General features: G+C 33.9%; 1 long non-coding RNA gene across 1 annotated transcript; it reads left to right on the top strand.

Annotated features, from left to right (window-relative positions):
* The first annotated feature begins 21800 nt into the window (after nt 1–21800).
* On the top strand, nt 21801–69065 carry LOC147825098 (uncharacterized). The gene is made up of 4 exons (XR_015441221.1): nt 21801–21919; nt 64948–65103; nt 67354–67506; nt 67992–69065. It is a non-coding gene; the product is annotated as an uncharacterized LOC147825098 (long non-coding RNA).
* Nucleotides 69066–72089: the final 3024 nt, after the last annotated feature.

Below are 72089 nucleotides of genomic sequence, written 5' to 3'. Positions count from 1 at the left end.
CCTGTGTACCAAGCATAGTATCTATGTATAACTGAGGCTTTTGAAGTATCTTGCATGATAGGAAGCAATTCTGAGTCTAGTATAGCCTCTAAAGAAAGTCTTTCTCAGGATCTTTTGTCCTCTTTTCTATATAGCAAAGCCACTTAACATTTTCATCTATGTTCACATGATCAAGGTTATTTGCAGTACAGACATCAGTCATATTTACAGTAGATAATAAGGTCATGGGAAGTAAGCCAATATCCATTATTTTGGGCAATTTTAAATATTTATTTGAATCCTATTTCACGTTGTTAGTCATTAATTCTTGAGTTTCTGTATGTACTGCATGCATTTATTATCTCTTGGGAATTGAGAATGCATCAGACCATGACAAGAGAGCATGGATCCACTTATGTGTTGTTTTTGTTTTAGTGGGGAAGATGGGATAGTCAAATAAAACCTGAGGGGTGATATGTGTTACAAAAAGAAGAAAAGAGAATTGAGAGATAAAAGAGATAGTGTAGGTTACAACTTTCAATAGAAAGAGATGGTTTCCTTCTGAAGGTTAAATTTCCAAAAAGAACTATGAGAAATATATGAATAATTGAGGAAGGGGTTCCCTGAATGTCTTTGAGGAATATCAAAGAGGATATTTTGGCTGATGCAGAGTGTACCATTGAATCCTGATAAGAAATAAGCTTGGGAAAATGATGATGGGTCAGACCACATAGAGCAGTGATGGTAAATTGTTTTGAGATGAGTGCTCAAATTTTGGCCAAGAGAAGAAAATGTATATATGTCATTTTAGTAAGAAGAGACAATATAAGGAGTTATAAGGAGTACTGTGTTGGATATGATAACTTTGAAATTTTTTTTTTACTAATTTGAGTGGATATAGACTAGGTAGTTAACCAAATGAGAGAGTAAACTTCTAGCTGTACATATACATTTTAGAGTTCTTGGTGTGTTGTGAATGAATGGAGGATGAATAAATCACCAAAACAATAGGACAGATAGAAAAGTTCAGAGGTCCAATGACTAAGCCTTGCAATATTTATAGGTTGAGGACCTGAATAGATTGTCATAATAGACTGCAGAGAGAAAATCAGGAAATTGTCTCAAAAGGTCAGTGAAAATCTAGTGAAGTAGCTTTTATAAAAAAGAGTGGATGAGTAATGATAATTGATTATTGTATTTGGCAATGTGGAGATTTTTGGTGATGTTGACAGAAACAGTTTCAATGGAGTGGTATGGTAAAAGACTGAATAAATTGATTTAAAACACAAAGGGCAGGAAGTCATAGGTCTTAACAAGTATTGAAAACTCCAGTTGTTACTAATGAAAAAAATCAAGATATTGGATCTAAAGAAAGTTTATTAAAGAGGGGATATATTGTATTATATTTGAATGTCTATGGGAGATATTCTGTAGAAGGAGGTCATTTAGTAATCCTAAGGTCCTTTAGAAAGTTATTAAGATAACAAAATTTTATCCTTATCAGATTGAACTAGAGAACTCAAAAAAACAATACCACAGATAAGTCAGTATATGGGGCTGAGAATCAATGGAAACTACATCTTTATTTCTGAAATACTTGAATCTGAAAATTAGGAAGATTTTGCCTGCCTTGAATTTATATAGTAATTTCCTAAGCACATGTTTAGGTAATATTTTGTTTTTATATCCTCAACAACCTTGGTCATAAATGTTAAGATTCTGTATTTTCACACTAACGCAAAAGCAGTTCTCCTCAAAGTTAAAGGGCTTGACTTAAGCTCTCTAGCAATTTTTGCTTTCACGTAGTGTTTCAACACAGCATAGACTAAGGCCTTTAGCACTCTATATATTTTCAGAAGATGACTAGTAAGGAAAAATAATCATTTAAAGAATTTGCAAGAGACAAGTTGGTAAATACAGTAAGATACATTTACAATCAAGTAAAATATATTAAAGTATAGTTTTATGTAAGATGATGATATCATAAATATAGAAATCAAATGAGATTTTTGTACAAGACTGTTTAGGACTATAGGTAGGACTAGACCATCTCAGAAAAAACCTTGATAAATTTAGTTTAAAAAGTTTGACAGGGAGTTAAGTACAGAGGGTGCTCTCTGCTATTTGTTGTAGAGAAGGGATGTGATGTCTTTGTTAAGCTGATTTTTAAAAATTAATAAGGAATCATACATTCTAAAGAGGATTACCAATTTTCCAAAGAATTAGCAAACAATAGAATATGCTTAACACTAAATTAAACCAATCACAATTTAATCATTTTAATAACTCCAAAGTTCACTATAAGAGCTTTACATATGTAAATGACATTCAGCAGCTGTGGAATATAAAACAAATGTAAGAGTACAGAGTAAGAACCAGATTACAGATTGCATTCTAATTGGGGGAGGGCTAATAATAATAAAGTTCAGATTAGAAAACTCTATAAATATAGCTAGTGGGTGGGGGATTTAGCTCAGTGGTTCTGCTGCTTGCCTTGAAAGCACAAGGTCCTGAGTTCGATCTCCGGTACGAAAAAGAAATATAGCTAGTGATTGTTATTTAATAAAACAAGATTAGTTGTTGCAAAACTATTCGTGTATTCATCCAGCATTTGTGGAAAGCACACAGCAAGCATGTACTGTATTAATTGTATTCTGATAAATAGGAATTGTGGTAACAAAAGCTTCTATCTTCAGGATACTGACAGTGGTGTTTACTAGGCCGAAACACAAGATAGTAGCATATGCTTGAGGGTATCAAAGCAGAGAAGAAAACTTTTTGATCTAAACTTGGGTTAAAGGAAAGGAATGTCAGGGCCAGGAATTAAGCTCAGTGATTCCGAAATGTGCATTACAAGCACAAGGACCTGAGTTCGATCCCTGGTACCAAAAAAAAAAAGGAATGTCTGGGAAGTTCACATCTCTCTAAGTTTGAAATCCTGGGCTTTCTTGGAACTGTGTCTTTAAGACATATGGCAGCATATTTAATAGAAAGAGAGATAAGTGGATGCAGTCAAATAAAGAATTAAAGGTGAAAGTCTTGGCTGGTGTCCATTCAGACTTCTTAAATATATTAGAGGGAAATTCCTGTTGCAGACATTTTGGTGGTAACTGAAATGTTTTTGGAACTACTTTTCACTGAATTAATAATGCCCAGAATGGCCCATGTTTTACTTAGCAATGTAGAAGATTTACATATGACCTTTAGTTATCAATGGGCTATACAGATAAAGGAGAAGCTGAAAAGTTCACAAATAGATTTCATGTATTAATAAAAATATGCAGGCAAAGAAATTTAAGAAACCATTTATTAACCTGTAATATGACAGATCCAGCCAGGAGGTAGAAACTATGCAGCAGTTTGTTTTTGCTGCCATTGCTACTCATTTGTTTTTGTTTTTTAAAAAGATTATTTAATATAAAGATTTGATATCAGTTATTTCAGGTCCAAGGGGACATAAATGATACGCTGATAATGTTTTATGGATAACTACCGGAAGTTGCTTCCCCTTAAGCTGGGGGCAATTAAAGGCTATAATCATTAAAATAGGAAATCTGCAGGTGAAACTCAGTCCTCTGAAACTCAGGCGTCTAAGGAGGTGTTGCTCATTCTGTTGAAGCCGACATCTCCAAGGGAATGGGATGAGGTTGGTTCTGAAAGTGTTGGGAAAGTGCAAACTGAAATCAACTGCTGCTACTGAAATGAAATGTCACTGTCAGGTGAAAAAGTGCTGCTTTTTTTGTGTGGTAATGTTAGGAGCAGCTGGAAGCAAAATCAGGAACAGGAAACAAACAGAAAGGAGTGCTTCTCTCCTGTTTTCTCATTGTTTCAAGTGCTTTTCTGCTACAGCATATGGCAGCACCTCAACGGCAGCCAGCTGAACACAGCAGTTACATCAGTAGCAAGTCTTAGCCCCAGTGTTAAAATCCGGAGTTCAGAGGGGTAGTTTGGAGCTGAGAGTGACAATAGTAACTGCAACAAAATTCACAACTCAGGGAATGGAATCAATATGCGCAAATGAAAAAATGGAAACAAATTCTTTGTAAATAGGGAGGGAAGGAGGGATTGAAGGGAGGGCAGGGGAAGGGGGAAAAATAAGAACCAAGAGAGATTATGTAAAGGTGCAAATTTCCAATGATGAATGTCATTATATTGTTTACCTAAAATGTACCAATAAAATAAAATTTAAAAAAATTTACAACTCAGATCCCAAGCAGTTAAAATGATTGAACATAATGCATTATCCCTATATAACTTGAGTTGCACATGAACAGTTGAATTTATCAAAAATTTGCTTTTTATGCCAGAGAAATGAATGTTGATTACTCAGTCAATACATTTGTACTTCTAAAAAGTTTGGTTTGAGAAAAGATCTAAAATATTGCCAAGTGATGTCTCAGTCCACTTAATCAAAGAAAAGCTCAACTGAGTGGGTGGGTCTGTTTTGAAACCACTTTATTCTTACTTGTTGTTTTATATAAGAATTTCTTGTCATGGTTTTCCTTTAATTACATGTCAGAACATAAAATATAAATGTGTATAAAAGACACACGTTTTGTATTTTTAATTTATTTTTTATTAGTATATGTCTGTGATATATAATAATTTCATTCATTTTATTTTTTGGAATTGGTATATATATATATTCTTGGTCATTTTTACTCCCCTGTTACTAAAAGAGTGCTTTGTTTTAATCCTGAGATAGTCTCATTTCAGTTTATTATGCTTTCATAATTTTCTAAAACACCAGTCAACAATTAAAAATGGGAAGAGGTGAAACTGGTCTCATTATTCTGTAAAAATCTTAAAAGAGCATGATATTAGAGCAGCCAGGAGCTAAATTATGGGAACTCTTACAAAAGCTATAGAAATTGCTCAACTCAAGTCAATCAACGATGAAATAACTTTTAAAGGAAACTATTTATTTTACTTTATTAATGTTGGTGTTTAATTGTTTAATTGGGCCTCATGTCAAAATGGAGCTTTTTGTTTCTTAAGGGAAAAAGGTAGGAAGAAGAGTTCATCAAGCAAAACAATAAGAAATAAGATTTTGTAAAATAAGTAGATTTTAATTTCATCAATTGCTAGTATTTTCCAAGTATTCTTAGTCAGTTTTCCATATGCATCACTGCATAATACAAAAGTTATTTATAGACTTCATTTAGTTTCTTGCTTCAACTCTTAATTCTTTTGACTAAACTGTTACATCTGTATATTTCCCAGCCCTCATAATGAGGTATTAGAATTTTTTTTTTAATTCAACAACTCTATTAGCTACTATAGGTATCTTAAAACTATTCTAGAGTTATAGAGTTCTATAATCTTTTCAATTTACTCTCTGATAGTATTTATTCACTGGAGGAGTTAACATCAAAATGAAAGTTTATACCTAAGATACATTATAATTTGTATTTATAGTATAGAAGACTATCTCTCTTAGTTTTGTAAGCCTTCACATGCCCCTTTGAATAGTTTTTTCTTTTCTTTTTTTTTTTTTTGGTACCGGGGATCGAACTTGGGTCCTTGAGCTTGCACAGCAGGTGACGAAACCACTGAGCTAAATCCCTGGCCCTGAATAGTTTTTTTGAGTAGGCAAAGAAATGTTGATATGTTCATATTTTGATGCAATTAATTAACTTAATAAATATACTAAGCTTGGATTTGAAATGGTGAAAAATGCCATCAAATCCTGATTATAATCTCATTTTTAAAATATTTTAAAATTCTTATTTAAAGCCAAGTATAAATTGTAGCATTTTCTAATTTTTTCATGTATTGTGACAGCTAATTTTGACGGTTAATTTGATTGGTTTGGAAGATGGCTAGATTAGTAATACACACTTCTGGAGGTTCTAGGTGTGTCATGGAAGTGTAACTTGGCATACTTGGCTCCTTCCTATCTAGCGCTTTTTTCTTGCTTTTTGGACACAATGAGTTGAGCAGCTTTGCTCCATGATGATTTTTCTGCCTTTGACCCAGCCACCAATAGACTGAAACTGCTGAAACCTGGAGCCAAATAAAATTCTGTCTTTTTTAAGTTTAGGTGCCAAGTTTTCTTTTTTTTTTTTTGAGACAGTGTCTCACTATGTAGTTTAGGCTGGCCTCAAACTCACTATGTACTGCAGGCTGGCTTCAAACTCATGGAGATCCTCCTTCCTCAGCCTCCCGAGTGCTGGGCCTACAGGCATGCACCACCATACCTGGCTTAGGTGTCAAGTATTTTGTCTCAACACTGTGAAAGCTGACTTTATATATATATATATATATTAAATAAAATGTTGTACTGCTGCATAAAAGTTTACCTCAAGGATGTAAGTAATAATGTACATAATAATGATAGTAATATCAATATTAGCTATGATTTACTGAGCTTACTCTTTTGTCAACGTTGTGCTAAATTTTATTTATGTCTTTATTGAACAAAAAGTTATTGATTCATTTTTGTATATTAGAGATCAAACAAGATAATTAAGACTTCAAAATTGATCAGAAAAATCTTTCTATTTGTAGTTCAGGGGATTGAACCCAGGACCACACACTTGCTATGTAAGTACTCTATCTCTGAGCTACATCTTCAGCCCCAATCTTCTGCCTTCATAGAGAATACAGGATAGTGAAATATGGTTTTTAACTTTCTTCTTCATTTCTCTATTCATGTGCTTATTTAGCAAGTGTATTATCTATTTTACTAGACATTCTACTAAACAGTAATAATTCAAAGATAAATGGATGCAGATCAAAAACTTTCCAAAAAGAAGATTGTAGTAAGATATAGGAGGTGGGAGTCAATCAGTTTAATGTGAATATAAATAAATTTTAAATTGAATTATTATAAAATCTACAATAGAGGCTACACAGTAATGTAAATTATATGATGGAAGTATCTCCCTTATTTAAGGAGATGAAGAAAAGATGATGTAATAGAGATCTGAATGATGACCTATGTGTATTTAGGGAGAGAGGAGTCAATATTTTGGCAAAATGACAGCAGAAATAATGCCTCTTGGCAAGGGGAAGGAGATATATCTTAAGAAAGGAGAAAATATGATTGTTTGGGTAGCTAAAATTCAAATTTTCTAGAACCTTCAATTTTAAGTTAAGGACATTAATGTTTAGTCTAAAAAGAGAATGCTGATACTGTTAAATGTATATTGGTGGTATTGTTGGACTACATTTTTCATTGATACTGGTGAAAAATTTAAAAAATGAGCTATAGGAGGGCATGTCTGATGCTGGGATGCAATGTAGCCTAATTTAATGTCCAATAATTTGCATTCAATTCAGGAGTTCATACTTTTAGATCACTTGGTACCGATCGATTGAATAACTACTGTTCTTTGGTTATAGTAATTAAAATAACGTGTTAAAAAAGAGCTAAGTAATGCTAGAGAATAAAAGTTTTTTCACAGAGATAATAAATACAGCAAAGTTGTGGATTTTGAAATCTTCCAGTATAGTATGATTTGTATATAGGAATTCCACACTAATATGACAACATCTGCATTGCAGGTATATATTGATCTTATGAAGATTTTTTGGTTGATGTAGTGGAACATGCTTGTAATTGTAGGATTCTGGAGTTTGAAATAGGAAGCTTTAGGATTGAGGCCAGCCTGGGCTACATAACAAGTCTGAGCCTAGTCTGGGGTATAAATCTGTCATTTATTTTCTCATTGCTGGGACAAAATATCTCACACTCACAAGTTAAAGGAGGAAAAGTTTATTACAGCTCACAGTTTGTAGAGGTTTCAGTCCATGGTCAGCTGGCTCCAAGCAGAGCAGCATGCCTGAAGAGAATGGCAGAGGGGAAACAGTCCATAGCATGGCAGGCAGGAGGCAGCAAGCAGTGAGCCATCATTTCCCTTTTATTTCATTTAGGCTATAAATTCACTGGTTGGTGCTATCCACACCATAGGTGGGTCCTCCCGTTTTTGACACCCTGAACTATGCTAAACCAAGTGGTTAATTAATTTAGTTACCACAAACCCTTAATACATATTCACATACCCTAGATTCAGCCACCTCCAAAAAGCCCCACCTATGAATGCATGAGGCTTAGTGGGACGGACATCTAGATACAAGCATAAAAATAGCAGACCCTGATTTTATATTCAATGTCTGTGGGATTAAGAAACATATGTATATAGATACCTCAGATATTTTTATCATCATTGGTTTTATATTTGTTTATTAAGATTTAAAATCTTGCTGGGATAGTGTGTGTGATTTCAGTATTCATTTTGAACCCATAATAATGGTGATGCTAGCAATAAATACTAAGTAATAGCTAATATTTTATTGGTACATACAATGAAATAAATACTGTTCTCAGAAGTAGTATTTAAAAAAATATGACTCTACGGTAAAGTTTTTAGTATTCTAATTTTTAATGCAAATAAATTGAAACTTAGAAAAGTAACTCACATAAAATTATATAGCTAAAAATCAGAAAATATTGTATTCCACCAGTGTCTGTTTGACCCTAGAATCCATATTCCAAATTATTTTTCATAATTCTGCTCATTAGGAAGCATGTTGAGTGGGGAGGTATTATAAATAATGAGTAAAATTATTCTTAGCATTGCCATTTTTAAGCCAGCTAATGTATAGATGCATTTAGTACATCAACCAAGGTTTATTTGATGCAGAAAATAGTAGAAGCAAAACAGAGTTTTAATGAATCCTAGCAGAATCATAAGAAAATAGATAATCTGAATCAATACAAAGATTGATGTTTTCAACTTCCTATTTCAAATTGCCAAGTAATATTTAAAACAATCATGGCAAACATTTAGAATAATTTCCTCTCTTTCTTTTCTCATACAAGACAAAAAGGAATGTAGCATTTCCCTTTCCCTTTCCCATCATTCTCCTACTTAAAACTTTCTACAGAATATTTTGTCTCTCTGTAAATGAGTGAAAGAATTTCAACATCATTTAACTGTAATTTTTTGACATTCTGGCATATTTATAGAAGTAATAAAAATGACACTGGGTTTCTTCAGATGGTACAGTAATAATAGTAGGATATTTTCATCTCTCTCTCTAGAGTGCATTTGAGGCCCCACCATATTTCCTCATTATCACCAGTGTTGAAAGGAGCTGGTACAGTTGAATATCTTATGTAGGTTTATAAAATATTTTGTGAGAAAAACCTGCCATGCTTACTTCTGAATATTAAAGATATTCTGCATTCAATTTTTTAAAATATGTTTTATAACTTATTTGATATAGTTATTTTTCTCCTTCCTTTAATTCTGCCTTCTTCCTATATTTGTACTTAAAAGAGAGGTTTTACAGAAAAAATGAAAAGAAAAAACCTTAAGTATAGCTGTTTAACTTTCCACAAATAAAAGTCAACTCAGAGTAAAAGGTTTCAGTTCCATTTTTTCTATTTTTAATGAGATAGGTTCTAACTACTGGAATTATCTAAGCTATGGTCAAAGTCTATTTTAAGTTATTGTTCTAATGTGCAAGAAAATAACATGCCTTATATAATGCTTGCAAATAGAGGACATTCATGTCACTGGGAAATTATATGTATAATACCTACTATTTTATTAAGATTCTACTACATTCTCTAAGGAAATTAATGATATGAAGATATAATATCTGATTTTTTCTATTCATACATTCTTTTTTTTTTTTTTGGTACCGAGGATACATCCTTAAAGCACTCTGAAAGAAAAATAACATGCCAAAATTGTTTTGCTCTTTGTTCCTCTTGTCAGGTTTAAGTTAAACCCAAGTGTGCATAATTTCCTCCATGATTTGGCATTTTTTCCTCTGCTTATTGCAAACTCAGTAAAGATTTTCTACCAGATAAAGGTTGGCTTCTGGGGAAAGCCATTGCAGAAGTCCACTAAACAACAGCGTAATGAACAATGCTAACCTCTGTTTGTTAATTGAGGTTACTTTAAAGAACACCGTATGCACAATTAAGCAAGCGGTTCACACTGCTTTTCCTTGTTAAGTAGTTTTAAGATATTCAGCTGGACAGAAAATTGATAGGCATGAGAAACATGTTCTAGTTTCCTAATTAGCTCAGGTAACACAATTACTGGTCTTCAATATCCATCAACAAAGCAAAGGTGCTTTAAATGTCATATAAACACTAGAAATAAAAATAAAGCACAAAGGGATTTCACATAACTAGCCATCTGAATTAAAGCTGACTTCTTGTTAATCCTATCTTGTGTTGTAGAAATCTCAAATTAGGAAAGATAGTAAGAAAAGAAAAACTTTCTTTGATTTTTAAATTCCCCCTTTCAGAGAGTTAGAGATACACTTAAGTGCATGTCTTCTAGCTTTATAATATCTCACATTAACTTGGAATAACAAAAATTATTTAAGTAAATTTAAGTATAATTTAAATAAAACAGCTTAAATAGATACTACCAGAAATTCTTCCATTGGTAGTTCTTTCCCCCATGCTGTATAGTTTATCATCAGGCTTCAAGAATCAAGGACTCCATCCTATGGAATACCACAAACTCTCTACAACTGCAAATGTCTTGGGCTTTAAAACTACATTTTTCTTCTTGTATAAATTTCTAGAATATTATTTTCTTCATTTCACACACACACATATGTGTTTATTGCTTTTTTGCAGGTATGGTAGTAAATATATTTGAGATACTTTGCACTCCACGGTGCATCATGTTGTAAGAAGCAGGCTTTAATGGATGTCCAGAGTTGATTTTTCAGTGTCATCTTCACACCTTCCCTTGTACACTCTTGTCATTCAGGGAAAATGGGTGCCATCCTGAGCTCTAGGTGACAGGTGATGTAAGTGCAGTTCTGTCTCCCTTCCAAGAGAGTTAGTAATGAGCTGACCACCTCCTGAGCAATGGAATCATTCATACAAATTTACAGGGACTTTTGGAAGTTATTTCTGACTTTCAAATTCTTACAAAAGAGCATCCAGAACTCTTTTTTTGTGGACCCTGAAAAGTATGAATATCAAGACAAGAAATTCTTTTGTCACTTTCCTCTTGAAGATAAGAGTTTATAGAAGAAAGAAACATGAAGAGAAGAGCACATTCAAGGTAGCTCTAGTGCAAAGGAACAAGAACCAAATGATTTAAACTAACCTCAGAAACTTCCCTTATTTGCACACAGAATTACTTTTTTGCCAGTATTCATTTTTTCTGTTACTCAGAGGCACAATACTTTCGTTGATAACTTAGAGAAGTTTCTAATTCAAAGCAGTCAATATAATGTTCCTCCACTTATTATGGAGGAACTCTATTGTTCTATTTCTTATTGTATCTTCTTTCTGACACAACTATTAAAATACTATTATACTGACATACTATTAAAATACATATGCTTACTCTTTCTGACAAGTCAAGACCTCTTGCTTATTAGTATATTATGCAAAAGACTTTCTTAATTACTGCATTATTTTGTTAATGTAGTATATGAATATAGTTTATACAACAAATAGTGTTGAGATATTTATATATGGTTTTTGGTTTCATTTTTTCTTTAAACTTCCTGAGAATACCATCTGATATTTTTTAAGGATTCTTCTGCTCCTTTTATTGTCTAGGTTTGTTCTAATGAACTCCCCTTTTGTCTGACTAGTTTAAAATTTTTTTCTAAAGAAAACGATTTCTTAATGAATGAAAGGGGGTTCTTGGCTGTTAAGAGTTGAAATTAACATACTAAAAGACATTTAAAAGCATTAAAAAAAACTTGAAATATTTTCATCAGGTAGCTCTTGGTTTCTTTATTTATTTCTGTATTAGCTGTCTCGTTACTGGGACAAGTACCTGACCCTGACAAGTTAAAGGAGAGATTTATTTGGCTCACAGTTTCAGAGGATTTAATCCATGGATGGCTGGCTCCATGGCAGGAACATTAGATGGAAGGGCATGGTGAAGCAAAATTGCTTAGATACTGAAGGAACAGTGTCATAGAGGAAGGGACCTGGCACCCAGAGTCACACTTCCAGGACTTACTGAGACACACTCATAAGTGTGCTCTACTATATCCTTAACGTCAGATCCCAAGCCAATCAAGTTGATAATTAAGCTTAACCATCACACACATAACCTCCTTGGTTGGCTTTTCTTGTTCACAAATTTCAAATTCTATTTTTTTTGTACTGGGGATCGAACTCGTGTTCTTGAGCTTGCGCAGCAGTCGGCAAAAACCACTGAGCTAAATCCCCGGCCCTCAAATTCTATTCTTATTAGAAGTGCCTATCCTCAAGAAATTTCCTATGAAACATATTAAACATGCTATTTTCTACCACATATTCTCTGTCCTTTACAATGTTTTGAAATACTACCATTTATTTAAAAATATGTGACATCACTTTCTGCACTTATGATCTCGCCTTCTTTCCTTTGTACTTAAATTCTATGAGGGCACAGGTAAGACCCTATTCTAATCTGCATTGCCATTGACTAGAGTATCTAGAATATAATAGTTTTTCTCTAAACATTCATTGGATTACACCTAAATCAGCATTATGTTCGATGTGTGGATTCTTAAAACGCAGATGGTTTTTTATTCAAACATTTTTTGTATGAGGGGGAAATAAATACAAAGAGTTTCCAGAGCAGGCATGGCACTTTACAATCTCTGAGGTGTTATGTTCAATGACTGCACAGTAAATGGTATAAACTACTGCATCAAAAATCATGATGAACCTCTCCCAGAATTTGTTAAAAATTAATCTCACTGCATATATGTTTAGCTTCAGGATCTGCCCAATTGGGAAAGTGAAAAAAATTCCTTCCTAAAAAGTAGTGATGTGTTCAGTATAATTGTCATTCAGAAAAAGGATTAAGGGACTCTTCGTGATTTAGTCTACAGAAATTTAAAGCAATTCTTTTGGATGTTTTCATTTTGCTTAAAGCTACACTTGGTAAATGATGTCCAATCAGGCAAAAATTAAGTTCATCAAAATTATTTCTATGTGTTAATAGAGAAATTAGTAATAAAGAAAAGAGAGCACCCGGGTACCATTTCTAGCAATTATTGTGAAGTGAATCCTTCACGTATTTGGGACTTTTGTTAATGAGGAAATATGAAAAGTATGCAGAAAGACTTTGTTATTCTTTTTCTCCTGTGTATTCAGATATTAGACTTCCACAAAAGTCGGCAAGTATTTATTGACTGATTTCTGCGTGGAAGTGCTTTTGGATTTAGTTACTGGGGATACACAGATGATTAATATAGGAAACAGTTCTGCACAGGGTGATCTCAATGTAAACAAATGTTTGCAACACAAAGCACAAAGCCTAGGCAGTATTGCAAAGTCAAATGAAATGGAGTGAAAAAGAAGAAGCAATTATTTCTGATTTGGAAATATGTGACTAAAGGTATTCTTGGAAGTTTGAACATTTGAAAACTATGCATACTTGTGGTTTCAAAGACCATGGGGCTTGATACTGAACAGACTATTCTACATTTGATAGAGTGGTAGTGGTCTTAGCAATTTGCAGATTGAGTTTGCTTTAAGCAACAAAGATTGTAGAGAGCAGTCTGTGTACATGTAGACACATATGTGTGTTTGTGTGTATATGTTAGGGGGAGACAGAGAGAGCCACTTTATGACATTTATGCAAAATGGACTGCAGTTACATTTTAATATGGGTTGCAAACTTTGAAAGTTTGATTCACACTTTTGATGACTCTAATTCGGGCTTATATGGCAGCAATCTGAGAAGTTGTTCCAATATATGACTCTTATATTTTAAAATAACCGACAGGGTTGAAGAGCTTGGCTAATTTACATGCTTTTAAATGTAGAATGAGTCTCTCAGCAAGCAGCCCAAACCATTTGTGACACGTGTTTATCCTCCTTGATTATATTTACATTTCCTATGAAAGAGAACTTGACAGAATAAAAAAAAAATGCAAACCACCAGCAATTACTTTGTGTTCGAAGTAGGGAGGGGAAACCAGATTGATGCTCATGATGCTGCCTCCAAGTATAGCAGTAAATTTTCCCAGTTTGGCCATAATTCCCCCTTTCTCCTTTAACTTTGGACATGTTAGGTTTTACTCCTCTGTGGCTTACAAGGCATAACATTTATTAGCTAGCTATTATGCGCTGTTGCTACCATTAATTACTTTGATAAGAAATGTGGATAATAATATTATTTAGTTTTAGAATAAATTAAAAGTTGTTGGTTTTTTTTTTGAAGTCTTAAGTTTCAAGAGAAAAAGAGACTCATTGCCTTTAGAACACAAACATCAAACCTGAGAATAATCTACTATTGAAGCAAAATACACAAAACAAACTAAAATGTTATTTTTGGCCTTGATTCAATAATTTAGATTAAAATAACTTAATTTTTGCAAGGCAAAATAATTTATTGCATACTAAGTACATATGATATGTTGTGGTTGCTCATTTCTTATAAAATGTTAATAACCTAATTGAGACAAAAGAAAAATAAAACAGAGGCAATGCATATGCCAGTGCTTACTTTATGTGTTGTTCCTTTTAAAATAAAAATTCTGGGCTGGAGATGTAGCTCAGTGGCTCTGTACCTGCCTGGAAAGCACAAGGTCCTGAGTTTGAGCCTCAGTACCAAAAAAAAAAAAGTTTCACTTTTTCTTACTTCTTGTAATTGTTTGGTTAGAACAAAATTTTAACTTTGCCCTTCAAGGGTTTTAACTATGAATACACAATGGAAGGAAAATAAAACATGTCTGCATGAGAGCATATCAGTTTGAGAGCTGTCAGACTTTACACAAAAGATATTTCATAATTTATGAAAAACAGAAAATTCTCTTATCCATGGGCATTTGATATCAGAGGTAAACTGAGGTGTAAGATCAAGAAGTCTAGGGAAACATAGTTACAGGCGTCCTGCTGATCTGCTAACCTGCAGCCTAGAAGAAGAAAAGCTTCCTCCTTGCCCAGTAAGAGGAGATAAGAACCCAAAAGGCAAATGGTTTGTACAGAAAATAAAGAGATGCCATTTGAAAGTGTTTTCCTTCTAGGAAGAAATGCTGCATAAAATGTTAAGTGCCTCATAAGATTGTGTATCCTCTTATGTATAGAGTCTATCCATTTTCTGAACTGTAACCGTCTTACAAAAACTTTATTTCTTTTTCCTTTGTCATTTTTATTATGTAACATTTATATAAGGTATAAAATAATAAAAGAAATTCTAAAAACCAGAGTATATCCTATCGCTCTGATATAAATGCCAGTAAAATTTAAAAAATTTGCTTTTTATATATTTTTCTATGGATCTAACTATATGTGTCATGATATTATTGTTTAAGAATATAATTTTATATTATAAAATTTAATTTTTTTTGCAGGATTAAAACTACATTCCTTGCATTTTCTCATTATCCTTTCATAATTTAACAGTCTCTCCTGAGTTTTTTCCATATAATTTCCTAGGCTTCTATCATATGAAAATATTAATTTAAAAATCTGAGCCCTTGTTTTAGCATATAAGATCATATTGTGCAGATTGCTTCTTTGCTTTTGATCCTCATCCATACTTCTTAGAAGTCTTTTTTAAATTATCTGGTTATAAAACAAATCAATTTTATATAATGTTATTTCTGAATCTCAGTTAATCCAACCAGAACACTATTAATAGGCACATAGTTTCTAAAACTTTGTAAATACAAAAGATGTTGCACTATAACTTCTGCAGTAAATATCCTAAAGTACATGCACTTATAACTATATAGGTGAGGTATGGAATTTTTAATAGAAAACCAAATTGCCATATGTCTTCCAAAATGGTAAAATTTGTTTCCAGAAAACATCCATAATATATTATATTCCGCATCAGTTTGGATATCAGTAGCTACCTACCATTACTGTTTTTAATTTTTGTCAGATAGATTAGTGCTATATGAATCTTGTTTCATGTTCATCTAAAGAGTACTGAGTTTATGTTTTCATTCATTTATTAGACTTTGGCTTGGTCCTTTTATGATATGTCTATTTATGTTTATACCCATTTTCATTAATTTTCTTGGTCTTTTAAAAATCAGTTTCAAGCTGCTCTGTTTTATATTATAATTTTTTTATTCCTACTATAAAATAATTTCCTCATTCAGATGCATTTGATTTTGTGTATATTATATTATGGCATATGAAATAATTTCAGAACAAAATATGTTTATAATCCAAATACTATACTTATCCTTAGCTGATCATATCCTAATTGTCTAAAAGTTTTTCATTTCTTTATTTTATTCATTTAATATTTAAGTTCATAATCCCCTAATTCTTATTTTATATATTTTGAGGTAGTGAGAATCAGTGTTCCTTTATTCTAATATGTTTTATAAAGAATATTTACTAACAAAACCATTTTCTCTCCTGAATGCTTCATCTCTAAATATCATCATAGTGAGGTACAGAGCTTCAACTCACGGATTTTCAGAGCACATAAACATTCAGTTCATAACATCCTCTACTGCTCCTGTTTCTTCTTTTTTTGCGGGGGCGGGATACCAGGGATCAAACTTGGGTTCTTGCACTTGTGAGGCAGGCAGCGGAACTACTGAGCTAAATCCCCAGCCCTGCTCCTGCTTCTTTCTTTAGCAAGAAACTACATTTGCTTCCAATTGCTCCTTGTCCAAGTGAGAAATAAATTTAACTTTTCTCAGACCTGTTTTAATTATGATTTCATTAAATTAACCTACTAACTCCCCACATAGTTCATTCTTTTGGACTTTTGGAAAATTTAACTTGTATCAGACATCCCAAGCATTTCAGAAGCCTATCATTTAAATCTAGTCCTTGTTTAATAATCCAGAGCCAAATTTGTAAGTGGAGAGTGCAAAACCATTGTGATCCAATTCTTTTCCTTTTCCCCTACTGATACATTTCCAGCTCACAGGGTGGCTCAGTCCATATTCTCTAATGCTATCTCAGGTTTCTGTAAGGTCAGCTCCTTGTCCTATTGCTCAGCTCTTCTCTGGTCTCCAAATTTAAACTTCATCTTGTGTACAACTGCAGTAAGACCTGCAAGTTAAAGCAACCTAACAGACATTCTAAATAAAACATACTAAACACATATGAATTTATACCAGAAATACTGCTAGAAAGTGAAAACCCTATGGAAATTATAGGCTAACCTATTAGCCCCTAAGATCAAATAAGAAATGTATGCACTCTCTCCTGGAGTAAAATTTAGCAAATTTATTTCCCCAGAGACCATTTTTGTGATTTTTTTTGGGTAGAAGACTGTGCAAACTGGTTTAAAACATATTCATTCTGTTTATTAAATTTAATTCAAAAGAAAAGATGTCTTTAAAATTCAGATTATACAATGAAAAGGAGATCTAGTGATTAAATTAGCTATTGGCATAGGGGTGTGTATTTGTGTGAGTGCATGTGTGTGTGTGTGTAAGAAAATTCATTAGCCCAATGGAAATAAGAGATAAAACACAGCTGGGTAAGATAGGACTCAAAAGGAAAAAAAATATATAACCAGCAAGGAGCACAAAAATGCTAAGATGACAATTACATTTTCCTTTCTTCTACAATAAAGTTTTATTAATTTTTCCAATCATTAAATGTTAAAAAGATACACTAAATGTTGGAAGCAGCAGATGGTTTTCTGCATCTCATGATGTAATGCCTTATTTTTGCTGAGTTTGAGGAAACAAGTTTTTGCAAGTGTATTTCCCAAAGAAGCAAAGTGGTAAATCAGAACTCTGAAATTATTATTAGAAAACAAGCTCTGCTCCTTATTGATTATGGAATCTTGAGTGTGGATAATTGTTCTGGATTTCCATTCCTCAGGCATAAAGCAGGTACTATTCTGCTACTGCTACAACTTACCTCACTTTATTGTTCAGAAGATTTCATTAAGCAAAATAGGAGAATGGCACTTACTAAATATTGGCTCTCTTATAATTGCTATAATTGTTAATGACAATATATTGTGGTCATCTTTATTACAAAATTTGAAATAAATGAAAGATACATCTCAAAGCAGAGAACTTAGAAAAAGATACTGAGGTTGTAGTCAGACTTTAAAATGACTCCTGGTTGTCATCTCCTGTTAGTCACACCTTCCTTTAATCTCCTCTCTTAAAAGCTAGAGGTTCTTGTGACTTGTTTCTCAGTAATGGAATATGACAAAAGTGGCAAGATGTCACTTCCATGATTGTGTTATATTAAAGATTCTATCTAGCCAATAGATTCTAGAGACCCTGTCTCCACTACTGGCTGCAAAGAAGTAACTTACCATTTGTTCATCCGGTGATGGGTCAGTTTAGACTTAATCAGGTTGTGAGTGGTTTTAACTTCTGGGCACACGTATGTGAACTCTGCCAACAACTGGAGTGGACCTGGACCTGGAACTGTACCACTCCAAGCTGAGCTTCCAGATTAGGACCAGACAAAGCCATCATCTTGATAGCAGGGAACACAAATAAGCCATGCTCTGATTTTCTACCCACACTAACTAAGAGATTAAATATGTAGTGTTATAAGACATTACATTTGTTGTCATTTGTTATGCTGCATAGAAAACTAACATGGAGAAGATATCTCTACAATGAGCTACAAAGCATCTTTTAATTATTTCCATTTTGTTTTACCTCTGTCAGTCATGATTGCTAGCATGAAAAGACTGATTTACTTGTATGTTAGACAAAAATAGACAAAATAATCAATAAATGAAATTGAGTGTGTGTTCTTTATTGGAGAGATAAATAGGATAAATTAGAGTTTTGAGGGTATAGTTCATAGGATAGTGGCAATCATAGTTAAAGAATATTCTGCCAAATACCTAGGAGTGAAATTGTGGGTCATTGCTCGTATTTTATAAGATGGACCATCAGAAGGTAGGTCAAGTTGACATTCTCCCTTTGATTACAGTTTTAATGACTAGTGAAAAGTTGTTTTACTGTTATAGAGATATCTCTTTATTTCCTGACCTAGTTTAGTGGCAGGAAGCTACAAGGAGCCATTAGGATTTGAAATGATTGCATAAATATTCAATTAGGTCTAACAAACAATTAACAAGCAGCTACTAACATAATAAACCACCACAGTACACTAAGAGCTTAGAGGTACATGTTGAAATAGCAGCTTAAATGTCACCTCCTCAGTGAAGCCTTGTGTGGCCATCCAATGGAGTATAACCTAATCTTTCTCAAGGACACTATTCTATGGCTGCTTTTTATACATTATTCCAGGAACTTTTCAGTCATTACATAGAATCTGATATTATCAATTAACTTTTAATTGTTTTGTCCCTCACTACATATGCACTAAGAATGAAATCTCCATCAAGCAAGAGACCTTATCTAATGGCTCACGTAAATAAATGAAATGAATGAAGAAATGAAAAACACAGATCATTACAGCACAGAATCTGTCCTAAGTGAATTACTGACTGCAACATTCATTTAAAGGATGGAGCAATTCTAACTACTGGGATTATTGGAGAGAAAAATTCCCATTTTCATTTTCTTTCCTTATCTGTAAGTTAAACCTCACATGTCTAAAATGCACATATTTACAAAATTCTAGCATGGATCCTCTCTTTCATTATTTATTTATTTTTGGTTTTTTGAGTCAGGGTCTTGCTATATAGCCCAGGCTGGCTTTGATCTCACTATGTATCCCAGGCTGGCCCTGAACTTGCAGCGATCCTCCTGCTCCAGCCTCCCAAGTGCTGGGATTTCAGGCATGTGCCACCACACCTGGCTGGATCCCCTTTTTAAAAAAAATTTTGTATTTTAACAAGTATGTGTTTGCACGACATAAAGATTATATTCCTTGTGGAGTTGGTACATGTACCTAACACATCTTAATTCTTTTTTCATCCCCTTCCTCTCTCTCTTTTCCATTTGCAAACATCTATCTCCCTTTTTCCTATTATCTATCATTTCTTTTGCTCTTTATACTTTAGGTTTCTCACATAAGAGAAACCATGTGATATTCAAGCTTGTGTGGCTAATTTATTTCACTTAACATTATGGTTTCAAGGTGCATCTATTTTCCCACGAATGATGTGAATTTATTTTTCTTTATGGCAGGGTACCACAATATTAATCCATTCATCTGTTGATGGGCATATAGGCCACTTCAAAGATTTAGCTATTATGAATTGTGCTGCTATGAACATGGGTAATAGGAGATCCCTCAGTGTTTGTGCTAAAAGGTTTATAGGATTAAAAATTAGGCCATGATATCTCTAAAATTGACTTTAAATATGGTATAAGGAAAGCTATTTTTAAAAATGGTATACTAGTAACTTTCATGCCATTTATTGATTCAATTTTTCATCTTGATTGCAGCACTATCACCTACATTGATGTATATTTATCCATACATACTCATCTACATGTAGAATTTTTTCCAGAGCTTGGTGGAATTCCATTAGCTATTCTGTACCTAACTGTACAGAAACCAGTTGTCTGATTTATTTTACCTTTAGATGAAAACATGGTATATTGTTAGTCAAAGATGTTCACTTATTCTCTATCAAAATTGCCTTGGCTGAGATGATCTTCACAAACAGATTTAGGAATAATTTGTTCCTTAAAGTTTTGCTGCATAGTGACTCTACTGGACATCTTGTTCTAGGGCAGTGAGTCTAGTGATGGAATCAATCATTAACAAGGGCTCACTTTGTCACAAAACAGCTTCATTTAAATGATAAATAAGAAGTTCATGATGCAAAGAGAAAACACTTATTCTTTTAGATAGTCTGGTGATTTTAAACCAAAATGAATTACATATTTACAATGAGATATATATGTGTATGACTTTTAATTTATAAAGCAACTTTAATCACAACTAAAAAGTATGAAGTTTTAGAAATAACATTTCCAGCTATAATTTAAAATATAACAAACTTTTTGGTCCAGCATTGGAAGCAAACTTTTTGGATCTTGATTTTTTCTTTATGGATAATGAGTCAGCTTTCAGTGTCATAGAGGCTGTCCTTTTATTTGTGACTTTGATGGGGGTCAATTTTAAGTTTATGAAGGCAGCATCCTTGTGAGTTTGAAAGAACTCATATATGAAAAAATAATGTATCTTTATGTTTTTGTTTCCCCTTACATCTTTTGAAAACATTTGTACTGTACTCTATGAAAGTTCTTTATATACATTTTGTAGTTCCATTATTTAAAGTTACTTTTATGTTGACATCATATTGTATCTGAGAACATTTTATATTTCTTTCTTATATTAAACAGTTATTTTTTGTAGTGTACTCTTGTTCATAAAAATTGTTGACTATTTTTATTTATTCTAATTAGAGTAAATACAGATTTCATTGATAGAATACTTGGATCTATTAATATTCTTATTTCTCCACTTTAGCAGAAAAATTTTCTGTTCTTTTCTTTATCATTTATTCCTTAACTTTCTTTAGATTTGCTGTCATTCTTTATCTAAATTCTTGACTTGTATCTTATAACATCTTAGTTGAATGTGAGAAGAAGCAATTATATGTTCAATAATGTGAATATCATTTACTCAGTAATTAAGGAGTTTCACATTAGACAGATTCAGGCTTTTCTACCAGCTTAACAGTTGTATCCAGGGCCTAAGCTTTTTCCATGTGATCTCTTGCCTATCTTTAAGTTACATTTTCATCCACGCTTTTTGTGTCTTGGTAGAATTGAAGGTGCTTGGCAGCACAACACAATTTTAAACAGTTCCAGATCACTAGAAGTGGCTGCATCACAGGTATGTAATACTGGGATTAAGGGTGTGGTGTGGAACTGCATTAGCCCACTGATTGGTTTAGCATAGTTCTGGGTGTAGATAATGAGAAGGCCTGCCACGTGTGGGTGGCACCCTCCAATTGGCTTGTAGCCTAGATAAGACCAAAGAGACAGGTAGGCTTCTTGCTTTGCTGCCTCCTGTCTTCTCTGCCATGGGCGATTTCTTCTCTGTGCTGCTCCTCGGTGCTGCCACCCTGCCTTGGAGTCAGCTGACTATAGACTGAAACCTCTAAAACCTGTGAGTTGAAATGTCTTTCCTCCTTTATCTTGTGAGTGTCAGGTATTATGTCTCAGGAATGAGAAAGCAACTAAGACAACAATGGGGAGTTCTAAGGCCAAACTTTAAAACCAGGTTTTTAGGCATGAAAAAATTATTGATATAGGAACACTGAAAGTTTCTTAGAGTGTAATGAACAGTTCTACACTCCTGGGAAATAATACTAGAGAAAGGACAGAGCTTTAATCTTTCCTCCCTAAAATCTAAACAGACCCATTGGCACAAACTAAGTTTGTCCTGACAAAGGCTCCATGAGATCAGAGTAAATGAAGCTGCTGAATTTTTAAAGAGATACATGGACTATTATTTTCACTTGTGCTTGCTCCTACACAGTGTTACATTTTAAAAATATAATGATAACTCTGAATTCATGAGCTGGCACATACTGTAACTTGACTTAAATAAATTTCCTAGTGTGGATTTGACCTCTAATGAGATAACCATCTGTTTGATTTTTAAAGAATTCTCTCACTACTTGAATTTTTGTTTTGTTAGTACATATGTGTAGTACATAATTTTACTTTTCTTGTAGGAAGTTGACATATGTACACAACACATCTTAATTTCTTTTTACATCAATTTTCCCTTCCGTCTCTCCCTCCTCCACCCACCCCTTATTCCCTTACCTTTTGTATTATACATCTTTGCAGTCCATAATGTTTGACATTTAAAAGGTCTAGAGTTTTGAGTGCACAGACAAGGGTCATGTCTGTGAGAATTGGAATCTTCTTCATTGTCCTTTGAAGGACCTAAGAAGGATTTACTGTTAGGTGAAATCTAGGCCAGCAGTCCAGTGACAATCAGAAGTCCTAACTCCTGTGTTACATTTCAGTATCTCAGCAATTGCAAATAAAGGATTTTCTCAGCTTAGAGTTTGGAAAAAGTTTGTCATCATCAGTGGATCATTGTCCAGCCACAAGATGAAAACAACTTAACTCACTCTCTGAATACAAGTAGCTATCTAAAAGGTCGAACTGCTTGTGATGAACAGAGGAAAGGAGATTTAGAGAGAAATAGTGTTTTTGCTGGTTGAATCTAGGAATAGCAGAGAGGGAACTTTAACTTTTTTTTTTTAGAGGATTATAGAAAGTTGGTTTTTTTTACTACAAGATGGTGAACTGCATGAAATTGTTGCATTTTCTTTTCTTCTGGAATAAAATATTGACTTCTCATTATGAAAACGAGGTGACTAATGATCTGATTGAAGTTTCCCTTTACTGGGTCTACATTTTCAAATTGCTTAAATATTCTTCCCCCTTCTCTCCATGACTTTAATCATTCTCATTGGCATTAACATTTATACCAGATAGAGTCTTAAAATAAAGTATGGCATATTCTTGACAGTGTTTTCCTGTGCTGTAGAGTCATGAAGTTTTGTTTCCTTGATTCTCCTTTTACTGTCCTTTGATGCTCCTTAGGAAAATATTTTCTTCCTTGGCTATGCCATAAATCTAAATTTATTAGTCCCACTGCTATTGTTTAATGTTTAACACTAATAAAAATGCTACTTAGCATTTACACAAGGTTCATATTTTTAAAGGGCTTTACAAGGACTATTATTCAGGTCCTTTTTAATGAGACTGCTTTCAGGGGCAATTTATATGAATATTCAGAAGACATTATGAATGTGAAGTTTAAGCCCTAGTCCTGCAATAATTTGGAATTTGGGAAGGCAATATACAGAAAAACAGGAGTGCTGATTCAACAACTATAAACAAGCAAAAAGAAGCACTTATATTTTATTGAGGTCAGTACAAAATATTCGTATTTGTCTCTATGTGTTTCTCTATTTTTGGAATAGATTACTTTTTACAGAAGATAATGCCTTATAAAATAGTTAAAATAACTACCTAAAAACCTAAAAACCAATACCTAAAAACCACCTGAGTATGTTCTCATTATTATGATATTTATTAAATGGGGGGGGTTTAATTGAGAGCAGATATCTGTATTTCAAATGCAGGAATTGCCAGGGATGTAGCTCAGTGGCACTGTGCCTGCCTGGCAACCGCAGTCTTGAGTTCGATTTCTTGAAAAAAAAGTTAAGAACATCAAATGCAGGAATTGTTACTTAAATTTTCAGGTTATGTTGGTATCTTAGCTTGGTTCATTATGGGCATGATGTAGTTTAAATTGTATTAAGAGAAAATGTTCTTTTGTCCCATTCAGATATTCATAATCAGTCTTAGAGTAAAATTCATTACTGTATGAAAGGCACTCAAATTATTATCAATAAATACAAAAATGTATTTATGCCTAACAGTTGTATCTTCCTTTTGTCTGCATGTGTAGATTCGTGAATAGTTTTCTAAAGTTAGTGATTTCATGCACCACTCAGACGCTTTCCATATAACATATTTACTTACAAATCATCTTTACAAAGTAAGATTATGTTCTGGTATTATTCTCTATGCTTGGTATTGAAATGTACTGGGAATAAGGATGATGGCTCATGATTCTTTGATTCTCCTGTGATTAAAAAGTCATTGGTATATATTACATGCTCAATAAATATCTTTGAGCTGCGAGTTACTGATCATGTATATTGGAATATTATTTCAAGCAATACAAATTGCTTGTGAGGGAGAATCCTGCAGGGACCAATGCTGATTTCATGGATATAGCAGCTGTCTTCAACTGGAAACCACCTGGAGTCTTTCAGTCCCATTCAGCATTAAATTTAGACTGTGTCATACTCTGCATCAGCTTCCTCTGACTTTTTTTCAGGTACCACCTTTTGTTGTCCTTTCTCCAGACCTTGAGTCACACAGGCTTTTTCTCTGTTCATTGTTTTACCATTTCAATCTCTTCACAGAGAATTTCTTATCTCATTGGCTGCCCTATGGGTGTTCACTTTTGATTATCTGTATGTCAGCTTTAACATCAAGTCTTAAAAGAAAACTTCTTGACTACTAAAATCCCGAAACTCTAGATCATATTTCAGTGAGTAAGGGTTAATTTTGTGACAACATAGTTAAGCCTTGTAGGGCCCACATATTTGGTTAAAAATTATTTTTGGTGTTTTGGTGAGAGCATTTTGGGATGAAATTAACATTTAAGTGAGTAAACTTTGAATTAAGCAGGCTGGCCATGTTAATGTTGGCTAGCTCCATCCAGTTAACTGAATGGCCTGACAACAAACTGGCTGAACCTTCCCTCCTCCATCCTTCTTCAGACTTGAATTGGAGAACTGACCCTTCCATGTGCTCTGTGACTGTGACCTTTGGACTGGAATTGCAGCATTGGCTCTTTCTTGTCCCTTGGTATTCAGTCCACCCTACAGATTTAGGACTTGCTAACCTCCATAATTTCTTACACCAATTCCTTTGTAAATATTTAATCTATCTATGTATTCTATTGATTTTGTTTCTCTGGAGAACTTCTGCTAATACATTCTGATTATTTATGAACTGTTCTTCCCCCTTTTAAATAAAAAATGATCGACATATTTATACATATCTATGAAATACAGTGTGATATTTCAATTCATGTACACATCCTATAGTGATTAATTCAGGGTAGTTAGCATTTCATCACTTTAAAATTTCATAATTTTCTTATAGTGGAACAAAAATTCCTCTCATATCTAGTTTGAGATACGTAATACATTAGTGTTAGTAATGTAACCACAATACTGCTGAGCCACAAGACACCAGAACTTATTCCTTCTATGAAACAATAACATTGTACTCTTAGTTTGACTTCTTTTCCCCTCTCCTAGCATGACAGCCTCTAGTATCCACCCTTCTAGTTTCAACTCGTATGAGATCAACTTTTACATGTTCCCATTATGAGTGAGATCATACAGTCTTGTTTTTCTGTATATCCCATGAAATCAGAGGCCCTTATAGGCTCTTTCTTTTTTATATCCCCGGAGCTTAGTATGAGTCTTTTACTATAAAATTTTGTATGGTAATAAATCTTGTTGACTGAGGGCTTTAATTGATTACATGGTCCATAGATACCAATTTGAAGGATACTTAAAGAGTAAATAATGGAAGCATCTTTCATATTAGCATATGTTCCTGGTGTGAGTTATGAAATCAATTATGTATGAACATATGTGCATAATCTAATTCCAAACAAATCTACTGAATGAAAATATTTATTTTGAAGTAACCAAAACCCATCCCTTATTTTATGACTGAGAGTGTATAGTAGATATGAATTGTAGATTATTAGTCATATCTAATACATTAATATTACAGACATTTAATAGTATAGCAAGAAAAAGTCATTAGGCATTTAACCTGTTTATATGAGTTTCTTTATGCATATAAAATGAGGACAATAAAAATATCTATTTCATAGAGTTATTATAAAAATTAAATGTGTTAGGACAATGTTTGCCAGATTGTTATAGCTATTACAGTTATTCCTATAATTGTCATGAGTCCTCAAGACTTTTACTCAATGAACATTATTTTATCAATTAATGAAAGATTTCACCAATTATTCTAATGAAATAAAAGCTAGTAAATATAAATTATCTTTTACTTCCTCTCATTTTTGCTAAAAATGTGTTTTCAGAGTAACAGAAATTATATTTTTCTTTCAAATTTTATTTTTCTTTTTATGTCATATTCCTACAAGCTATGCTAAGTAATTGTGTTTATTTCTGTCTTTTCACACTTTTCAAATATTTATAAATGTTGCTTTTTCCTTGCCAAGTTACACAAATTTGGCTTTCTACTTTTATCACTAAAGACATTGTGTTGACTTACTAATCATTTAAATTTCTATGCTCTGGATGCTCTCCAAATGCTTTAAATTATTTAGAAAGGAAAGAGCTAAAACTGGATATTACGAAAAATTTGAAATATATAATCTCAACCAAAGTGATTTCCATATAATATTTTGTGATATTCATCAAAACATGTTTTTTTTTTTCCCTGAATTTCATCATGTCTTGGTGGCATTAGATTTTGGCTATTTCTCTAAATGTATCAGGTCTTCAGTTTACAGACACACATGCACACAGCCATGCTTCTATATGACAGACATACAACCAACATTTGCAATGAATTATTCCTATATTTGGATTGGAAAAGTTTCTTACAAGAAATTTTTTTTTACCCTCAATAGGAATTGCTCATTGTACTCAATTTCCAAATTCTGAGGAGTTAAATTAAGAACCTAAGGAAAGTCCTAATTCACATCTTAGTTTCATTTTAAGATAGTGATGCTATTGTTACAAAGTCTTCAGGAAAATGAGTCTCTATGTGTCCATCATTGTTTTACGGCTTTACTTTCTATATTTAGACCTCACTTGCCTTAGAATTAAACCCTCAAAGACATTTCTGTAGAAACTTTAAACATGCAACAAAGATGCTAGAGGTAATAATGAATTCAACATAAGCTCTTCTGGTTCTTTCTTTTGGTCACCAAAGGGAAAACTTCCACCAGTCACTTTGTAGCTGTGTTCCCATTATTGAAGCATATCTGTGTAATGCTTCCTTCTGGGTCATACCTTAAAGGAATGGCTTCTCTTGGCAGAATGAATATCTGCTGCAATAAACAATATTAATTGTGAAATTATTACATGACCTAATATTTTTTACAAGAATAACACACTTTTCCATCCCCAAAGAGGACTGTTTAGAATATTTTTTTATTCGGGGCAAGTTTGTTTAGTAGCCACAGTTGATATTGTCTATAAGCTTGTTAGTCTTTCTGTGAAAAAGCTAGAAGCTGATAGAGTGCACCCATTGTTAGAGCATTTTATCACAACAATGAAATACCGTGTAAGCAGCATTAAGGAAGGTATAGATTCTGTGGCATAAACTAGAGATCAAAAGACAAGTTAGGGGTTTATCTTAGAAATTGGGTTTTTATTTGTATAGTTCGGGTAAAAATGAACAATTTTGTACCATTAATGTGAAAATTAATGAAAATAGTTGAGATATTGTCTCTCATATATTTTTATGCCAAAAATATATACATATTACTATACAAATGTGGTTATTTTAGCACCACTTTTACCTTGTAAATGATCTGACATTCCTTTAGTTTCTCATTTATATGCATAGCACTTCTATTTTTCCACCAGTTTTAATTAATCAATCATTTTTATTTATGAAGATTTCTTCACTTCCCTCGGTCTTTTGATATCAGCCTAACACTCCTAGAATTTGTCAAAATAATTAGAAATGTTTAATGAGTCTGCAAGACAATTAATTTAATTCTGTATGATAACTGCAGTCAAGTTCAGTTGATAGGTTTGTGTTTAATTCTTTTGTGGACTGCTTTTATGTTCCAGAGAAAGTTTAAAAAGTTGAAGAATTCTTGTCCTGACTGATGGGATTAAATTCAAAGTTTCAACTTGAATTTTTAAAACCTATGTTTAATTACTGTTATTTTTACTTTTACCTTTTTAAATTAATACCTTTAAAATTATAAATTTCAAATAATATAAGTAATTTGAAATATTTATAAGAATAGTACTTATTTCTTTTAAATATGAAATTATTCTTGTATTGGGAAGAGGTGAAATAAGATTTTTTAGTTGTATTCCACAAACATTCTTTATTTCATTTATATGCATAAAATATGTTTGTTTTCCTGTTTGTATTAAATATGTAATACAGATTATTGCAGATTATTGCTCACTCACCAAACTCTACATTTGTCCTTTTCACTGTACTACCCTGAATATGTTACCTAATTACTTAATTTTTTAATTTTTATATTATTCTTCATTTTGCAATAATAAAATATTCTTTTTCAGAGATGCAGTTGACAGGAATGTACAAGTTCATAAAAAAGACATTTACATCTAACTTAGAAATTTTTTCATCTTCGACAACTTTATTTCATACTGAGACTGGTTAAATAAGATAAACTGGGTCTCCAATCTAAGAAATATAGGCAATATACTATTGAGTATTATGGGTCAACTTAATCACGCTTTTCTCTCACAATCTCTGGTTATTAAATTGATTCTTAGGAAAATCCTCAATAGTATTTTAATTGGTTTCATCAGTTTATTGTGATGCACAGAAAAATTCAGGAAAAGTAAATCCTTTATGTAAATTTCTTTCCCTGGTAAAATGAAACTCTGGTAATAAATAGAGCTTTTAATAGAATGATTGGAATATTAAATGTCATCAAATTACGGAATAACTATCCATTGTCATTTTTAACTTTGGGTGAAATAATGTAAGACCATGGGCCTTACCAAACGCTCCGAGGAGCTGACTGCAGCGAAGAACACCCGGGAGGGAACACACCGGACAAGTTGGAAAGTAAAACAGACCTTTATTAGTCTGGCCAGACGGCACTCCCAAAGCAAAGTAGCTTAGAGAGGCCCCGGCTCAGAGTCTGGGGCTGTTTTTATAGGGGGTTGAGGGGGAGGTTAACATGTACATTTAAGAGAAAAGAAAGGGTTAGTGGTCGACTGTCACGTACTGATGGTTGGCACACACACACACACTAATGGTCACGACTGTCACGTACTGATGGTTGGCACACACACACTAATGGTCACGACTGTCACGTACTGATGGTCGGCAGACACACTGATGGATTGTCCTACAGATAGTGGGTCCGGGAACGTCCGTTCTCCGGGCAAACAAGGAGTTGAGTAATTTACCTTTAAAACTCTGTGTCTGTTACAAATTTTATCTAGCTTCCCAGAACTAACAAGCTTCTTAATCATTAGCTCACATTTAATTGCAGTCAGGGCTACAAGAATTCTAAGATTACAAGGTTTTGCAGTCCCACAGTAATAACGGTTAGAGAATATGTGAGATCACAGTACTAAAGAAACACTATATTTAGGCATTAAGTGGTCCCTTCGTTTCTGTGGTATTAATTTCAAGGTAACCTAATATTATGTAGAGAAATATTTTTTAAAGGAAGCTTTATTGTTGAAAAAAGTAAGAATGGGATCAATAAAGATCCATGTTTCCACATTACTTCCTGCTAAAAAGCAGTGTAATCTTGTTAGAATGCAATTATTAAGCATGCTTATTTATTTACTTATTTGTTTGCCAAACAGAGGTAGCAGTCTGCATTCTGTTCTTGGTAAGGGTTAGCTACTCTTCTGGGAATTCACTACCAGATCAAAATGAAAGAGCCCCACAGCATATTCACCTACACAGGCACTTAACAGGCCCAAAGTTTGCTCTGTGGGGTCGAATAAATCCTAGCTTTGGAGTTTTGAGGTGTAAAATCAAATTTTCATAAAAGCCTTTTCAACAGTAAGTGCAATACTTTTCTAACACTGTATTTGTCTAATCATCTAGCAAAATATCTTGATTTTAAACCAATCAAGAATCCTCAGAGCCAATAATGGAACAGAGTATCTGACGCTTTTTTTCAAGGATACAAGTTGAAGAGTCTGATAAGGTTTTACATTTAGGGAGAATCTCCACCATCATTAAACCACCCACTTTTCAAAAAATATTTCACCAAGGGAGGTATTTATTTATTTATTTATTTTTGTACCGGGGATCAAATTCAGGACCTCGTGCTTGCGAGGCAGGCTGTGGAACCACTGAGCTAAATCCCTGGCCCAAGGGAGCTTTTAAAAACACGCATTCTTCTCACTAACCAGCTACTAATTTTATATATGAAAATCATTCTTCATGTTTATTTTACCTCTTTGAAACATTTCTGGCATTGTTCAAGATAACTGGAGATGTAGAAGCTGACTCTGGAGTAGCCTTTCTGATTAGATGGTGCAGGACCCAGGATCTTGATTGGGAACTGACTGATCCTGCAGTCCAGTTTAAACTACACAAAATCACACCTTTTACACAGAAGTTGTTTCAAGATAGATTTCAGACATGGTATAATTGCTATTCTTTGAACACAGTCAGAATGTACTATTTTTTCCCCCAAAACTGAGCACAAAATTTTTAAATAAAAAGACATAGATAATTTAGTAAACTAAATTTTATTCAGTTTGTGCTAAATATTCTCAAATACTAATTTCAAAATTCCTAATGTAATACATAGGTGTATTAGATGGACTTATTGATGTGACATTCTGAAACTCAAGTGGTAATTGCTATTTAATAAGTATGCCTTATCGTAGCTTTTGATCTGTTATGCCATACATTTCATAATTCTACTAGAATTCTGTATCTTCATTCAGTTTAATATGTATGTGTTTTTGTTCGAGTTTTAAAACTGAACATTTTATTTGTGATTCACTTTACTTTTTTAGGTGATTATATTTCAAACTTTTAATAATTCCATGATATATAATGTCGATAATGAACAGCTTTGCCTCTTCTAAATTTGTTGTCTTTGGCAAAGTATTCCTTTTATTCTACACAAATAGAAACTCCTGGATAATTTATATAAGTGTTTTCTGCCTTAGTTCATAACATACATGAATAATTTCAATTGTAAAGTTTGAAGTTAATATGAAGGCGTATGGAAAAATTTAGAATATGTGTGTTCTGCATTTCTAGAAAGTGGAAAGTGTGTGTGTATGTGTATATGTGTAAATAAATACATCAGAATAATTATAACATAGAGTTAAAGAGTTATTAACAGCAGGGAATGAAGTTACTAGTAAAGGTTATTTAATAATAGAGTAAATAACAATTTCAAAATAATATTTTGTGTTTGAATCTTAATTTTAAACTTTTTAGGATTCATTAGAGAGGAAGACTCTGAAAATATAGAAATACTATCTTTCTCTTTGAAAATATACATTGATTGGCTTATCAATTCATTTACTCACTAATTTGCTCTTTGATATTTGTTGTGATTTAGGGAAGGTAATGAAAGGACAAAAAAATGAAGGAAACCTTCATCTTTTCCCCAAAATCCTCCTCAGAGGTACAACATTCCTGATGGAAAAATGGGAGTATTTATATGTTGTATGAGTCAAGTAAATTCTGTTCTCCTCTTTTTGGTTTTCAGTATATTGTTAAGTTCCAATTAATTGATACATTTTTAAGAATTCAATCTGATTTTTAATTCAACATAATTCTTTTAGAAGTATGTTACCTGTTCTCCACCACACTGGGTTTGACACTAAAGGACTGCTCTGTGTCTTTGCTCTTTAGGGTTCAGTTCATCATAACACCCACAAATTTCCAACATTAGCTAAATTCACAGCAGTACCATGTGATTAATGAACATTTGGAAAAACACAGTGTGTATGAAAAAGAGAAAATATATGATTATCAAAATAAATCAGAATGACATTCAATAATGTAAATGAATATTTCTGATATAATACTAAATTTAAAAAGTATTTTAAAATAAGTAGGGAGATAGATTGTTCTCAAAGGAGAAGAAGAGAAGATGGAGGGAGTGGTAATAGAGGGGAGAGACAGGATGAAGGAAGGAATGAACATGTGTTCTACACATGTGCCACTTCCTCAACTGGAAAGCAAATACTGTGTAACACACACTTGTACTAAAAATTCCTTCCCGAATTTCTCTGACATTTTATACATTCCTGCCTTTACTGTTTGCTGAGTATTGATATTTCTTATTAAGGTTATTCCTTCGTGTTTACAATTGTTGCTTAACAATATTTCTTTTCAAGTTTAGGTACCAAATTGAATTTTTCCTTTGCCTTGTGTTTTTTTCCCTAGGTTTTAAGGTACTTAAATGTATTGATTCGTATTTTCTATTTTCTTGTTATGAAACATTTTATAACAGCCTCGTATGGATATTGCTACCCTTTTTATTGCTTATTTCAAAACATCTCGCCTTCACATCCGGTAGTAGCAGTGCTCTATTCATTTATGGTGAGAGAGCTTCAGAGTTCAACAAGTTGCTCAACTCACAAGTGCCCTATTTAGAGAGGCAATATAATGCAGATTTAAAGACTGAGATTTTAAATCCTTTGGAAGTGAAGACTTGTTTTTGAGATAATTCATTATTTTTACTCTTTGTGATATCCAGATTTGTAATATTCACTTCTTTTCTTTTCTTCATCAGGTCTCCAATTCTTTCATTTAAAGTATCTTTGGGAGATTAGCACTTTGATTGTGCAAATATCCAATTCTCTTCTTTTACTTGCATGTTTGTGTGTATGTGAATTAATTATACAGAATAATGTGTTACACTGTAGCATTTTTATAGATGCATGTAATTTTTTTCTTTTCTTTTCTTTTTGATGGTACTGGGAATTGAACCCAGGGCCTTCAGACTGACTTATATCCCCAACCTTTTATATTTTTTACTTGAAACAGGGTCTTCCTAAATTGTCCAGGAAGGACTTGAATTTTTTATCCTTCTGTCTCAGACTCTCCACATGCTAGCATTACAGGAATGCACCACCATGCCTGGGCTTGGATATAACATATTTTGATTATATCCATCCCCTCATTACCTTCCCTCTTTTCTTCCCCAAATACCATTCCTCTTGTCTAACAGTTTTCCTTCTGCTAGCCAATTTATTTCTAAATTCTCTATTAGAGAAAAACATAGGATCCTTATCTTGTGAGTCAAGTCCCTTCTCAATTGCTCAGTAGTACTGTGTTTACTCACTATGTTTCAGCCATGCTTTGAGTATTTGCCCTGCTTTGGATGAGTATTTCTCTTTTAGGGGTGATTTTATGTGCTTTTGGCCATCACTAGGTTTTCAGTAGCTTCCCTCTTTTCTGTACAGTCTCTGTCAGGCTCTGCTTCAGTGTTGACTACAGATGTGACTCTGTTGGATTTAATGTTTAATTCTTAATTTAAATATACATATGAATGTACAGTGTTCGTTGCCCTAAGCTACTTTTGAGGGTAGTTTTATTTGCTTCCCTTTTGAATCTGTATGGGTTTGGCAAATGTGTGTAGAGATGTGGATTTAGGTAGCTGACATTATTCTTCAGGAGCCCTGAAGCCCAGTATGGTTTTAAGCACCCGTCTTTATTGACTGATGCCATTGTTCTTATTCTCTCCCCTATATTTTGCAACTCAAGAGTCTGTGTTACACTCAGGTTGTCTCTTGAGACAAAGCATTCTGTGGTTGTTTTCTCTCCATAGCATCAGATTTCATCCATTTACCTTTACTATTAAAGAAGTTTTAAACCGTTTTTACTGAAACACAAACATTACTACCTACCTGCATGGTGTCAATTTACTTTTAGTCACACCATTAAACAATGTATAAAATCCTTTTCCCAAGACTGCTTGGGGTGGTTAGGAAGAAGGGACCACTTCTTTTTTTCACTGAGTGCTCTGAGCTAGATCCTCAACCTCACATGCCAAACTAGAGTGGAGATCAGACTATTTTTCTCCCTTCAGTCATCTTCTTAAAATCATGCAGCAAACAGCTCCTAGTCTTCACTCTTCTTACGACCATAGTAGCCTGGGTCATCTTTTGAAATGTGAATACCATTTAGAGGGAATATAGTGAAAACAACTGTCAATATACATTTTAAAATAATAAAACGATCACTTCCATAGACAACTGGTGAGGATAAATAGGATGAGTACAATTTAAGAATAAAAAATAGAGTAGTAAAGCTGAGCATGTTGGTAATGGTAAGGGTTGGCAATGCTGGACTAGATGTCAGAATGGAGAGCTCTGAGAGTCCCTTTTAATGGATGAGATAGGATAGGACCACATATTTAAGAGTTTGCCCTCTTGATCTTTCCATAAGATTTAGATTGACACAAAACGCCATGACTTTGTAACTGAAGTTACACTTCTTCTGAGTGCTTGTAAATGTTAAACGGAACAGAAATCTGACTCCTACAATCACTAATGTACAGATTGATTTAATATGGTTCAGTATGACTAGTTCTGCAATAATTTTCAAAATTGTTAGAATGAAATGCTTTGGAAAAGTGTGGCTAGGATCTTAAATACTGGGAAAGCACTTTTCAAATAAGTGACACTAATTGCAAAATAATGACCACACAATTTGTAATCAGACATAGGCTTTATTAGTTTTTAATTTAGCACCTTATAAATTCAGTAGCCCCACAGAACTCCTTCCTGAATTATCCTGGAAATAAACCTAGGCTTTGTTCGCATGCCTGTTTTATACATGCCAAACTATGGGATCATCTTAATGAAACCTTTATTATCTTAGTAACCCGACTATCTTAACTAAATTTTCAGGATAAATAAAAATTTCTTTCAAATCTTAGTTTCCAGGGCTTTTTACTAAGCCATAAAAATACATTTTCTCTAGAAGTGACATATCACATTTCTAGAGTAAATGTACCTTTTTTTACTTTTTAAAAATATTCTTCACATTGTATCCTCTTCAGACATTTAAATACAATTTAGGTCACTATTGGTAAAAATTGAGAAAGTATTTCTGTTATTAATATTAATGATTAAAAGTTGAAATCTTGTCTTTGACAGGTGTTAAACTTATTTATTTATTTTCAACTCAAATAATCTTTCATATGTGCTTCCTTCTGCTGTTTGACCTAGGGAGAAGGTAGTCTCTGAAGAATTGTGGAGATATTTCTAAGAAAGTACTGCCTGTGGAGTTCAGTTCAATAAAATAGTGAGCTCCAGTATTTTGATTTTTGTCTCTTACTGTTTATTTTTTATATTTATTAAGACTCATACATTTTTGATATTTTCTATTATGTTTCTGTGTTTCTGAGCTTTCTGTAATTGTAACAAATACCTGAGAAAATTAGCTTAAATGGAGAAAAGGTTACTTTTAGGTCACCATTTTTTGGGGTAGTGGGGTACCGGGCATCGAACGCAGAACCTTCCACTTGTGAGGCAGGCGGTGGCACCACTGAGCTAAATCCCTGGCCTAGATCACCATTTTGCATGACTTGGTCCATGTTTGGACGGCCATGTTACTTTTGGATCTGTGGTAAGGCAGGTCATCATGGCAGCAATATATGGTGAAACTGTTCTCCTTAAGGCCTCATGGCTGGTACACGAAAGAGAGAGGCAGAGATCAGAGTTATGTAATCCCCTTCAAGGGTATGCTTCCAGTGACCTAAAACCTCCAATTAGACCCCACATTTTAAAGACCAAATCACCTCTCAGTAGGGCCAAAGGCTAAAGACCAATCTCTCAGTGCATGGACTACTGGGAGGTGTTCTGGATCCTACCACAGCAGTGTCCTAAGACGTCCTTCACTGTCACTTTTGAAGCTGTGTTTTCAACTCATCCTTCTATGACCTTGTAAATTACTTTTCCATGAAAATTTAAAAATCAGTACATTTAACAAACATATGTAAAATGCGCTTCATTACCAATGATTTTCAGAAGGGTTTGACTTGTGTGTGTCCTACCATGAAAAGAGTCAGAGAACATAGGGCTTCTGGTGGGAGAGACATAGATTTTAAACTTTCTAACCTATGACAGACCTTTGGATTCCCTTCCTACCTCAAGCATCTTTAATTTGTCTCTTTAAAATAATCACAATCATTACTGTCATCATGTCAGCAATGATAAAGCTAATAACTCTTGAGCTCTTATAATGTGGTAGGCATTATGCTAACATCTTTAGAGGGATTTCTCATATAATACTGACATTATTGAATTTAGTGCAAAATATTATTTCCATATTACTAATGGAGAAACTAAGTCTTCTCTGAAATCAGCTAGAAGACAAGCTCACTAAGTAGTAAACTGTGACATAAAGTTTAAATTCTCAAACTTAAGTGTTAGTGGCAACATAACATATGACAGTAGTCACCTCTTGTCTTTGAGGAATACAATCGGAAGATCCCCAGTATATGGTTTAAATCACAGACAGCACCAAACTGTATACATATTACAGTTTTTAGACATACATAGCCACTATACATTTTAATTTCTAAATTAGGTATAATAAGAGATCAACAACAATAACATAATAATTATAATAATATAATAAAAGATATTTGAAAGTTGCTCTTGTTCTCTGGATATGTTGACAGCCAATTCATTAACTGAGTGACAGATAGGTGAATATGTCGCATGGGTACAATGACAAAGGAACGATTCATTTCCTGAACAGAGGACCAAGATGGTGAGATTTCATCAGATGACTAGTAGGACACAAAATTTATAGCTTTGAATGGTTTATTTCTGAAAATTTCCATTGAATATTTGGGGACTATAATTGTCCTTGGGTAACTCAAAATTGGTGAACACAAAGCTATGGAAAGGGGGTTACTACTCTGTCATAATATGGATATGTAGACAGCTTTATTAATTACTTCAAACTTCCATTTCCTCAAAATAATTGCTTACTTTTCAATCTAAGAAAGAAAATATATAAAATATGTAACTTAATATTTGTAATGTCATAGTCCTATAATAAATACTAGTTTCACCTCACTACTTTAAGAAAATGAATGTTCTATTTCTTTCTAATTTCATTATATCTTATATAAAAATTACTATATAGTTTAAAACTTTCTTTTTTTTTTGCATTGGGGCTCAAACTCGGTATCTTGCACTTGTGAGGCAGACAGCAGCACCATTAGCTAAATCCAAAGCTTTCCTATACATTTTCTTAATTTGTATTTTTATAACTAAAGCATCAAATTTACACTGCCTGGTTGATGAGGAAACAGAACTTCAGAAAATTCAGCAATAGTTCTCAGACTCACAACAAATTCATTACATTCTTGGTTTGCATCTCTTCCATTCTTCTTAAAGCCTCATGTTTTTAGTAATGTGGTTCCAGAACAATTTTCCAAATTGTTCTGTCATACAGTTATGACCGAGATAGTAAATATCATACAGTTTGAAGTAGGTAGCATGAGTATTTTGAGAACCACATAAATCAACTCCTGTCAAGTAAGTATATCCTTAAAGCACTAAAGTTCTTTGCAAAGATAATGCATTTATAAGCTTGTTTATATTTAATGTGAAAATGGCAGTGAGGCCAGAACCCTTTATTTTTTTATCATAAGGTTGAATAGAAATGAACATGAGAGGTGTGACAGAGAGGATGAGAGTCGAAGTGTAGGAATGCATATGTTTCTGCCTTTTCCAAAATCTTATAGGAAAAGTGTTAAATACGTCCTTCACCAGCACTGTATATGATGTGAGTTATGGGGCTGTCAGATGTTTTTAGTAGATTGACAAAGTTGCCTTCTATTCTTAATTTTCTGAGATTTTTCTGTGGTGTCATGAATATTTGTTGAATCTGTCCAATGTTTTCTTCTATATCTGTAGAGATGACCATATGTTATTTTTCTCTTTTATTCTACTATCATGATGAAAACACTGCTTAATTTTAAGTGGTAAAATGGCCTTGAATTCTTGGAATAAAACCCATGTGGCTACGATTTATTTTTCTTTTCATATTTTACTAGAATTTAGCTTTTCAGATTTTGTTAAGAATGTTTTTCACATCTATGTTTATGAGGGTTGCTGGTCATTGACTTGTGATTTTGTTTCCTCTCCTCATGTATGCGTGTGGTTTTATTATTAGGATAGTGCTGATCTCAGATAATATTTTGAGTATTTCCTACATATTATTTCTGGGAAAATTTCGCGTAAAATTAGTGAATTTTATTAAATGTGATAAATTGTCTTCTAAGAATTTACCAGTGAAGCCATCTAAACTTATACTACCTTCCTGGGAAGTATTTTTTAAATTAAAATTTCAGTTTCTCCTGTAGATATTGGGCTATTCTGGCACCTAAATATAATTTTTCACAGACTTTTTTTTCACAGACATTTTCTATTCCATCTTAAATGATATTCATTAGCAAAATATGTCAGTAATATTGGGTTTTGCAAACTTTATGACATGATGTGGCTATGTCACAGTTTTTTTCTTTTGTTATTGTACTATATATTTTTCCTATTCAAGTTGTTAGGGATTTATCTGTTTTTACTAGTTATTTCAAATAGTGAATTTTAGGCTTTGGTAATTTTCTTGATTGTTTCTTTTGTATTTGTTGACTTCTTTCACCTTTATATTCCTTTTATTTCTAATTTTTAACTTAATTTTACTCTTTTATTTGCTTTCAAAGTAGAAACCCAGGTTTTATTTTAATTCTTACTGGGTTTTGAATAAAAACATTTATAAGTTTTCATGTCAAATACCACTTTTGCCACTTTTCAGAAATTTGAAAAAGTGGTATTTGCATAATGGTTCAAGAATACTTTATTATTTCACTTGTGATTTCTCATTTAACAATAGGCTGCTTAGCATTATGCTGATTAATTTTAAGTATTTCTTTTGGGTGGAGTATTCTGTAAATACCAGTTACTTGTACTGGGTAGATACAGTAGTTCAGATCTTCAGTAGCTTTACTGATTTACCTCTCTAGTTATTCTACCAAAGATGGATTTTTAAATCTGGTTATGGATTTGGCAATTTCTTCATTGCCAATTTCTGTTCACATGTTTAGAAGTTCTCTTCCAACTAATACACATTTAGAATCTTTTGTCATCCTGATCAATCCTTTCTCATTGGGAAAAATCCCACCTCATTTATGATAATATTCTTTGATTTAACTTTGCCTGATATTACTATAGCCATATAGGTTTACTGAGGTTTGTGGTATGATATTCTGATAATTTTATCTTTGAACTTCTTTGTCATTGTTAATAGCATGTAATCTTTTATGTAGACCACTCTGAAAATCTTTCTTTTAATTGAAGTGTTGAGTTCATTTACATTTAATACAATTTTGTGACTTTTTTAGTGTACCACTTATAATTTCTTTTCTAGTTTCTTATTTACTTTGCTTGATTAATTAGATTACCTAATATTCTACTGTAAATCACTTATTGGATTTTTAGATATACTACTATATATATTTTTTCGAGTTGCCTTAGGATTACAACAAACAACGCGAATATATCACAATATCCTTAGAGTTACTCATACAACTTTATGTAAAATATAAGGACTCTACAATAGTATAGTTCCATTTTCCCCTTCCCAGTCCATTTTGCTACTGATTATAGATCTGCATAAGCACTATTCTTTTACATTATTATTTATGTTTAAATAATGTCAACTTACAAATAATTTAAGAAAAATTAAAATGAACTATTTGCATTTTCCCACATATTTTTCATCTATGATGGCTTTTACTTTTTTCAATAAATTTGAATTTCCATATAGTATCATTTGTTATCAATTTTAGCATCTCTCTTTAGCATTTTTGTTGAGTCAGTCTGCTTAAAACAGATTTTTCTAGAATTTGTCTAGAAATGTCTTAAATATTTTTATTTAAAAAGACTTTTTTTTCTAGATGCACAATTCTAGATTGACAACCTCTTCCAACAGCCATTCAAAGATGTCTTTTCATTTTCTTTGACCTCTATCCCCTCTCCCTTTTTTATTGTGTTTGGTTTTTGTTTTTTGAGACAAGGTCTGAGACAAGGTCTGGGACAAAGTCTTGTCATGTAGCCCAGGCTGGCCTACAATTCACAAGTTTCCTGCCTCAGCCTCCTGAGTGCTGAGATTGCAGGTATGCAACACCAGTGGTTTCTGATTTTTCTCAAAATAAGTACACAACTATTTGTATTGCTTCCATTTGTGTGATATGACTTTATATTTTTATGGTCTTTAGTGTTTTTGCTTATTACTTTGGTTTTACAAAATTTACTTTGAGATGTCTATGTTTTAATTTTTGGGGGGGGGCGGGGACTGGGGATCAAACTTGAGACCTTGCGCTTGCAAGGCAGGTGGCAGCACCACTGAGCTAAATCCCCGGACCTTTTTACTTAATATTTATTTAGTTTTGTTGTTCATTTAGTTATTTGATTGTACAAGTTGATGATTTTCTCCAAATATGAAAAAAATTTTGCTGTCATTTCTTCATATGTTTTGCCTACATCGTTCTTTCAATTGTATCTATAATTACATAAATATTTGAAGAACTTTTTGAAGTATTTCATTGTTGGACTTACGTAGATGCAAAATATTGGAGAAATTAAAATTCAAAATGCATATAGATAATCCTCATTTTATGATGATTTGATGAACTTTTTAAATTTTTAGATGGTGCAAGAGTATATGCATTCAGTAGAAATTATACTTTGCATTTTGATCTTCACTGGGATAGCACTATGTGAAATGGTACTTGGGATGCTGGGCAGCAGCAGTGAGCTATAGCTCCCAGACAGCCACTGGGTCAGAATAAACCAGTGATAGTCCACAAGGCCCTCTGTTACCGAGCAGCAGCATGCAGTAGGTTAGGTATGTTCAGTGCATTTCAACTTAATGAGATTTCATCTTATAATGGTTTTATGAGTTATAACTTCATCATAAGTTGAGAAGCATCTGCAGTGTTTTAAACTGACAAACAGCTGCTCCATCTGTTTATGCCTTCATATCTGTTGAATGACTTCCTATCTTATCTTATGCAGAAAATATACTGAATCATCCAATTTAAGAGCTTCATAGAGAGATGACAAGAGATGTTTAATTTGTTTACTGTGAAAACATACACACACACACACACATATGTAATACGCTTGCTCATACATATTGGTTGTTACTTCCTTTTCCCTTGGGAGCCTCTGAACTCTTTGGATGCCTGTTAAGGGTTTCACTTCAACATTTGCTTTCAGTTTATGTAGACCCAGGCTCTAGGTATTAAGTCCAGGACTCATCCCCACCTGAGAAAGCTATGTTCAACCCTAGTGTCTCAGAATGTGACTTTACTTGGAATTAGGGCCTTTACAATGTAATCAAGTTAAAATGAGGCATCAGAGTGGGCTCTATTTCAATATGACTGATACACTTTTAAAAACAGGCAGTGACTCAGAACTAGGCAGGCACAAAGGGCAGACTGAAGGGACGGAGGTAGGATGATGCTATGTTTCAATAAAAGCAGTGATGTAGATGTTATGTCCACAAACCAAGGAATGCTGATGGTTGTCAGTAATCCATCATTGGTAGAAGGGCAAATTTTCCTTCAGACCCCTCAGATAAAGCAACCCTGCCAATATGTTCATCTCAGAAGTCTGTTTGTAGAACTGTGAGACAATAAATGTTTGTTGTTAAAACAGCTGAATTGTGGTTCTTTGCTAAGGCAGCCCTAACCAACTTATACACTGGTAGTAAAAGTCTATATGAGATTATTTTGTTTTGAAAGGTAAAAATTCTAAAGGAGGTACCAATCTAAATACTGGAATTTTATATTTCAAATGCTATTCTGTTTTTCTCCTCTTAGGTACTATCATTGAAAGTCATATTTACAAGATGAATGTTTATAAGATCATTAAATTTGGGGTTAAAATGTGCTGTGGATCAATGATCATTTTGAAATAAGAGGCATAACTTGTTCACAATAATATGCATCTTATTGTGTTAAATATGCATAATATTTAGTTCACCATTGTAATACATTTTATGAATACAGCTCAGTATGGCTAAGTTCATTCATGTTTTGAAACCATCATAACCATCACAATGATATTTTGACATCTAAATTTAACTTGCTATGAAAAATTGAGCATTTGATCCCATTAAATTAAGTTCTCATGTATGTGACTGATGCAGAAGGAAATAAACCAATGAGAAAAAAGTCATTCCTTTCTAATGTTATTAAAAAGGTTATTCACATGATCTGTTGTGACATAGTTCAATAGAATTTCTTCCACAAAACAAGTTAAAACCCAAACAAAGCAGAAGAGACAGGGACCTAGTAACTCCAAGTTCTAGTCTAAATTACTTATGAATTTTATCCATCATTACATGTATCAGGACACATTCTAACCAGCATGGTGGTACATGCCTATAATCTCAGCACTCTGGGAGACTGAGGTGGGAGGACTGCCAAGATAGAGCCCAGAATGGACAACTTAGGGATTTAGTGTGACCCTGAACTGAATTTTTTTTTTTTTTTAAAAAAAGGAAAGAAAAAGGACTGGGAATATAGCTCAGTGTGAAGGTCTTGGGTTCAATTCGCACTATTACACACACACACACACACACACACACACAAAGACATACTTTAAAAAGAGACACTACGTCATGTTGCTTTCCTACTTTAGGCTCTGGTGTGAACTTTTAGAGACAGGGAAATGGTGCCATTTGATTTCTTTCAATCAGTAGTTTCAAAATAAACCATTATTTCATGTTTCATTGTATGGTGTACAAAAGGTGCTATTTGGCACAAGACAAAAGCAAGTGAGTCAGTGTGAAAAGAAAAGATTAGTTCTGTATTACATAAACCAATCCACAAGATAGGAAATGAGCCATCCATCTTATGCAAGACTGCATTTCTTTGATTCAAAGATTAGCATCATAGACTCAATATGTTCCAGATGGGTCAGGATGAAGTCTTTTCCACTCTATGAGAAATATGTCTTCCTGCACAGTTAGAGGCCAAATTCATTAGAAATACTTGTGGAATGAAAAGCCCAATTTTATTTCCTTTCAGAGTATGAACAGAAATTTTATCAACAAGAAGAGGTATGTAGGTCTTCCCTTGAAAAGCAAAATAGATGGAACTAAGTAGGACAATTACGATAAACATTTACTCTGTTCATTACCATATTTCATATATTTCTTTGATACTGATTTTTTAGCAAAAAAAAAAGGCAAGCAAAAGGTCTTAGCAACCAACCAAAATGCACTTTTTGTGATCACCGACTTTCCCTTGGTCCCTTGCTGAAATATCATTTTTATCCTCTTGAAAGCAAAGAAATGATGTATGAGTATATGTCACATGTCTGTTAAGCAACTTTGAGCAATATTGACAGGAAGTATTGGAGATAAATCTCAAATGTGGCTATCAGGATTGTGCGTGGTGGTGCATGCCTGTAATCCCATCTACTTGGGAGGTTAAGGAGGATTCTGAGTTCAAAGCCATCCTGGTGAATTTAAAGAAACTGGCTCTTCTTGTACACAAATAAATGTCTCACTGAGGGAGAAATTAGAGGAACAATCCCTTTCAGAATAGCATCCAAAAAATGAAATATCTAGGAATCAATCTAACAAAGGAAGCAAAAGACCTCTACATTGAGAACTACAACACTCTGAAAAAAGAGATCTAAGAGGATATAAGAAAATGGAAAGACATCCTTTTTTCCTGGGTAGGAAGAACCAACATAATAAAAATGGCCATACTTCCAAAACTATTATATAGGTTTAATGCAATGCTGATTGAAATTCCAACAATCTCTTTCATAGAACTAGAGAAAACAATCCAAAAATTCATTTGGAACCAGAAGAGACCTTGAATAGCCAAAGAAATTTTAGGCAACAGAGACATGGCCGGAGTATCACAATCCCCAACTTGAAACTATACTACAAAGCCACTATGATAAAAATAGCATTGTACTGGCAAAGAAACAGACCTGAGGATCAGTGGAACAGATTAGAAGATGCAGAAATAACTGCAGATATGCTCAGCCACTTCATCTTCAACAAAGGAGCCAACCATCCTCGTTGGAGGAAAGATAGACTCTTTAATAAATGGTGTTGGAAAAACTGGATTTCAACCTGGCAAAGATTAAAACTAGACCCCTATCTTTCACCATGCACTAAACTAAATTTGAAGTGGATTAAAGATCTAAATATTAAAACAGAAACACTAAACTTTCTGGAAGATAAGTTAGGTAGAACTCTCAAGACCTTGGAATAGGAAAACACTCTATGAACAAATACTCAGTAGCATGGGAACTAGCACAAAGAATCAACAACTGCGATCTCATCTTATTAAAAAGCTTCTGCACTGCAAGAGAAACCACTAACAGAGCTAAGAGACAACCTACAATGTTGGAAAAAGTTTTGCCAGCTGTTCCTCAGAAAAAGGTCTACTATGTAGAATATATAAAGAAGTAAAAAAAATCAGATACAAAGACCCAATTCAAAACTGGGGATCTGAAATGAACAGACATTTCTCAGATAAAGAAGTAAAAGCAGCAACTAAACATATGAAAAAATGTTCATCATCACTTGATCATTCGAGAGATGCAGATAAAAACAACACTGAGATTCCACCTCACCAAAGAAAGAATGGCTGCTATCAAGAAATCAACCAATAACAAATGTTGGTGGGTTGTGGGGAGAAAGGAACCCTTCTTCATTGTTGGTGGGAATGCAAACTGGTGCAACCACTGTGGAAATCAATATGGATATACCTCAAACAACTGGTATTGGAAGTTCCATTTTACCCAGCTATTCCTCTGCTAGGTATCTTCCCAAAAGAATTAAAAGAATCATATCACAGTAACATATGCTCACCCATGTTTATAGCGGCACAGTTTGTAATAGCTAAACCTTGGAAACAGCCCAAATGCCCTTCAACTGGAGACTGGATAAAGATGATGTGTTTTTTTTTTTTTTTTTTTTTTTTTTTTAATAAAATAGAGTACTACTCAGCCATAAAGAATGGGTAAATAGAGACATTTATAGCTAAGAGGATGCACATTGAGGCCATACTCTTAAGTGAAATAAATAGGACACACATGTGTAAATACCAAATAGTTTCTCTAGTGTGAAAAACTAAATGTGTAAATAAGGATCAAAATGTATAATTGATATTGTGAAATAGGAAGAAAAGATCTGAAGGAGTAGGGAAGTGGGAAGGGTAGGGGAAAGAAAAGAAGGGAAAAGAAAAAATACAAGCAAAGAAAAAAATGGAAACAAAGTCTTTGTAAATAGGGAAGAAAGGAGGAGATGAAGGGAGGGCAGGGGAATGGGGAAAAAATAAGAACCAAGATGCATCAAGTAAAGGTACAAGTTCCCAATGATGAATGTAATTGTATTGTATACCTAAAATGTACCAATAAACTTAATGAAAAAAAAAAAAAAAAGAAACTGTCTCAAGATAAAAACATGCAAATGGATGAAGATATAGCTCAGTACTCCCTGGGTTCAATTCCTAGTACAAAAAAAGAAAAGCTAATATAATTTTTAACACATAAATATGATATATGTAATACAGAAAGAGAGAAAGAGAACCTATGGAAATCTAAGAACTGATGTTTCTATACTAAGGACTTAGGAACCAATAGGCTATCATTTTTTGCCAGTACAGGGGATTGTTCTTGTTTAATTTATACTTCATATCACAGGTCTAGCGCTCTCTCTTTTTCTCATTCCCTCTCCCTCTCTCTCTCTCTTTCTCTCTCTCTCTCTCTCTCTCACACACACACACACACATAAACACACACACTACTACATTAGCGATTTATTTAGAATATTTACAACCTGGGCTATTTAGAAACATAGTATAGTAATGCCTTACATATATTGCAAACCAATAGATATTGCAGAATATTGCCATAAAATGAATACTATAATAAAGCAATATAAAATTATGTTTTATTATTAAACATAACTATAATTATTAAACATAGGTATATTAAGTTTAGAATAATATTATGTCTAAAATATAAATGGCTTAATTAAAAATACTTTATTAATGAAAAATGACAATGACCTTCAGTAAGCTTTAGTGTTGATGGTGGCTGGCTTTATTAGGATGGTGCTAGCTTTAAGTTAGCTTGGCTGCAGCAATTTCTTAAAATAAGTTAAAAATGAAATTTGCTGCCTAGATTCACTCTTGTCACAGAAGATTTCTCTGAGCCATGTGATGCTATTGATCCCATAGACTTTATATTAAAATTGGAGTCAATACTCTTATGTTTTTAAACTATCTTAAACCCTTTGTTGTCATTTCAATAATATTCTCAAAATTTCACCATATGATATATTTTTTCTCATTTTCTAAAATTTTTTGAGACAAAGATTTACTACACAGGTCGGGCTAGCTTGAAACTCACTATGTAGCTGGCCTTGAACTTCTGACAATCTTTATCCCTCAGCTTCCTGAGTACTGGGATCACAGGGTGTGCCACCATGCCTAGCCAGATTATATATCAAGAAACCACCACCTTTGATCACCCACAAGAAGCAACTCCTCATGCATTAAGTTTTATGATTGTGGCAATTCAATCATATCTCATGCTCTACTTCTAATTCTAGTTGTCTTGATATTTTCACTGCATCTACAATTATTTCTTCTCCTGGAGTCTTCAAATTCTTAAAGTCACCAATGAAGATTGGAATCAACTTCTCCCATACTCCTGTTATTGTTGATATTTTGACCTCCTTTCATGAATCATGAATGTTCTTAATGGCATTTGGAATGGGAAATCCTTTCCAGGTTTTTAATTTACTTTGACCAAATCCAACAAAAGAATCGTTATTTATGCAGCCATGATGTTACCATATGTAGTTTATAAATAAATACACTTAAAAGTCAAAATTATTCCTTGATACATGTGCTATAAAATGAAGATTGGACAAGCAGGCACAAAAACAGCATTAATCTCATATATTTCCATCAGGGCTGTGGGGTGACCAGATTCATTGCTAATGAGCATTGATATTTTGAAAGGAATCTCCCCCCCTCCCCACACCCTGGGGAGGCTCAATATGAGGCTTAAAGTAATCAGTAAGCCCTGTTGTAATCACATGTGCTGTCAACCAGGCTTTGTGTTTCCACGTATAGAGCACAGGCAGAGTAAACTGTGTAATTCTTATGGGTCCCAGGATTTTCAGAGTGGTGAATGATCACTGCCTCCACTTAAAGGCTTCAGGGGCATTAGCTGCTCATTAGAGTCAGAGTTACTGTCTTTTGAGGCTTTGAAGCTATGAATTGACTTGTCTTCTATAAAACTACCAAGTAACAAGTTCTTTCAATATAAATCTGCTTCATTTACACTAAAAAATATGTAATTTAATGTAATTGCTTTCACCAGTGATGTAAACTACATCCTCTGGAGATCTTTGTCTGGCTCCTGAATCAGTCCTGCTGCTTCACCTTGCACTTTCATATTAGGGAGATGGCTTTTATCCCTGAACTTCATAAAACAGTCTCTACCAGCTTCAGACTTTTCTTCTGCAACTTCTTGACCTCTCTTAGGCTTCATCAGTTTGAACAAAGTTAGGAACTTGCTGTGGATTAGATTTTGGTTTAAGGGAAAATTGTGACTGATTTGATCTTAACCACAATATAGAAATTAGGCCAGTTAATTCTACAATGGCCTCTCAGCGTTAAAATGAAAAGAAGAAATGCAGATCTCTTACTGTAAGTGAAAGTTAGAAATTACTAAGTAAAATGGTCACAGTAGCACAAGTTTAAGCTTAGCTTGGACAATTTAGCAAGAGTTACACTCAAAATTCAAAATAAAAATGGCTGGGGATGTAGTTCAGTGAGAAGGCCCTGAGTTTTATCCCATAACAGGTGAAAAATAATGATAACAATTTAAAATATTATGAAAATTACCAAAGAGTGACTTAGAGACAAAGAATGGGCTTATGCTATTGGAGAAGTTATAGTCTTACTCGGCACAGGGTTTCCACAAATGCTCATTTTGTAAAATATGCATTGTCTGCAGTATGCTTCTACTTAAAAGAATATTCAATGAAACCTCTTGAGAACTTTTTTTCCCTCAAAAACTCAGATTGACTCCATGATTAGCCATTTCAGTATATATAGAATTATGTTTTTTAAAAAAATTTGCTTCAGAATTGACTGCAATGCCATTACTCCTTGCTTGTGATTGTTTTTAACGGTTTGATACGTATGGTGCAATCTAACCTTTCTCTAGCTCATTACCTTCTTAGCAAAACAACAGTGACAATAAGCTATAGTGTATTTGCTCTTCATGATCAAATATATGACTGAGAAGAAATAATTTGTCATTTGCTTCAGGTTTCTATTTTCTATTGCCCCTGTCTGAAGACTTCCATTCCAAATAAAGCATTTAACACACCACTGTAATTTCCTCTGCAAATGAGTCATGTAGTTCATTTTTCTTTTTGAAAGTATATTTTCTTCAAAATTCAATGAAAGATATTAAATACTTTGTTTTTGGAAAGAGAGAGAATCCTTTTTAAAATAAATAATTAATATAAGGATGATGACTTGCAAGAGGAAGAGACAAAGTCTCTGCTTCATTAATCTTCATTTTCAAATCCAAACCTTAAGTTTCTATCATTTGGGAATGAACATGGAAAATAATACTGTACTTTAATTACTGTATTCAGATAGAATAATGATTAATAATGAGTGCAGAGGTACCACTACATATACCTACACTACTACTGGAGTGACAATTATAGTTACTCGAAGTTATCCAGAATCCTAGGACTGGACCTTTTGGAGAAGCTGAAGGCACTAATATTGACATGGTCTTTTTAAGAGAAGAAAGGAATTTTGGGGGGAATGAAACAGAGGATTACAATTTGTACTGAAAAGCTTTGTTGAACACTACTGCTGTCCTTTCAAATGCAAGGTCATGAGCAAGTAACTTAATCACTCTAAGCCCAAATTTCTTAATAATGTAGGGAGTAATAATCTGACACATATTTACTGTTAGGTTTAAATGAGATAATGCATACATTGCTCTACAAAGTGTCTGTACAAGATGCTTTCTAAAACAGCATCTGTGATAATCTTTTAGTTGCAATTGACTTTAGTTGCTAGTCAATCATTAATATGTAAAAAGTAATACAAACAGGAATTCTGGGAATGCGAAACATATTTATTCCTGTTTGCTCCTCTTTATCAGTTTAGGAAAGCATTAACCAGACATGTGTAATATGCTTAATTTTAAATGCCTAACTTCTGCATTTGCTCTAATAAATTACTGTTAATAACTGCTATTATAGTTTTGCTATTATAGTTTTATATTATAATTGCAATTATAAACCATTACTCAATTATGATCTATGATATTTAACATAACATGAATTTTCTTGGATTTAATTCTGAAAATGTAGTTTGAGCTCAGGATTTAAGAAGGCTTTAAGAACTTTATCTTTAAGTAATGGAGGAGTTATGGAAGGCTTTTTATATGAAATGTGGATTGTTAGGTGCTATTTTAGGAAGATTATTTTGATGTTCTTGATAGATAATAGTGGAGGGGCAAAGAGTACTTTTAAAACTGGTATTTTATGGATGAATAAAATGATAAGAAACTCAATAGAGGCAACTGTAAATTAGAACTTTAGAAAGAACTTTTAGAAGACAGGCTCAAATTTATTTTGCAATTTTTATAAAATAAATATCTAATTAGGTTACTCGTTTACTTAGAAACTTCTAATGACTTCATAATACTCTGAATATGATGTGTCGTATTCTTAATATAATTAAAATATTGTTACTTCAAATACAACTATTCATATATAAATGCATTGATAAACAGCTTATATTTTAAAAATTTAGAAATATAAGGCATGTCCAGAGTTGATTTTTTCAGTGTCCCTGTGACATCTTCCAGCATGATCAATCCTTCTTCTCTGCCATAATCCACAGTTAAGAATTATAGGACAAAGCTGGATGTGGTGGTGTATGCCTGTAATCCCAGCACTTGGAGGCTGAGGCAGGAGGATCGCCAACCTGAGTTTCATAGTAAGTTCAGGGCCAGCTTAAACTACAAAGTGACACCCTGTCTCACAAAACCAAACAAAAAAACAAACAAAAGAATTATAGTTTACCCTGTAGTTCCAAAAAGGTTGTTTGTACTTATGAATTTGACCTTATTTGGAAATAGGGTCATATAAATGTAATCAAGTTAAACTGAGGCCATAATGAATTAGTTTGGACCTTTATCCAATATAAATGGCATCCTTGTTATATGAAGAGCAGAGACACAAGCAGACACACAGAAAAGAACATCATATGAAGATGGTGTTATGTTTTAGGTCTAAAATGTTCCTGAAAGGATAATGTTCAGAGGTGGGGCTTTAAGAGAAATGAGGCTTTTTGAAAGTGATTGGTTCATTGGGCTTTTATATTAACCAATGGATTGGTTCATTGATGAATTCACAGTTAAGTGTGATATTAGGAAGTGGGGCCAGTTAGGTACAGGTAAGTCACAGAAGGCATGGGTTAGGATGGCATATCTCCCTCCCTGGTTCTCTCTCTCTCTCCCCACACCCCCTTTCCTGGTCACCGTGACCCGAACAGCTATCTTCTGCCAGACCTTTCCACCATGTTTGTTTTGTTTTAACCTTTGAAATGGCTGACTATGGACTGAATCCACTGAAACTATGATTCAAAATGAACCTTTCCTCCTTTAAGTTGCAAGTGTTGGGCATTTTGTCCCAGGGAGAGGAAAGCTAAATAATACAGAAAATGCATGCTGCCAATGGGGTCATTTCTGTGACTACATTATCATGTAGTTCAGAGGCCTTTGGAACTTGTTTGTGTGAGGAATTTAGAAAAGTCTGGAGAAGTAGGCTACAGAAGGCCTAGATTTCTATGAGCCATATTTGATGTGAATTCTTGGTCAGCGCACAGAAGACAACAAAGTACAAAGATATACTGTGAAGGCCAGGCCTGGAAGGTTTCAGTTGGGAACAAGGATTTCTTTGGCAAGTGGATTATAAGCTATGTGCCTTACACTTTGGCAAAAAGTTTGTCTACATTTTGCCCATGCCCTAAAACTTGTGGGAGACTAACAGTAAAGGCAGCAGAAAATTAATAGGTGGAGGAAATTTCAAAGCAGCTGTTTGTTGAGGCTTTAACATAGCTACTTCTATCTGTTTTTAGCCAGCTTTATAGTGAGAATCAGGAGCAAAAAGCAGAGTCAAGTTAGGTGAAGCTTAGTCAGAAAGGAAGCACCTGTAAAGTTGGGGCAAGGGAAGTATGGTTGCTGGAAAATTCAGCAATATAATAAAACCAAGTCAGTTACTTTGCATCAAGACAATAGAAAAGGTACACTGAGGGTATCTCAGGAAATGGCTAGGCTCCACTTAAACCAGGCTAAAGAGTTTAAGAAAGTAACTTCCTTTAAAAAAACCTTGCTTTGAAAAGAAAGCCCCAGGGCTACATGCTCATTCAGAGGTGCAAAGTTTTTCCCAGAGTTCAGTGATCCAGGCACTCAGAAACTGTTGCAGCCATGACACAATTAAGCCAGCCTACCACTTGAGTTGGTGGCATACCTTAAAGGAGAACAAGTGGTGCTGGTTTTTCAGGTATGCAAAAATGCCAGAGTTATAGGCTCATGATAGCTTTCACCTAGATTGAAAAGAAAGGCCTGGGATGCCTTGCAGTGTGCCCCTGAGAGTGTGATGTGTGAAGCTGTGAGAGTAAAGCACAAGGTGCAGTGGGAGACCCCAGGAAGTTGGAGATTCCGAGAATGTAGAGTGTTTGCTGAGGAAAACATCAGGCAGTGAGTGGAGCCTGCCTGAGAGAGGCCACGTGGGCTGCAAATGTCATGTCCATAGGGGTGGGACTTCCTAAGTTCTTTAAATTTCATATTTCACCAAAACTGGCCCCAGGCACTCAACATGGAACTACACAATTTATATTTGCCCTGCTAGATTTTTGTCTTATATGGTCTGATTCCTCTCTATCCTCCCAATTCATTTCTTTTGGAATGGGAAAGTTTACCTTGTTCCTTTGTATAGTGGAAGTATTTAACATTCTTTTTATTTTTTCAGAGGCTCACAGCTAAGAGTTTGCCTTGAGACTCAGGGGAGACTTTGGACTTCTCAGCAATGCTGATTTTTAAAACTTTGGTGACACATAGAGATGGAATAAGTGCATGTTATATACAGTAGTCCTCAATTTATGAATTTATGTACCTTTGAGTTGCAAACTTCCACAGGTATACTGTATAAGATTGACTTTGTTGGCTTATGAATGAATCTGACTTATGAACAATTCTCCTGGAAGAGAATTTGTCTCTATATCAGGGACTTACTGTAATGAGATAAACATGAGCTTTTTGGAGTTCAGGCTCAGAATGTTATGGTTTAGATTTAAAATGTTCCTGAAAAGTCTTGTGTTCAGAGTTGACAGTTTTATTTTTTTGTTTGTTTTTTGTTTTTTGGTACCGGGGATCAAACTCGGGACTTTGTGCTTGAGAGGCAGGCGCTGGACAGAATTGATAGTTTCTGAAAGTGATTGGATCATGGGGTACTATACCTATTAGTGAACTGATCCATTCATAAGTTCACGGTTAAATATGCTCTTAAGAAGTGAGACCTTGTAGGAAAAAGTGTGTCACTGGGGCCATAGCTGTGGAGGGTAGATCTCCCTCCCTGGTTCCTCTCCTTTCTTTTTGCTTCCTGGATGCCACAATATAAGCAGGTCTCCTTCACCAGGCTGTTCCACTATACTGTTTCTACTTTGTAGTTGGCTAACTGTGGACTGAACCCACAGAAACTGAGCTAAAATATACATTTCCTTCTCTGTACTGCAAATGATACGTATTTTATCCTAATGATGGGAAGCTAAACAATACATGTACAGATGCACTGAGATAGGGGAAAATGCCCTATAGCAATGACAGAGGTAGAGGTTGGAATTATGCAGCTGAAAATCAAGGAATGAATGACAAGGATTGCTAGCAACCAAAAGTAAATAGGAAGAGTAACAGATGGGTGCTCTCTGAGAGTCTTCAGGGAGAAAATATACTTTATAAGAATTGAAGATACTTTTGATAACAGAACACAGAACAGTGACAACTGGATAGAAAAAAGGCAGAAAGAATTCTGTTATAGCTCTGCTTGAGAGATGAGATACACATGGTAACAGATGGAGAGAGTATCAGGTGGAGCCAGAGGGGGATATATTTTATGGAATGGGTAGCTAGGTTTACACATTCCATTTACAGCTGAGTTTCCCAAGATTCCCAAGAGTTGTGGCATTTGAATCATTTTACTGGCTCTGGAGGATGGGGTTCTCCCATTTTCTGGTTCCTGAGACTCATGGTGATTAGAATCATTGTACATTTTCCCAGAGTGTGACAGTTCAGTATTGAAAATGATTGGATTATGGACTTAATGCTTAAGAAGTAGAACTGATACATCCTTAAGCAGGGCCTCAGAACTGCATCATAAAAGCATTTGAAAAAGAAGACTATACCTGCTGTATGGCACATCTAACATTTATGGTCTGGAGTTGAGACAATAAACTTCTGTTATGGTAAGCTACTTAGTTTGTGGTACTTTGTTATGGCAGTTATAAGAAATACACACAGAAATAACATCTGCACTCATGGAAATGACTATGTAGATACAGTGTAGTCTGGCAAGACACACACATGCCCAGAAAAAAATAAAAGGAAAGAAACTGAAAAAAAAATATGGATCATCCATTTTCCTCTCTTCATACCTTAGTGAGGTCTTCTATCTCTAGGTCTCTTATACTAGCCTGCTAGACCTGCCATAAAAACATTACAGCATAGGAGGTTTAGACAACAGAAAATTTTCTCATAGTTTTAGAGGCTAGAAGTCTAAGAGCAAGGTGTCAGCAGATTCCCCTGTGGTTGCTATCTCACCATGTAACCATAAATCCATTTCTGCATGCACTTGACATCCTGGTGTACTTTTTTCTTATGAAATCACCAGTCCTGTTGGATAGAATCATACTTTTATGTCCTCATTTAGCTTTATTTTAGAGGCCATATCTCCAAGTATGGTTACTTTGGGAGTTAAGATTTCAATATATGAATATTAAGGGAAGATAATTTAGCCCATACCATCTATCCTGTAGAAATCCTTTTGTGTCCAATTAGCTATAATTTAATAATATGCCTAATCCTAATCATTGGAAAGAGAAATAATGACTCCACAATTAGCTTATTTCAAACAACATTTGCTTGTTGGATAGGAGAGGGAAATAACTTGCTCGAATTCATTAGGGTGTATTTATTTGAACAAAATTGGTGTTCTACTTGCAAGGAAGAAGCCAGCATAGCCTTATACTGACTATAAGCTAGAATACACAGTCTTAAAGACTTTGAAATCATGTTTCTACTTTTCCTTAGTTCCTGTGTTTCTACTTGCCTTACTGGTTACTTCTGGCCACAATCACTTTGTCTTTTGAGTTAATCGCATTCTATCTTTAATAATTTGATGGTAGTTTTTCTTTTTCATTTTTGTACCAGGAATCAAACTCCAGGACCCATGCTTGTCAGGCAAGTGCTATGCCACTGGCATATATCCCTGGCTAGGTAGATTTTTTTTTTCCAATAGGAATCTGGGTCTCTAAATTCTCATATGGCTCATACATTTCTATCTTTTATGTCTCACCTTAAATTATATATCCTTTGGAAAACCTGACTTTTCATATGTTGATTTTATAGATTTAGAATTTTTAAAACTTTATCATGGCATCTATTATTTTGTTTTGGACAAGCAAGTTTGAACAATAGAGGTGCGCCACACTCTGCCAGATTCGAGCTCGTTTATTATAGCCGGCGGCTGAAGGGCCTAGTATCTAGAAAGTTCCCTTAGCAATGGGAAGCGGTTTGATCTCTCCTTTTAAATCATGCTTTCAGTTGGGGAGGGCTCAGGGGAGAGCAAACTGAATCTTACAGAAGCAGAATTATACCCGGTTAGTCGGGGGCACAAGGAAGTTTCACACACTAGATGAGCTACAAAACATCCTTGAAACTGTAGCAAGTTTACTGCCAAGCAGGATGTGAGGGTTTTGGGTGCTTTGTTAGAGCGCAAACACTGTTCAAGCACAGGTACAAAATGGCATTGAGGCACAAGATGGAGTTGGGTTGGCTATCACAATTTAGACAGTTATCTGCCTTACTAGACCTAGAATATCAATAACAGGAGTACACTGGACCCCTGAAACTCACAAGAGTTACATTTCTAGAGCACTCCCGAATTTCAGAGAAGGTCAGAAAAATGCCTCTAAATGCCTATTTTTATAGTTTATACCCTAAATATGCTGTATCTCCAGCAGCTATGTAATTTAATTAAATAAACTATTATATTAATAAAGCCTTAGAAGGTGCAGGGCATTTGGCGGTATCTTAGGCATCTTAGGGCCTTAAGAGGAATAAAACCCAGAGTACTCAAGTTAGCTACACACAGTACAGCAACCTGTTATGGTGGAGGAATGCTGGTGCAACTGCAGAGATAGGTTATAGGGCAGCAGCCAATCAACAGGAAGGAGAACTGAAAATGCTCTCCAATTGGCTACTTGCAAAGCTCCCACCAAAACACAAAGGAACAGTTATTAGGTTCTAAGGAAAAACTGCAAAGGACTGTTACCACAAACTGAGACACAACTTACTGGAGTATACTATATACTTATCTGTTCCATCACATCTTTCAACATGGAGCCTGCCATTCAATAAATATGGTTTTATTGATTTAATGCATAGGAATGAGGAATGGGAATACTAAGAGATAATTCTGATACTGAGCCTAGGTATTTGAAAATGGTCCAATCCATCAAGTGAATTATGGAAAAAAACCAAAAATACTTGTAGATAGTATAAAGTATCATCAGTTTTAGTGAACTAATGGCACAGATACATTTTTAATCAATTGAATGTATGAAATAAAGGAATATCTTTCAATACTCTAAAGCAGTTATGGCAAACCTTTTAGAGACAGATGCCCAAACTGCAACCCAAAGCCTACTTATTTATCTCCAATAGCTAACACCGCAATTAAACTGAATACTGATTTGTTTTTTTTTAGTTTAGAAAAAAAAACAACTCAGACATTAAAATCTTTTGTCTTTGGGCCTGGAGTTTAGCTCAGTGGTTCTGCTACCTGCCTCTCAAGCACAAGGTCCCCCCAAAATCTTTTGTCTTAAAAGAAAATCAAATAACACCCACACCATAGGATCACACTACTGCTCTAGACTGATAGTATGTTCAAATTCACTAAATAACAACAGGTTTAACTGAACTGCTCATTTAATTTCAAGCAGTTAAATAAATAATTTTACCTAATTGTTACTTACTTTTTTTTTATATTGCCAAAACACAATGCCAGCGATATATCTTCTATGAATTGTATATCTTTTAAATTAGACTTGAATTCTGTGACATTTAAATTAGACTACTTTTTAAATATAAAATTAAAATCTGAAATGTGATATAAAATATGATATCTATGAAATGTGATAACGATGAAAATAAGAGGCATTTCGGAAAAGGCTAGCTTTCCTTATGCTTAACCAGATTTGGTTGTTCAAAATGTGAGAGTATGAATGTACCATTAATATAATAATGAAGTGTGTGTAATAATGTACTAATACTTAAATAATGTTTTTTTCTTTTATTAGGACAGAAGATTCCAAATGCATTCAGCATCATATTTTAATCTCTAGTGTAGTATTTTCTTGACTAAAACTTTATTTTTCAACTATTTGACAGAAAGGAAAGTTTGTTCTTTGCTTTTTTCAGTTGTAAAATTTCCAGGAAGGCTGTTTTTCAATGCTTTCTTCACCAAGGCCTTACAAGACTGTTTCCTTACAGGGACCTCAATGACTATTTATCAGCTAAGGTTTTAAGCCAGATTTTATGGCTTCCATGATCTTTCACTCCTGTCACAGCAGCTTAAAATGTTGAAAGAAAGTGAGATGAAGCTGAGGAGACAGATGGTATATGCGGGGAAAAGAGCACAAGAGCAAAGCTATTGCGAGACTGTAAATGGCTCTGAAAAAGATGTATGTGATGCTACATGAACTTTTACCTTAATTCTTAATTATGAGGAAGAAGGCACAGCCACTGGCCTGCATTGGCGTTAAACCTATAAACAGCATACTCTTTTCTGAATGTTTCTAATTCACTAACAACTGCATTTTAAGTTACTCATTATCAACATATTATTTTAGTGATAACTTTGGCCACAATCAAAAACAAGAAAGAATAAAAACACTTTATGCTTGGGTCTTGTGGGTTTTCTGGTAGTTGGAAAATAATCACTTAAAGGTTGTAAAAATGTCTGTGTCTAAAAGAAAAAAAATATTGGTAGCAGATTTTCTTTAAGAAATCCTTAGGCAAGACTAATCTTCCACATATTTCTTGAGAAATGTTAATAAGTTCCAATTGAATATGCTAAATGTTCTCCTATTGATGTAAGCCAGGTTCATCATCATTAGAAGTCTCCTCTGTTCCTGTATGATTAGTTTCTTCTCCCAAGAATGATTGTGTTGTGTGATGTATTTGTTATCTATTTGTCTACAGGAAACAGAGCAGGAACCAGCTGCAGAGTTGAAGGGCCAGATTATTCCCTTGATAATAATGTAGAGGTTCAAAGAGAAATTGTGATGGTAGTGCCAAAGTGCATTTAAACAGAACTCAATATATGAGTAGGCCTGATTTGGGAAATGAATTGACTATTACTAGTACTACCTTGTGTAACCTGCAGAGGTCCAGCTCATTGTGTAATAAGAAGAAAACAACCACTGAGAGGAAACTCCTGTGAAGTGACAAAATATTCCTTAACATTTTGCCACAGCATTTTGTTTAAATGACCCAGTTAATAAGAAGCTAAGAAGATTGAATGTAGGGGCAAATCAGAAATCCCTATGACATCTCAAAAGTTTTCTAGAGATGAGTAGTGAATTAAATGTTTGATTTTGTGTGATTATTTTATGTAACCTTTGCCTATTTATGTTTATCAAAAATATATTCAGGGATAAATTAGGTTTCTTGCTTTCTCTTGATTTTCCAATAGTAAGCTGTAACAGTATAGGGATGGTTTGCGAGAGAGAGAGAGAGAGAGAGAGAGAGAGAGAGAGAGAGAGAGAGAGAGAGACAGAGTGACAGAAGAGAGACACACAGAGAGATAAATTAGAGCAGTCCTATAGTGATACAGCTTACTATAGAAAAATCAAATTTCAGGGCTGAATTGGAACTTGAAGGACAAATAGTCCAATCAGCTCTCTGATGTTTGATTAAATCCCTTCTACATTGGCTTAATCAAGGGGCTGCTGACACTCACATTGCCAAGGATCTCATTTACTTACTGAGAAAATGGACCCAGTTGATTGATGGTACTGACCCCACATCTGTCCTCCTATCAACTTATTTGTCCTATGACCCAAGGTCAGGCAGAGGTATTGTTTGAGGTTATTGGAATGATCTATCATGATCCATTTCTCTTTAGTAAGCTCTCTCTGTATTTCTCAAATTTTCCAAACTATTCTTGCACAGGGGAGTCTCTCCATTTCTTTCTTTATACCATTACAACTTTACTTCTCTATTGAATTCTACTTTTTGAAGATGAGGATAATTAAACCATGTTCCAGTAAGACCATACCTAATTTCAGCATGGCTTTTGTAATCATATTTTGAGTAAAATAATGTAATATGGTAATAAGATACATAGAAATATATGTAATAAGCAATTTGAAGGCCTCAGATTCTATTCTCTTTTGTATCTGTCAGATTTTAATTCTACACAAAGGAGTATGTCAAATATCTGTATTTATAATCAATTATATATTTTTGGTATTATTATGTTTGTTTTAAAGATGAGAAAATAAAGGATAAGTGAAATTACATAGCTTTTTCCAATTCGTATAGCTAGAGCACAAGCCAAATTTCAAACACCAATTTTCTTTTCTCCATGCCAATAATGTTTATACAAAGCTACAGGAGAGTGAGTAAATCATGTAAAATTCAGTCACCAGTCTCAGTAGGTCTTGTTCTTCAATTCACTTAAACAGGGGCTGGGGATGTAATCATCTGTATGAGTTAGACAATGCCTGATTTGTTTGTACTAGCCTCACATAACTTGGAGTTAGCACCCACAGTTTTATGTTAGTAACATCATACTTTGCAAATAAGTTGAGGTTATGTTTTAGAACCCCACAGAATTCCATAGTTTGGTAAATGAGTTTAGGAGACTCTTTCAAGCACTTAAAGCTCTCATTGCCAATGGGGATAATTTGACTCTTAGCTTTTAGTTCTTTCTCAAAAAAGGAACTACTAGTACTAGCAATCTTATGTTAAAAATCCACAAACTTGGAGTGATGGTATCATTAGTGTGTAATCTCTTTCTTACTCAGAGCATTTGTAAGACACTTTGTAGAAACAAGGTCTCTGTTGGAAGACTGTGAATGGAAAATGACTTATATTTCATGTAGAATGCAGCATGACCCAGATGTAGTCTTTATATAAACTTAGGACAAGAATTAGGCTGTTGCCAGGACCCATCACAGTGCCAGTACTATGTCAGAAATTCATTGCAATATTTTTTGACAATAATAAAAAATGTTTGCATTGCTTTTGGTTTATTTAGGGGCTTTGGTTGATTTAAATAGCCATTTGGATGATCATCAGGAACACTCCACAGAACATGTTAGAGAAAGTAGTGATTTAAAAAAAATGAGGCCTCATCCAGTTTGGTCCATTTACCTCTGCCCCTTATTTCAGTCCATTTTAAACAATTTATGGATTACAAATATTTTCTCCTATTCTGTACATAGTTTCTTAACTCTGTTGGTTGTTTCCATTGCTTTACAGTAGCTTTTTAGCTCAATGTAATTTAATTTGTCTATTTTTGCTTTTGTTCCTTATGGTTCTGGATCATGTTAAAAAAAGAAAACACTTGTCCAGACCAATATCCTGAAGTATTTTCCCTATGTTTTCTTCCATTAATTTTATTCTTTCAGAACTTACCTTTAAGTCTTTAATCCATTTTGAGATTTTTTTTTGTAACTGGTGAGAGATCTAATTTCATCCTTTTGCATGTGGATATCAAAGTCTTCCCACAACTTCTATTACAAAGACCTTCCTTTCTCTACTCCAAGCTCTTACCCACTTGGTTGAAAACTAATTGCTTATTCATGCTTAGTTCTGGGTATTCTGTTCTCATCCACTTGTTTGAGTCTGCACTTATGGAAAAATCGGTACTGTTTTGATTACTCTTTCTCTATCTTTTTGAAATACTGCCTGGTATTTTTTCTCAAGATAATTTTGTCTCTTTGGAGATTTTTGTGGTTACATATAAATTTTGAGATTGTGTGGAGAAAACCCTTAGTATTTTGGTGCAGATTGCATTGAATGCACTGATTGTTTTGGACAGTGCAGACATTTAACGATATGTATTCTTCCATTCCACAAGTGTGCAAAGCTTTTGATTATTTTTTGTTTTCTATTTCACTTCTTCCATTAATTTTTATTGTGAAAAACTTGTATTTCTTTGATTTTATTTACTAGTAGGTATTTTGAAGGTATTAGAAATCAAATTTTTCTTGATTTTTATTTAAGATAATTTTCTTTTAATATATAGAATACTATTGATTTTTATATCTTGATTTTATAGTCTCAAATGTTGTTGAATTCATTCTTTTTTATAATTTTTGGTGGATTTTCTGGTGTTTGCTATGCATCATCAGATCATGTTGCCTGCAAACAGTGACGATTTGACTTTTTCTAATTTTTGCAAATTATACATCTGACAAAGTGCTACTATTCAAAATGTATAAAACCCCCAAAATGTAATAGAAAAAAACTGATTTAAAAATGGGCAATAATCTTAAAAAGATATTTCTCAAAAAATACATGCAAACAGCCCATCAGTATATAAGTAAATACTCAACATCAATAATCATCGGTGAAATGGAAATCAAAATGACAGTGAAGTATCACCTTGTTCCAGAAAGAATGACATTATCAAAAAGTCTAAAGATAGCAAGTGCTGGCAAGGATGCAAGAAAAAGGAAAGCCTTCTACCTGTTGGTGGGAGTATAAATTAATTCAAACATAATGGAAAACAGTATGGAGGTTCCTGAAATGATTTAAAATAAGAGAAACCACATAATCCAGAAATCCTGTTCCTGAGTATGGACCCAAAGGAAATGAAGTCAGTATGTAGAAAAACCATCTACACTTCTACGTTTGTTGCAGCATTATTCATAGTAGCCAAGAAACAGAAATAACTGAAGTATCCGTTAACTGATTAATGGGAAAAAAAAGTAGCACATAGACACAATTGGAATCTATTCTGCCCGAAAAAAAATGAAGTCTTGTCATTTGTTGCAACATGAATCATGGAATGAAGATCATCATGTTAAGTGAAATAAGGCAGATACAGAAAAATAATTACCTCATAATCTCTGTCACTAGTGGAAACAAAAAGAGTTGTCTCATAGTAGCTGACAGTAGAGTGGTGGCACAGAGGCTGAGAAGGGGGGCAGATATTGGTGGGCAAAGGTTGAAGAGTTGATAATAAATTAGAGCTCAGTAAGACCAAGTTTCTCAAAATGCTAATGTGGTACACATTACAGAAAGCTAGAAAAAAGTATTTTGATTTTTTTCACCTGAAGAAATGATAAAGATTTGAGATAGATATGTTTGATTTGATTTGAACAATAAATAATGTAAAAAGAACTCAAAATATCACATGGTACCACATCAACATATATAATTTTTGAGAAACAAATTTAATTTAAACTAAAAATAAAACACTTTAAAAACAAGCAATGTGTTTGTTTGTGTATTTACTAATTTAAGAAGTATGTATTTTGTGAGTAAATAATATTTTGGAGGCAATATAAACAATGAAATAGCTTTGTAGTAAGTACAAGGGGCTTACTGCTAACTCTAGGGGAAAACAGAAAACTGCTGAGGGTACTATTAAAATTGCCATTAAAAGCAACCAGCACATTTAATCTTTATACTTTATTTGAAGTGTCTCATGAAATTCAAGATTATAATTGCTGTACCTTAGGAACAATTAGAATCAGACATTGTTAGAACTCAATATTTCTAGACTCTTCTCTGCATGTGTGCTTTCTCTCTTGCCTTCTCTTTCTATGTGTCTGTATCTCTGTCTCTGTCTCTCTCTCTCTAAGTCTCAGTTTTGCTCTTCTTTTCCCCCCAACTTTCTCTCTCCCCAGTTTATCTTATTACGTAAGGAGTCAGCAAAATATTTTTTTATAAAAGGACAAATGGTAAATATATAAGGCTTTGTGGGTCATAGAGTCACTGTTTTAACTACTTAACTCCACTGTACTGGAATAAAAACAATCATGGAAAATGCATCATTGAATATATTATGTGCTGTACCAGAATGAAACTATTTATAAAATTTTAATTTCACGTAGTTGTTACTTCACATGTAGTATTTTTTAAAATTGCTTTCAATAACTTAAATATACACAAACAATTCTAGTGTATGGGCTATATAAAAATAGACAACAGGTCTAAGTTGGCCTGTGGACCATAGTTCACAAACCCTGCTCTATCTTACACAAATATAGCATGTGCCAGCTGAGGAGATTTATATATTACAATTCAGATCAAAATTATTTCTAAAATCCCTGACTAAAAATTCTACCAGATCAGGAGTGAGAGAATTAGGGGAATTACCAAATGATCTTACCTAGAACAATCAGACAAAATAGGGGGTCAGCATACAGATATTGGTGAAAAGATGTCTTCCCAGTCAAATGGATAATCTGAGAAGGGGCAAAATTGTGTCAGTTTCAAAATGTATATAACACATTTTATACAAGAGACTTGGCAAGATCACAGGCAGGCACAATGAAAATTTTTATATTACTAATTGGTTGACCTGAAAAATATCCCTAAATTCAAAGGAGACATCAGCACAAAGGGTGTTATACATCACCTGAGGAGCTTGTTTAATAGTCTGGAGTACAGTTTAAGATGTGGAATATGCTAAAGATAAGGCTAAAGAGAAAAGTAGAGAATGGAGCATAACAATACTCTCACCTTCACTATGCCTAGAAGTTGAGACTTTCTCCAGAGTTATGATTATGAATGAATTTTATCAGCCCAAAACGTGTTGGAGTCTCAACTTCCAGAATGTTTAGATATGATTTTATTTGGATGTAGGGCTTTTGCCTATGATGAGGATAAGATGGCATCATTAAGGTGGACCCTAATATGAGTGGTAGATTTATACAAAGGGAAGTTTAGAGACAGAATGTGACAAGCATGGCAGGAAAATGATGTAAAGACACAGGGAGAAAGGAGAGCATCTCCAAACCAAGGAACACCTGGGGGTACCAGAACCCAGAGATAGTTTCAGCATGGAATCTCCTTTCCAGCTTGCAGAAGAAACACACACTGCTAACATCATGATTTTTTACTTTTAGCCCTTAGAGCTGTGAGACAGTAAATTCGTGCTTTTTCAGCCACCCAGTTAATGGGACACAGTTATGGCAATCTTAGGAAATTAATAGCGTCATAAAACACAGGTTTCTATCTCTTGAATTTTTTTTTGTACAGGTCACTGATACTGTTGACAAGCTCTAAGCTGGAGGTTATGGACAGCCATTTGAAATCCTTAAAGAGAGAGAAGTGATTTAACACCAAGTATCTGGTCAGGTATCTCAGGACCAAGCTGTGGAATTAGAAATTGTTCCCTTCAGCATTTTCTTTCCATTGGAATTCTCTGACTTTACTAAAAGCAAGAGCAATATTACTGTCAAGCAGTGTATGAGATTCACCACACAGCCTATTATTAATTTCATATTAAAGAAAAACTTAACTATTGGGGCCCTTAACATTTTTTGTTATCATCATAGTTTTTAATCCATCTGCAAGTGCAGCATGCACTAGCATGGCTTTCAAGTTGATTTAGAAGTGGGTTCTAAGCACTAGAATTCTGTTTACATAATGGCTGCCAAGTTGAGCCCATTTAAGAAATACTTCAAAATCACTGTATAGTTTAAGGAAGTAATCATGGTCATAGCACTCTTTTAACAATTGAAAATATTGAAATTTTAGGGTTTAGAACTACGTCCCAATAAACGTGTTCATAAAACCACAAATGTATTTGCTTGTAAATATTATCTAATTATATTACGTAACAGATTTGAGTACATAATTTTTGTTTGTTTCTCTATTCTGTTGAGACTAGTAAGTTACAATCAGCTGAAAATGAATAGCATGTTAAAATTGGAGATGGAAGGCCACATGCATTAGATGAGGAAAAAGGACTAAAGGATTGTTCCAAAAGAGCAACTCAGTGCACATAATGATCTCACATCAATTTTCCAATTTTATAGATCAAGTAGAATTAATTTAGAATATTGGATAATGCAAAGGAAGCAAGGCAGTACAGTCAGGGTGTAGAAGGATCAGAAATAATGTATTGTTTACAATGGCAAATTCTTTTTCACTGGGAGGGGAAAGGATTAGGTACAAAATGGAATCATGGAGAAAATTCCTCCAGGGGTGGCAGTAACTTATCTGCAAGTTTGACCACTGGTTATTCATGTCATTTCTTTGTATTTTCTGATTAAGAGGTGAAATCTGTTTCCTACACTTGGTTCTGTGAATTGTCTTGATGCGTAGAATGAGGTAGAAGCGAGATTATGCAAGTAGTTCCGTTCTTAGCCTTAAAAGGTCTGGAAGTGTCTAACTGGTTATCTTGCACCCTCATTGGCATGTTGCGAAGAAATGCACATTTATTTTTTAGTGGAAAGAGAAATGTTGGAAAGACCTGAAAACTAAGGAATTGCAGAGTCAAAGAGAGACCAAGTGGAGTAAAAAGGCGCCCTATCATCCTTCGTTTCCGAGGCTCCAGACACATGAGAGGCTTCCTTAGATCTTCCAACCAAGCTCATCCGATTTAGTGAGTTGACCTAGCACTATGGACCTAAGCTTTGCCTCGTCAACACAGCAATGGCGAGAAACAGTAGATTAATATTTTATTGATTTATGCCACTAATATTTGGAATGATTTGTCATGTACTATATCGAATTTTTTATACTGAATTGAAAATATGTGAATATCTTCTTCCTATCATAGAGAATATTTAAGAAAGTGTAGATGGCTGGAACAATGAAGAGTATCTGAAAATGATGTTTTCTTATGTGAAAGAAATTCAAATAGCATAACAACATTTGCTTTCTGTGTCCTCCTTTACTCTGCCTCAGGGGAGGTAAACTGAATTATATCTCAAGTGGGCTGGAAAGGAGAAACAACCTTTTGTAATCCAATCTTTCATTTTCTTTTCTCTTGGGAATGAACCCAAGAAAGAAAATGCTCTACTGTTTACTGATCTCTTATGTGTAAACTAGAAATCTCCACCTCATGTGGTGTGTGCTGTTCTTTTCTTTCTTTCTTTCTTTCTTTCTTTCTTTCTTTCTTTCTTTCTTTCTTTCTTTCTTTCTTTCTTCTTTCTTCCTTCCTTCCTTCCTTCCTTCCTTCCTTTCTTTCTTTCTTTCTTTCTTTCTTTCTTTCTTTCTTTCTTTCTTTCTTTCTTTCTTTCTTTCTTTCTTTCTTTCTTTCTTTCTTTCTTTCTTTTCTTTCTTTCTTTCTGCAGTACCAGGGATTGAACTCAAGACCCTGAACTTGCAAGGTAGGTGTGGCACCACTCATCTAAATCCCCAGCCCTGCCTGTACTATTCTTATACTGCTATAGTTGAGTGCGCATGCCTGCCAAAATCCATGATTTGATGTCAAGAAGAAACCTTTAATAGATATAAAAAACATATTCTACCCTCAGCCTCATCAGAGAATATTTGGTTCCCATACATCAGAACTCTTGTTCAACTCCTCCATGGTCAATTCCTCTTGCTCAATTTCTCAGTCACAGAAAGGCATGCTGCATATGGATCATTGCTTAAAAACTGATCTTGCTAATTCAAGATCTGAGAATGCTACCTTAAAGTCAGTTTTTTAAAACTTGATTATTAATTCCTTATTACCTATTCAAAAAAGATTTGTTTTATAAAATATCATTATCCATATATTTGAAAAGTTTCTGCCTTGTCTAAATGAGTTTTATACCTTAGCTTTGAAATGCATTTGAAGTCACACTTACTGAATTTCCTAGTTGTTCAAAAAAGAGCAAACTATGACAATCCATATATTAATATTAAACAAATAATTTTGCAAGGATAAAAGGCTTTATGATATAATTGAACAAAAATAAATAGTATAGAAATCAGGACACCTAAAATTCTTATTGATTAACCTTTTTTACCCTTTTGCATTTCTCTTTTTATTGAACTAATGAGTATATAACTAACTCTTCAGGTGGTTGCAAACATGAAATGAAAAAAGGAACAAGTGCCAGGAACTTCTGTGAAAACAATTACAAACATTAAAATATAGGGTGTTATTTAATATATTCTTACAAATATACATTATTATGTTTTTGGGGAGATATCTGTCTTTGGGTGCTCCCTAAGCTATATGAAACTGAAGTTTTCCTATTTCAGGCCTAAGTAAACAATTAATACATAGTTCCATCTGGAGTTAAAATGATAGTTGAGTCATGATCATTGCCATGTACAATAGACCTTTCTGTAATTATTTTGCTGTCAGTTAACATCCTACTCTCTTAGACTTTATGACTGTGTGTATTACCCTTATTCCTTGATTAAAATTAAAAACTACAACACCTTAATAGGCTATAAATCATCTCACTCACGAAGGTGTATAGTACAAGAGAGTACAACCTTATCACTTTTATGGATGACTATTTCTGATTTGTCCAAACATACAGCAGGTATATTTTCTAAGCTCATCAGAATGTTTCCGACTTAGAATGGTGCAAGAAACATCTGTCATTTGTCCTCTCAAACATCCATCAAAGAAAATTATTAAATCGACATGCACCGCTTTGTATAATACAACTAAAATCATTGTTATAGATCATAATTCTGGGATTGATTTTTTCCCCTGCTTTGAAAATAAACAACTTGGCTTCAATTCGTGGTTATGTAACAGCAGGAGATCATTATCTTGTGACAAAACTCTTTTATTGACATTAGCTCTAAATGTTCCCTTAATGCCATGTATAAAATTTAATATACATTCAATTTAGAAACATTTCATTTATTCCATACTGACATATATCTGTTTTTCTATTAGTTTTATAGGCACCATTTGAATCCAAGTTTAATATTTATTTTTGTGATGTTGTTTACTTCCTGCTTGAGACAGTCAGCATATGCATAACACCAATGAAAATTCTGATGAGATACATCAACTTTGAAACCAAATGTTTGGAGGATGAATCCAGTGGTATGATCTTGAACAAAGTGCTTCTGCCTCTCTACTTTACTTATCAGTGAAACAGAGATAGTAACAATAATGTGTAATTTATATGATGTTGCCTGGAATGAATGGGTTCATACATTTAAAGTTCTTAGAACATTAGAAACTTATCTGGTGTGTAGTAAGAGCAATAAAGTGAACATTTAGTTTGTAGCCTTCACCCTTTATTCATTTATTTTCCTCATTTCTGAGGTATGTAGTCCAGAACAACATATTAAAATTCTCTGAGCTACTAGCCTTCTAGTTGTTTTGTGTATTAAATAAGGAAATATTTGTAAATTATTCTTTGAAATGACATAATAAAAATGTTTCTTATATAATGATCCATAGTAGTTTTGAAGTTGATTTTCAAAATTAAAGGGGATTATGACAGGAAATCATACATTGCAAAACCTTTCTTAAAAGTTGTTTCAAATTAACTACATATTGTGCATCTATTTTTCATCCTCCAGGTTCATTCTTTTCCTGACTGATGAGTGCCTGAGAAAGCCAGCATCTACAGATTATATCGATCTGTACCTTTGCCCTGAAGCTTCCTGCTGAGTTTGGTATAAAGGGTCGACATCTGCTAAACAGTGTAAGTCAAAGGTCAATTGGGCATTTAGCTCAGAGGTAGAGTGTTTGCCTAACATGTGCACTGCCCTGGGTTCTAACCCAAACACAATTTAAAAATTCAAAGATGATGGAACTCATGCTATGCATTTATTACCTTGCTTTTGTCTGTCTTGGCCAGGCCAGGGGGCATTCTGTGAATGTGTATGTGTGTGTGTGTGTGCGTGTGTGTGTGTGTGTATTGAACCAGGGGGCATTCTGTGAGTGTGTGTGTGTATTGAAGGCCACAGCCCTGTCCAAACAGGTCTTTCTGTTCTGGTTCTGATAATGGCTTCTTCTCCTGTCTATGTAGACCCTCAGGAGAGTTCTCTTGAGGGCTTGGACTGACCCACTTTTGCTCTGTCTCTCACAAGTGGCTCTGAGGAATACATGCCGACCATGCTGGGAATACAACATTCTGAGATAAGGATTTGCTGGTCAAAACACCCTAGACTCTGTTCCAATCTCTTCTAGGGCTTCAGAGTCCAACACTGCTTTATCTCACTGTGTTGCATAGTCCTAGAAGAAGGTGTAGATTGCTTTCCAGAGTACCTCAGCTGAGGTGCAAATGGGATACATGCTGAAGAGACTCCATCTGCCCAGGACAGTTTTCTCAATCCTGTGGGGATCCTCATGAGTCCTAGGTTTCCATTTTCCCTCATTACCTAGATGTAAGTAACACGTGTAATTCGTGTAACTTATGTGTATAGGTGCGGTGTCTCACTAGACCGAGACAGCGTGGTAAGCAGTGCACAGTTTAACAGCTTCCCAAGACCTATAGTTAGTAACTGCTTCAGCTCTTGCCAGCCCAGGGAACTTCACTATCCCTTGCAGTGTCTCTCATTCACCCTCATGAATACCATTTTTAAAAACTATTTTGAGTTACCCGGTTTTGGTGTACCATCTGTTTGCCATCTAGATTCTCACTTATACTCAACTTTATGTAAACAGTCCTCTAAAGTAGGTGAAATGTTAAGTATTTCAGAGAGATACATCTCATGGTTGTTAACATTCTTCAGGATGTTCTAGATAGTAGCTGAAATGCTTGTTTTATGTGCAACCATTTTGAAGATGTGAAAGTAGTTGTCACTCTTAGTAATACAATCTTTTAAAAAGTGCTACAAAGTAGAGTGCCTTTTGGAAACATAAGGTCAGATTAGCATTCATTTGGATTTCACAAGGTAACTGAATATAGATTTGAATTGTAAAGTAGCTGTAATTATCTTTTTAACAGTCACAGTAACTCTTTTTGGCAACTAGAACTGTAATTATACACATTGTGTTCAGAAAAACTTCAATGTTTTTGACAGGTTAGGAGATAAAAAGATACACAAGGACTTCCTGTTGTTAATCTCACTTTTTGTTTCTTCACATCTCTTTACATCTGAAACTATGACTCAACTGGGATTTACACTTCATTATACATGACACATTGTTCTCTTCAGAGGAATAAAGAAACTATGCCTTCACGGAATAAGGTTGATTTTAGTGCTAGGATGTAATTTATTGTTTGCCTGATGATACTAATCCTTCTAAATAATAAAATGTGCCAAGATATTGCAAGTTTCGGTGGGACAAATAAATAATAATACAAATAATCATATTAAAATGAAATAATTTGTAACAATAAGATGTAACAAACACACTGGGAATTACAGAACACATCATAAAACTCAGGAAAAAAATTCTTCAGCAGAAATTTAATAGTAAATTTCTCTTTGGAATGCCATTTTTGGAGTCTATATATGTGACAATTGTCACCAGAGTAATTCTTTGTTATGCAAGTAATTCTACCCTGGTCAGAACATAAATATTTATACCCAAGAAAATTATAAACCAAGGAAACAATTTTCATTTTTTCTGGTTTTCAAATCTACAATTTGTTTTACACATTATTTTTCTAGTTAATCTCATACATCCTAGCTTATCTGTGCCAATTTGATTAATAAATCCTAGTATGTTTGTGAATATCAAGAAAAGACCTTGCTTCATTTCTTGTAGAATAAAAATAAGATTAATAAAAAGAAATATCCTTATAAACTTCTTTTGTGTTTTTGTCTGAGGAGAAAATATTCTTGTTGCAATTACCTGAGTTTTTAGGCAATGATATGGATATGCCTAGGAAATAGAGAGAGACATGTTTTGGAAAATTGAATAAAATTAATGAGAAGATTGATTTAACATTTCCAAGGGGAAACTTTAGTGGAAGTTGAAGAGGGGGCCATGATGTTCCAGATGATGACCATATTTAAAGTTATTTCATTTTCTAAATTATATGCAACATATAATGACATGGAATATGTGATTACCATGTCATCTACTTTCACCCATGGGGAGCCTCAAATTTAAAATAGGTTAAACAAACAGCCTACAACATTACTCAGCTTCCATATAGCCTACTGAAGTTACAATTCAGCCGGTGGGCATTGTGGAGGAGGAGTATTAATTTCAGCTGATCCATGATTTTCCTGAACTAGTTATGAAAGTTTTCCCATGAGTGATTGTTTTCCCACCCTTCCTTCCTGATCTTTCCTCCAAGTTTGTATATAACTATGGATAAATGTCATTAAATGGTGTGTTCTTAACCATTTTATTTTAAAGGAAGTACATGGTCCCTTTTCATTTGATTTATACTTTGATTTACAATTTTAGTATATGTTTTCTCAATAAAGTACAGACAACTTTAGTACATTAGCATACTGTATATTTCAGTGGTGGTTTTTAAAAATAATGAAGAAAAATTAAAATTTTTCCTCTAAATTCTTTATTGAACTCTCAAAACTTAGCTTTGCTAAGTTTTGGGATAAGAATAAAACAATAATGCTCATTTTAGTTTTCCTTTGAATCTCCTTGGTTTTACTGTATCTTTAATATTGTACACATGCATGCATAACTTTTTCTTAATAAAATACGCCTATTGAGAAATACTAATTATTCATTCAGGAAGTGGATAAAAATTGATTTTTGGAAAAAGACTAACTTTTAGTAAAAGATAAAGCAAAATTTATTTAGAGAAGGGGAAAATTAAAATGATAATTTATTTTAAGGAGTAGATATGAAATTAAACATAGTTGCATTTGAAGAGAAAAATATATTCATAGATTGGTGATGATAAAGGATCACATATACATTAAGGGAACATATTTTGGGTAGAACAGAGAGTTAAACCTGGAATGTTTTGTGTTATTGTCCTAGCCTTTCTCTCAATAATCTCCCCCTACATTGTTATTTTTTAAATGAATGAAAGATACAAAGTTCTTTGACGTGAATAAAGCAGTATCCTGTTATTGGACTTATTTTGGCTCCTCAGGAAGCCCAAGACAACCTCCATTCTGCTCCATTTTGAGAGACTTGGTCAAACCTTTCTCTGCATGCAGTCTTAAAAGGAAGCCAGCATTTATCACATTCTTACTAGGGTGCTTCAGATGGATGTCTTAACCTAGTAAGGTGAAATTTAAATATATTCACTGGCAAAAGTAACTTGATTCATTATGTTGATTGATACGAAAACTTCTCTGTCAGAGGAAGAAGTAATAAAAGATTTTAGAATTATAGTAATCCATACGGCCAGATGAGGCTAAAAGTCAAAGACCAACACAAATTTGTGAATAACTTAGTTTTGGGCCATATGAGACATCATATACCTTAGTAATTACAAAAATATATGAATTTTTATCAGCCCATTTAGATATTGTTGGACTAATGAGAAATCTTGATATTTGCTCCTCTTAGTCACTTGATAGCTCTGACATATAAAATCACATTTTTAAATATAGTCCAGAGCATATATTGACACACAGGAGGCTGAAACCAAACAACACTGATAAGAACATATAATTTTTGGAAGTAACTGTTGTGTAAACAAATATAAATTGAATTTTACTATAGAAATCCAATATTCTTCTGGAATAATGATTGTTGAAATTTTGGGCTCAAAGGCCAATTGACATAGTGAATAT

The sequence above is a fragment of the Heterocephalus glaber genome, unplaced genomic scaffold (genome assembly GCF_053883595.1).
Source record: "Heterocephalus glaber isolate CG9 unplaced genomic scaffold, H.glaber_assembly_v1.0 deba00001509, whole genome shotgun sequence".
Taxonomy (NCBI): Eukaryota; Metazoa; Chordata; class Mammalia; order Rodentia; family Bathyergidae; genus Heterocephalus; species Heterocephalus glaber.
Note: the sequence above shows the minus strand (reverse complement) of the source record. Positions and strands in the feature narration are given on the sequence as shown.